Source organism: Tachypleus tridentatus, chromosome 2, assembly GCF_004210375.1.
Source record: "Tachypleus tridentatus isolate NWPU-2018 chromosome 2, ASM421037v1, whole genome shotgun sequence".
Lineage (NCBI taxonomy): Eukaryota > Metazoa > Arthropoda > Merostomata > Xiphosura > Limulidae > Tachypleus > Tachypleus tridentatus.
In genome coordinates this window covers 2,170,453-2,242,541 of record NC_134826.1, presented here as the reverse complement: position 1 = coordinate 2,242,541, position 72,089 = coordinate 2,170,453, and the positions used below count along the sequence as shown (strand labels likewise).

Here is a 72,089-nt window from a genome sequence, read left to right as displayed (position 1 = left end):
ATTAGGAACAAAGTAACCTACCTGGACTATTGTAGTTAATATAAACATACCATTAGGAACAAAGTAACCTACCTGGACTACTGTAGTTAATATAAACATACCATTAGGAACAAAGTAACCTACCTGGACTATTGTAGTTAATATAAACATACCATTAGGAACAAAGTAACCTACCTGGACTACTGTAGTTAATATAAACATACCATTAGGAACAAAGTAACCTACCTGGACTATTGTAGTTAATATAAACATACCATTAGGAACAATATGATTTACCTGGACTACTCTAGTCAACATAAACATACCATTAGGAACAAAGTAACCTACCTGGACTATTGTAGTTAATATAAACATACCATTAGGAACAAAGTAACCTACCTGGACTATTGTAGTTAATATAAACATACCATTAGGAACAAAGTAACCTACCTGGACTATTGTAGTTAATATAAACATACCATTAGGAACAAAGTAACCTACCTGGACTATTGTAGTTAATATAAACATACCATTAGGAACAAAGTAACCTACCTGGACTATTGTAGTTAATATAAACATACCATTAGGAACAATATGATTTACCCGGACTACTGTAGTTAATATAAACATACCATTAGGAACAAAGTAACCTACCTGGACTATTGTAGTTAATATAAACATACCATTAGGAACAAAGTAACCTACCTGGACTATTGTAGTTAATATAAACATACCATTAGGAACAAAGTAACCTACCTGGACTATTGTAGTTAATATAAACATACCATTAGGAACAAAGTAACCTACCTGGACTATTGTAGTTAATATAAACATACCATTAGGAACAAAGTAACCTACCTGGACTATTGTAGTTAATATAAACATACCATTAGGAACAAAGTAACCTACCTGGACTATTGTAGTTAATATAAACATACCATTAGGAACAAAGTAACCTACCTGGACTATTGTAGTTAATATAAACATACCATTAGGAACAAAGTAACCTACCTGGACTACTGTAGTTAATATAAACATACCATTAGGAACAAAGTAACCTACCTGGACTATTGTAGTTAATATAAACATACCATTAGGAACAATATGATTTACCTGGACTACTCTAGTCAACATAAACATACCATTAGGAACAAAGTAACCTACCTGGACTATTGTAGTTAATATAAACATACCATTAGGAACCAATTGTAGTAACCTACCTGGACTATAAACATACCATTAGGAACAAAGTAACCTACCTGGACTATTGTAGTTAATATAAACATACCATTAGGAACAAAGTAACCTACCTGGACTATTGTAGTCAATATAAACATACCATTAGGAACAAAGTAACCTACCTGGACTATTGTAGTTAATATAAACATACCATTAGGAACAATATGATTTACCTGGACTACTCTAGTCAACATAAACATACCATTAGGAACAAAGTAACCTACCTGGACTATTGTAGTTAATATAAACATACCATTAGGAACAATATGATTTACCTGGACTACTCTAGTCAACATAAACATACCATTAGGAACAAAGTAACCTACCTGGACTATTGTAGTTAATATAAACATACCATTAGGAACAAAGTAACCTACCTGGACTATTGTAGTTAATATAAACATACCATTAGGAACAAAGTAACCTACCTGGACTACTGTAGTTAATATAAACATACCATTAGGAACAAAGTAACCTACCTGGACTATTGTAGTTAATATAAACATACCATTAGGAACAAATGATTTAAAGTAACCTACCTGGACTACTGTAGTTAATATAAACATACCATTAGGAACAAAGTAACCTACCTGGACTATTGTAGTTAATATAAACATACCATTAGGAACAATATGATTTACCTGGACTACTCTAGTCAACATAAACATACCATTAGGAACAAAGTAACCTACCTGGACTATTGTAGTTAATATAAACATACCATTAGGAACAAAGTAACCTACCTGGACTATTGTAGTTAATATAAACATACCATTAGGAACAAAGTAACCTACCTGGACTATTGTAGTTAATATAAACATACCATTAGGAACAAAGTAACCTACCTGGACTATTGTAGTTAATATAAACATACCATTAGGAACAAAGTAACCTACCTGGACTATTGTAGTTAATATAAACATACCATTAGGAACAATATGATTTACCTGGACTACTCTAGTCAACATAAACATACCATTAGGAACAAAGTAACCTACCTGGACTATTGTAGTTAATATAAACATACCATTAGGAACAAAGTAACCTACCTAGGACTACCTACCTGTAGTTAATATAAACATACCATTAGGAACAAAGTAACCTACCTGGACTATTGTAGTTAATATAAACATACCATTAGGAACAAAGTAACCTACCTGGACTATTGTAGTTAATATAAACATACCATTAGGAACAAAGTAACCTACCTGGACTATTGTAGTTAATATAAACATACCATTAGGAACAATATGATTTACCTGGACTACTCTAGTCAACATAAACATACCATTAGGAACAAAGTAACCTACCTGGACTATTGTAGTTAATATAAACATACCATTAGGAACAATATGATTTACCTGGACTACTCTAGTCAACATAAACATACCATTAGGAACAAAGTAACCTACCTGGACTATTGTAGTTAATATAAACATACCATTAGGAACAAAGGACCTACCTGGACTATTGTAGTTAATATAAACATACCATTAGGAACAAAGTAACCTACCTGTACTATTATAGTTAATATAAACATACCATTAGGAACAAATAACCTACCTGTACTATTGTAGTTAATATAAACAAACCATTAGGAACAAAGTAACCTACCTGTACTATTGTAGTTAATATAAAATTACCATTAGGAACAAAGTAACCTGATTTACTGGACTATTAGGTAGTGTAATATAAACATACCATTAGGAACAAAGTAACCTACCTGGACTATTGTAGTTAATATAAACATACCATTAGGAACAATATGATTTACCCGGACTACTCTAGTCAATATAAACATACCATTAGGAACAAAGTAACCTACCTGGACTATTGTAGTTAATATAAACATACCATTAGGAACAAAGTAACCTACCTGGACTATTGTAGTTAATATAAACATACCATTAGGAACAAAGTAACCTACCTGGACTATTGTAGTTAATATAAACATACCTAGACTATTGTAGTTAATATAAACATACCTAGACTATTGTAGTTAATATAAACATACCATTAGGAACAATATGATTTACCCGGACTACTCTAGTCAACATAAACATACCATTAGGAACAAAGTAACCTACCTGGACTATTGTAGTTAATATAAACATACCATTAGGAACAAAGTAACCTACCTGGACTATTGTAGTTAATATAAACATACCATTAGGAACAAAGTAACCTACCTGGACTACTGTAGTTAATATAAACATACCATTAGGAACAAAGTAACCTACCTGGACTATTGTAGTTAATATAAACATACCATTAGGAACAAAGTAACCTACCTGGACTACTGTAGTTAATATAAACATACCATTAGGAACAAAGTAACCTACCTGGACTATTGTAGTTAATATAAACATACCATTAGGAACAATATGATTTACCTGGACTACTCTAGTCAACATAAACATACCATTAGGAACAAAGTAACCTACCTGGACTATTGTAGTTAATATAAACATACCATTAGGAACAAAGTAACCTACCTGGACTATTGTAGTTAATATAAACATACCATTAGGAACAAAGTAACCTACCTGGACTATTGTAGTTAATATAAACATACCATTAGGAACAAAGTAACCTACCTGGACTATTGTAGTTAATATAAACATACCATTAGGAACAAAGTAACCTACCTGGACTATTGTAGTTAATATAAACATACCATTAGGAACAATATGATTTACCTGGACTACTCTAGTCAACATAAACATACCATTAGGAACAAAGTAACCTACCTGGACTATTGTAGTTAATATAAACATACCATTAGGAACAATATGATTTACCTGGACTACTCTAGTCAACATAAACATACCATTAGGAACAAAGTAACCTACCTGGACTATTGTAGTTAATATAAACATACCATTAGGAACAAAGTAACCTACCTGGACTATTGTAGTTAATATAAACATACCATTAGGAACAAAGTAACCTACCTGAACTATTGTAGTTAATATAAACATACCATTAGGAACAAAGTAACCTACCTGGACTATTGTAGTTAATATAAAGATACCATAAAAAAAAATATGATTTACCTGGACTACTCTTGTCAATATAAACATACCGTTAAAAACAAAGTAACCTACCTGGACTATTGTAGTTAATATAAACATACCATTAGGAACAAAGTAACCTACCTGGACTATTGTAGTTAATATAAACATACCATTAGGAACAAAGTAACCTACCTGGACTATTGTAGTTAATATAAACATACCATTAGGAACAAAGTAACCTACCTGTACTATTGTAGTTAATATAAACATACCATTAGGAACAAATAACCTACCTGTACTATTGTAGTTAATATAAACAAACCATTAGGAACAAAGTAACCTACCTGTACTATTGTAGTTAATATAAACATACCATTAGGAACAGAGTAACCTACCTGGACTATTGTAGTTAATATAAACATACCATTAGGAACAAAGTAACCTACCTGGACTATTGTAGTTAATATAAACATACCATTAGGAACAATATGATTTACCTGGACTACTCTAGTCAACATAAACATACCATTAGGAACAAATAACCTACCTGGACTATTGTAGTTAATATTACCATTAGGAACAATATGATTTACCCGGACTACTCTAGTCAACATAAACATACCATTAGGAACAAAGTAACCTACCTGGACTATTGTAGTTAATATAAACATACCATTAGGAACAATATAATTTACCTGGACTACTCTAGTCAACATAAACATACCATTAGGAACAAAGTAACCTACCTGGACTATTGTAGTTAATATAAACATACCATTAGGAACAAAGTAACCTACCTGGACTATTGTAGTTAATATAAACATACCATTAGGAACAAAGTAACCTACCTGGACTATTGTAGTTAATATAAACATACCATTAGGAACAAAGTAACCTACCTGGACTATTGTAGTTAATATAAACATACCATTAGGAACAAAGTAACCTACCTGGACTATTGTAGTTAATATAAACATACCATTAGGAACAAAGTAACCTACCTGGACTATTGTAGTTAATATAAACATACCATTAGGAACAAAGTAACCTACCTGGACTATTGTAGTTAATATAAACATACCATTAGGAACAAAGTAACCTACCTGGACTATTGTAGTTAATATAAACATACCATTAGGAACAATATGATTTACCCGGACTACTGTAGTCAATATAAACATACCATTAGGAACAAAGTAACCTACCTGGACTATTGTAGTTAATATAAACATACCATTAGGAACAATATGATTTACCTGGACAACTCTAGTCAACATAAACATACCATTAGGAACAAAGTAACCTACCTGGACTATTTGTAGTTAATATAAACATACCATTAGGAACAAAGTAACCTACCTGGACTATTGTAGTTAATATAAACATACCATTAGGAACAAAGTAACCTACCTGGACTATTGTAGTTAATATAAACATACCATTAGGAACAAAGTAACCTACCTGGACTACTGTAGTTAATATAAACATACCATTAGGAACAAAGTAACCTACCTGGACTATTGTAGTTAATATAAACATACCATTAGGAACAAAGTAACCTACCTGGACTACTGTAGTTAATATAAACATACCATTAGGAACAAAGTAACCTACCTGGACTATTGTAGTTAATATAAACATACCATTAGGAACAATATGATTTACCTGGACTACTCTAGTCAACATAAACATACCATTAGGAACAAAGTAACCTACCTGGACTATTGTAGTTAATATAAACATACCATTAGGAACAAAGTAACCTACCTGGACTATTGTAGTTAATATAAACATACCATTAGGAACAAAGTAACCTACCTGGACTATTGTAGTTAATATAAACATACCATTAGGAACAAAGTAACCTACCTGGACTATTGTAGTTAATATAAACATACCATTAGGAACAAAGTAACCTACCTGGACTATTGTAGTTAATATAAACATACCATTAGGAACAATATGATTTACCTGGACTACTCTAGTCAACATAAACATACCATTAGGAACAAAGTAACCTACCTGGACTATTGTAGTTAATATAAACATACCATTAGGAACAATATGATTTACCCGGACTACTCTAGTCAATATAAACATACCATTAGGAACAAAGTAACCTACCTGGACTATTGTAGTTAATATAAACATACCATTAGGAACAAAGTAACCTACCTGGACTATTGTAGTTAATATAAACATACCATTAGGAACAAAGTAACCTACCTGGACTATTGTAGTTAATATAAACATACCATTAGGAACAAATGATTTACCTGGACCTACAATACCATTAGGAACAAATAACCTACATACCATTAGTAGTTAATATAAACATACCATTAGGAACAAAGTAACCTACCTGGACTATTGTAGTTAATATAAACATACCATTAGGAACAATATGATTTACCTGGACAACTCTAGTCAACATAAACATACCATTAGGAACAAAGTAACCTACCTGGACTATTGTAGTTAATATAAACATACCATTAGAACAAAGAACAATATTACCTGGACTACTCTAGTCAACATAAACATACCATTAGGAACAAAGTAACCTACCTGTACTATTGTAGTTAATATAAACATACCATTAGGAACAAAGTAACCTACCTGGATTATTGTAGTTAATATAAACATACCATTAGGAACAAAGTAACCTACCTGGACTATTGTAGTTAATATAAACATACCATTAGGAACAATAGTAATTTACCTGGACTACTCTAGTCAACATAAACATACCATTAGGAACAAAGTAACCTACCTGGACTATTGTAGTTAATATAAACATACCATTAGGAACAATATGATTTACCTGGACTACTCTAGTCAATATAAACATACCATTAGGAACAAAGTAACCTACCTGGACTATTGTAGTTAATATAAACATACCATTAGGACTACCTGGACTATTGTAGTTAATATAAACATACCATTAGGAACAAAGTAACCTACCTGGACTATTGTAGTTAATATAAACATACCATTAGGAACAAAGTAACCTACCTGGACTATTGTAGTTAATATAAACATACCATTAGGAACAAACTATTGTAGTTAATATAAACATACCATTAGGAACTATTGTAGTAGTAATATAAACATACCATTAGGAACAATATAACCTACCTGGACTATTGTAGTTAATATAAACATACCATTAGGAACAAAGTAACCTACCTGGACTATTGTAGTTAATATAAACATACCATTAGGAACAATATAATTTACCTGGACTACTGTAGTTAATATAAACATACCATTAGGAACAAAGTAACCTACCTGGACTATTGTAGTTAATATAAACATACCATTAGGAACAAAGTAACCTACCTGGACTATTGTAGTTAATATAAACATACCATTAGGAACAAAGTAACCTACCTGGACTATTGTAGTTAATATAAACATACCATTAGGAATTGTAAATATATACCATTACCTGGACTACTGTAGTTAATATAAACATACCATTAGGAACAAAGTAACCTACCTGGACTATTGTAGTTAATATAAACATACCATTAGGAACAAAGTAACCTACCTGGACTATTGTAGTTAATATAAACATACCATTAGGAACAAAGTAACCTACCTGGACTATTGTAGTTAATATAAACATACCATTAGGAACAATATGATTTACCTGGACTACTCTAGTCAACATAAACATACCATTAGGAACAAAGTAACCTACCTGGACTATTGTAGTTAATATAAACATACCATTAGGAACAAAGTAACCTACCTGGACTATTGTAGTTAATATAAACATACCATTAGGAACAAAGTAACCTACCTGGACTATTGTAGTTAATATAAACATACCATTAGGAACAAAGTAACCTACCTGGACTATTGTAGTTAATATAAACATACCATTAGGAACAAAGTAACCTACCTGGACTATTGTAGTTAATATAAACATACCATTAGGAACAATATGATTTACCTGGACAACTCTAGTCAACATAAACATACCATTAGGAACAAAGTAACCTACCTGGACTATTGTAGTTAATATAAACATACCATTAGGAACAAAGTAACCTACCTGGACTATTGTAGTTAATATAAACATACCATTAGGAACAAAGTAACCTACCTGGACTATTGTAGTTAATATAAACATACCATTAGGAACAAAGTAACCTACCTGGACTATTGTAGTTAATATAAACATACCATTAGGAACAAAGTAACCTACCTGGACTATACCTGTAGTTAATATAAACATACCATTAGGAACAATATAATTTACCTGGACTACTGTAGTCAATATAAACATACCATTAGGAACAAAGTAACCTACCTGGACTATTGTAGTTAATATAAACATACCATTAGGAACAAAGTAACCTACCTGGACTATTGTAGTTAATATAAACATACCATTAGGAACAATATGATTTACCTGGACTACTCTAGTCAACATAAACATACCATTAGGAACAAAGTAACCTACCTGGACTATTGTAGTTAATATAAACATACCATTAGGAACAATATGATTTACCCGGACTACTGTAGTTAATATAAACATACCATTAGGAACAAAGTAACCTACCTGGACTATTGTAGTTAATATAAACATACCATTAGGAACAAAGTAACCTACCTGGACTATTGTAGTTAATATAAACATACCATTAGGAACAAAGTAACCTACCTGGACTATTGTAGTTAATATAAACATACCATTAGGAACAAAGTAACCTACCTGGACTATTGTAGTTAATATAAACATACCATTAGGAACAATATGATTTACCTGGACTACTCTAGTCAACATAAACATACCATTAGGAACAAAGTAACCTACCTGGACTATTGTAGTTAATATAAACATACCATTAGGAACAAAGTAACCTACCTGGACTATTGTAGTTAATATAAACATACCATTAGGAACAAAGTAACCTACCTGGACTATTGTAGTTAATATAAACATACCATTAGGAACAAAGTAACCTACCTGGACTATTGTAGTTAATATAAACATACCATTAGGAACAAAGTAACCTACCTGGACTATTGTAGTTAATATAAACATACCATTAGGAACAAAGTAACCTACCTGGACTACTGTAGTTAATATAAACATACCATTAGGAACAAAGTAACCTACCTGGACTATTGTAGTTAATATAAACATACCATTAGGAACAAAGTAACCTACCTGGACTATTGTAGTTAATATAAACATACCATTAGGAACAAAGTAACCTACCTGGACTATTGTAGTTAATATAAACATACCATTAGGAACAATATGATTTACCTGGACTACTCTAGTCAACATAAACATACCATTAGGAACAAAGTAACCTACCTGGACTATTGTAGTTAATATAAACATACCATTAGGAACAATATGATTTACCTGGACAACTCTAGTTAAGATAAACATACCATTAGGAACAAAGTAACCTACCTGGACTATTGTAGTTAATATAAACATACCATTAGGAACAAAGTAACCTACCTGGACTATTGTAGTTAATATAAACATACCATTAGGAACAAAGTAACCTACCTGGACTATTGTAGTTAATATAAACATACCATTAGGAACAAAGTAACCTACCTGGACTATTGTAGTTAATATAAACATACCATTAGGAACAATATGATTTACCTGGACTACTCTAGTCAACATAAACATACCATTAGGAACAAAGTAACCTACCTGGACTATTGTAGTTAATATAAACATACCATTAGGAACAATATGATTTACCTGGACTACTCTAGTCAACATAAACATACCATTAGGAACAAAGTAACCTACCTGGACTATTGTAGTTAATATAAACATACCATTAGGAACAAAGTAACCTACCTGGACTATTGTAGTTAATATAAACATACCATTAGGAACAATATGATTTACCCGGACTACTGTAGTGAAGATAAACATACCATTAGGAACAAAGTAACCTTCCCGGACTATTGTAGTTAATATAAACATACCATTAGGAACAAAGTAACCTACCTGGACTATTGTAGTTAATATAAACATACCATTAGGAACAAAGTAACCTACCTGGACTATTGTAGTTAATATAAACATACCATTAGGAACAAAGTAACCTACCTGGACTATTGTAGTTAATATAAACATACCATTAGGAACAAAGTAACCTACCTGGACTACTGTAGTTAATATAAACATACCATTAGGAACAAAGTAACCTACCTGGACTATTGTAGTTAATATAAACATACCATTAGGAACAAAGTAACCTACCTGGACTACTGTAGTTAATATAAACATACCATTAGGAACAAAGTAACCTACCTGGACTATTGTAGTTAATATAAACATACCATTAGGAACAATATGATTTACCTGGACTACTCTAGTCAACATAAACATACCATTAGGAACAAAGTAACCTACCTGGACTATTGTAGTTAATATAAACATACCATTAGGAACAAAGTAACCTACCTGGACTATTGTAGTTAATATAAACATACCATTAGGAACAAAGTAACCTACCTGGACTATTGTAGTTAATATAAACATACCATTAGGAACAAAGTAACCTACCTGGACTACTGTAGTTAATATAAACATACCATTAGGAACAAAGTAACCTACCTGGACTATTGTAGTTAATATAAACATACCATTAGGAACAAAGTAACCTACCTGGACTACTGTAGTTAATATAAACATACCATTAGGAACAAAGTAACCTACCTGGACTATTGTAGTTAATATAAACATACCATTAGGAACAAAGTAACCTACCTGGACTATTGTAGTTAATATAAACATACCATTAGGAACAAAGTAACCTACCTGGACTATTGTAGTTAATATAAACATACCATTAGGAACAAAGTAACCTACCTGGACTATTGTAGTTAATATAAACATACCATTAGGAACAAAGTAACCTACCTGGACTATTGTAGTTAATATAAACATACCATTAGGAACAAAGTAACCTACCTGGACTATTGTAGTTAATATAAACATACCATTAGGAACAAAGTAACCTACCTGGACTATTGTAGTTAATATAAACATACCATTAGGAACAATATGATTTACCTGGACTACTCTAGTCAACATAAACATACCATTAGGAACAAAGTAACCTACCTGGACTATTGTAGTTAATATAAACATACCATTAGGAACAAAGTAACCTACCTGGACTATTGTAGTTAATATAAACATACCATTAGGAACAAAGTAACCTACCTGGACTATTGTAGTTAATATAAACATACCATTAGGAACAAAGTAACCTACCTGGACTATTGTAGTTAATATAAACATACCATTAGGAACAAAGTAACCTACCTGGACTATTGTAGTTAATATAAACATACCATTAGGAACAAAGTAACCTACCTGGACTATTGTAGTTAATATAAACATACCATTAGGAACAATATGATTTACCTGGACTACTCTAGTCAACATAAACATACCATTAGGAACAAAGTAACCTACCTGGACTATTGTAGTTAATATAAACATACCATTAGGAACAATATAGTCAATTTACCATTAGGACTACCTACCTAGTCAATATAAACATACCATTAGGAACAAAGTAACCTACCTGGACTATTGTAGTTAATATAAACATACCATTAGGAACAAAGTAACCTACCTGTACTATTGTAGTTAATATAAACATACCATTAGGAACAAAGTAACCTACCTGGACTATTGTAGTTAATATAAACATACCATTAGGAACAAAGTAACCTACCTGGACTATTGTAGTTAATATAAACATACCATTAGGAACAAAGTAACCTACCTGGACTATTGTAGTTAATATAAACATACCATTAGGAACAATATGATTTACCTGGACTACTCTAGTCAACATAAACATACCATTAGGAACAAAGTAACCTACCTGGACTATTGTAGTTAATATAAACATACCATTAGGAACAAAGTAACCTACCTGGACTATTGTAGTTAATATAAACATACCATTAGGAACAAAGTAACCTACCTGGACTATTGTAGTTAATATAAACATACCATTAGGAACAATATGATTTACCCGGACTACTCTAGTCAATATAAACATACCATTAGGAACAAAGTAACCTACCTGGACTATTGTAGTTAATATAAACATACCATTAGGAACAATATGATTTACCTGGACTACTCTAGTCAACATAAACATACCATTAGGAACAAAGTAACCTACCTGGACTATTGTAGTTAATATAAACATACCATTAGGAACAAAGTAACCTACCTGGACTATTGTAGTTAATATAAACATACCATTAGGAACAAAGTAACCTACCTGGACTATTGTAGTTAATATAAACATACCATTAGGAACAATATGATTTACCTGGACTACTCTAGTCAACATAAACATACCATTAGGAACAAAGTAACCTACCTGGACTATTGTAGTTAATATAAACATACCATTAGGAACAAAGTAACCTACCTGGACTACTGTAGTTAATATAAACATACCATTAGGAACAAAGTAACCTACCTGGACTATTGTAGTTAATATAAACATACCATTAGGAACAAAGTAACCTACCTGGACTATTGTAGTTAATATAAACATACCATTAGGAACAAAGTAACCTACCTGGACTATTGTAGTTAATATAAACATACCATTAGGAACAAAGTAACCTACCTGGACTATTGTAGTTAATATAAACATACCATTAGGAACAATATGATTTACCTGGACTACTCTAGTCAACATAAACATACCATTAGGAACAAAGTAACCTACCTGGACTATTGTAGTTAATATAAACATACCATTAGGAACAAAGTAACCTACCTGGACTACTGTAGTTAATATAAACATACCATTAGGAACAAAGTAACCTACCTGCACTATTGTAGTTAATATAAACATACCATTAGGAACAAAGTAATTTACCTAAACTACTGTAGTTAATATAAACATACCATTAGGAACAAAGTAACCTACCTGGACTATTGTAGTTAATATAAACATACCATTAGGAATAATATGATTTACCTGGACTACTCTAGTCAACATAAACATACCATTAGGAACAAAGTAACCTACCTGGACTATTGTAGTTAATATAAACATACCATTAGGAACAATATGATTTACCTGGACTACTCTAGTCAACATAAACATACCATTAGGAACAAAGTAACCTACCTGGACTATTGTAGTTAATATAAACATACCATTAGGAACAAAGTAACCTACCTGGACTATTGTAGTTAATATAAACATACCATTAGGAACAAAGTAACCTACCTGGACTATTGTAGTTAATATAAACATACCATTAGGAACAAAGTAACCTACCTGGACTATTGTAGTTAATATAAACATACCATTAGGAACAAAGTAACCTACCTGGACTATTGTAGTTAATATAAACATACCATTAGGAACAATATGATTTACCTGGACTACTCTAGTCAACATAAACATACCATTAGGAACAAAGTAACCTACCTGGACTATTGTAGTTAATATAAACATACCATTAGGAACAAAGTAACCTACCTGGACTATTGTAGTTAATATAAACATACCATTAGGAACAAAGTAACCTACCTGGACTATTGTAGTTAATATAAACATACCATTAGGAACAAAGTAACCTACCTGGACTATTGTAGTTAATATAAACATACCATTAGGAACAATATAATTTACCTGGACTATTGTAGTCAATATAAACATACCATTAGGAACAAAGTAACCTACCTGTACTATTGTAGTTAATATAAACATACCATTAGGAACAAAGTAACCTACCTGGACTATTGTAGTTAATATAAACATACCATTAGGAACAAAGTAACCTACCTGGACTATTGTAGTTAATATAAACATACCATTAGGAACAAAGTAACCTACCTGGACTATTGTAGTTAATATAAACATACCATTAGGAACAAAGTAACCTACCTGGACTATTGTAGTTAATATAAACATACCATTAGGAACAAAGTAACCTACCTGGACTATTGTAGTTAATATAAACATACCATTAGGAACAATATGATTTACCTGGACTACTCTAGTCAACATAAACATACCATTAGGAACAAAGTAACCTACCTGGACTATTGTAGTTAATATAAACATACCATTAGGAACAAAGTAACCTACCTGGACTATTGTAGTTAATATAAACATACCATTAGGAACAAAGTAACCTACCTGGACTATTGTAGTTAATATAAACATACCATTAGGAACAAAGTAACCTACCTGGACTATTGTAGTTAATATAAACATACCATTAGGAACAATATGATTTACCTGGACTACTCTAGTCAACATAAACATACCATTAGGAACAAAGTAACCTACCTGGACTATTGTAGTTAATATAAACATACCATTAGGAACAAAGTAACCTACCTGGACTATTGTAGTTAATATAAACATACCATTAGGAACAAAGTAACCTACCTGGACTATTGTAGTTAATATAAACATACCATTAGGAACAATATAATTTACCTGGACTACTGTAGTTAATATAAACATACCATTAGGAACAAAGTAACCTACCTGGACTATTGTAGTTAATATAAACATACCATTAGGAACAAAGTAACCTACCTGGACTATTGTAGTTAATATAAACATACCATTAGGAACAAAGTAACCTACCTGGACTATTGTAGTTAATATAAACATACCATTAGGAACAATATGATTTACCCGGACTACTCTAGTCAACATAAACATACCATTAGGAACAAAGTAACCTACCTGGACTATTGTAGTTAATATAAACATACCATTAGGAACAATATGATTTACCTGGACTACTCTAGTCAACATAAACATACCATTAGGAACAAAGTAACCTACCTGTACTATTGTAGTTAATATAAACATACCATTAGGAACAAAGTAACCTACCTGGACTATTGTAGTTAATATAAACATACCATTAGGAACAAAGTAACCTACCTGGACTATTGTAGTTAATATAAACATACCATTAGGAACAAAGTAACCTACCTGGACTATTGTAGTTAATATAAACATACCATTAGGAACAATATGATTTACCCGGACTACTCTAGTTAACATAAACATACCATTAGGAACAATATGATTTACCCGGACTACTCTAGTCAAGATAAACATACCATTAGGAACAAAGTAACCTACCTGGACTATTGTAGTTAATATAAACATACCATTAGGAACAAAGTAACCTACCTGGACCTGTAGTTAATATAAACATACCATTAGGAACAAAGTAACCTACCTGGACTATTGTAGTTAATATAAACATACCATTAGGAACAAAGTAACCTACCTGGACTATTGTAGTTAATATAAACATACCATTAGGAACAATATGATTTACCTGGACTACTCTAGTCAACATAAACATACCATTAGGAACAAAGTAACCTACCTGGACTATTGTAGTTAATATAAACATACCATTAGGAACAATATGATTTACCTGGACTACTCTAGTCAACATAAACATACCATTAGGAACAAAGTAACCTACCTGGACTATTGTAGTTAATATAAACATACCATTAGGAACAAAGTAACCTACCTGGACTACTGTAGTTAATATAAACATACCATTAGGAACAAAGTAACCTACCTGGACTATTGTAGTTAATATAAACATACCATTAGGAACAAAGTAACCTACCTGGACTATTGTAGTTAATATAAACATACCATTAGGAACAAAGTAACCTACCTGGACTATTGTAGTTAATATAAACATACCATTAGGAACAAAGTAACCTACCTGGACTATTGTAGTTAATATAAACATACCATTAGGAACAAAGTAACCTACCTGGACTATTGTAGTTAATATAAACATACCATTAGGAACAATATGATTTACCTGGACTACTCTAGTCAACATAAACATACCATTAGGAACAAAGTAACCTACCTGGACTATTGTAGTTAATATAAACATACCATTAGGAACAAAGTAACCTACCTGGACTATTGTAGTTAATATAAACATACCATTAGGAACAAAGTAACCTACCTGGACTATTGTAGTTAATATAAACATACCATTAGGAACAAAGTAACCTACCTGGACTATTGTAGTTAATATAAACATACCATTAGGAACAAAGTAACCTACCTGGACTATTGTAGTTAATATAAACATACCATTAGGAACAATATGATTTACCCGGACTACTGTAGTCAAGATAAACATACCATTAGGAACAAAGTAACCTACCTGGACTATTGTAGTTAATATAAACATACCATTAGGAACAAAGTAACCTACCTGGACTATTGTAGTTAATATAAACATACCATTAGGAACAAAGTAACCTACCTGGACTATTGTAGTTAATATAAACATACCATTAGGAACAATATGATTTACCCGGACTACTCTAGTCAATATAAACATACCATTAGGAACAACTATTGTAGTTAATATAAACATACCATTAGGAACCTGGACTACCTGTAGTTAATATAAACATACCATTAGGAACAAAGTAACCTACCTGGACTATTGTAGTTAATATAAACATACCATTAGGAACAAAGTAACCTACCTGGACTACTGTAGTTAATATAAACATACCATTAGGAACAAAGTAACCTACCTGGACTATTGTAGTTAATATAAACATACCATTAGGAACAATATGATTTACCTGGACTACTCTAGTCAATATAAACATACCATTAGGAACAAAGTAACCTACCTGGACTATTGTAGTTAATATAAACATACCATTAGGAACAAAGTAACCTACCTGGACTATTGTAGTTAATATAAACATACCATTAGGAACAATATGATTTACCTGGACTACTGTAGTTAATATAAACATACCATTAGGAACAAAGTAACCTACCTGTACTATTGTAGTTAATATAAACATACCATTAGGAACAAAGTAACCTACCTGGACTATTGTAGTTAATATAAACATACCATTAGGAACAAAGTAACCTACCTGGACTATTGTAGTTAATATAAACATACCATTAGGAACAATATGATTTACCCGGACTACTCTAGTCAACATAAACATACCATTAGGAACAAAGTAACCTACCTGGACTATTGTAGTTAATATAAACATACCATTAGGAACAATATGATTTACCTGGACTACTCTAGTCAACATAAACATACCATTAGGAACAAAGTAACCTACCTGGACTATTGTAGTTAATATAAACATACCATTAGGAACAAAGTAACCTACCTGGACTATTGTAGTTAATATAAACATACCATTAGGAACAAAGTAACCTACCTGGACTATTGTAGTTAATATAAACATACCATTAGGAACAAAGTAACCTACCTGGACTATTGTAGTTAATATAAACATACCATTAGGAACAATATGACTACCTGGACTACTCTAGTCAACATAAACATACCATTAGGAACAAAGTAACCTACCTGGACTATTGTAGTTAATATAAACATACCATTAGGAACAATATGATTTACCTGGACTACTCTAGTCAACATAAACATACCATTAGGAACAAAGTAACCTACCTGGACTATTGTAGTTAATATAAACATACCATTAGGAACAAAGTAACCTACCTGGACTATTGTAGTTAATATAAACATACCATTAGGAACAAAGTAACCTACCTGGACTATTGTAGTTAATATAAACATACCATTAGGAACAAAGTAACCTACCTGGACTATTGTAGTTAATATAAACATACCATTAGGAACAATATGATTTACCTGGACTACTCTAGTCAACATAAACATACCATTAGGAACAAAGTAACCTACCTGGACTATTGTAGTTAATATAAACATACCATTAGGAACAATATGATTTACCTGGACTACTGTAGTCAACATAAACATACCATTAGGAACAAAGTAACCTACCTGGACTATTGTAGTTAATATAAACATACCATTAGGAACAAAGTAACCTACCTGGACTATTGTAGTTAATATAAACATACCATTAGGAACAATATGATTTACCTGGACTACTCTAGTCAACATAAACATACCATTAGGAACAAAGTAACCTACCTGGACTATTGTAGTTAATATAAACATACCATTAGGAACAATATGATTTACCTGGACTACTCTAGTCAACATAAACATACCATTAGGAACAAAGTAACCTACCTGGACTATTGTAGTTAATATAAACATACCATTAGGAACAATATGATTTACCCGGACTACTCTAGTCAATATAAACATACCATTAGGAACAAAGTAACCTACCTGGACTATTGTAGTTAATATAAACATACCATTAGGAACAAAGTAACCTACCTGGACTACTGTAGTTAATATAAACATACCATTAGGAACAAAGTAACCTACCTGGACTATTGTAGTTAATATAAACATACCATTAGGAACAAAGTAACCTACCTGGACTATTGTAGTTAATATAAACATACCATTAGGAACAAAGTAACCTACCTGGACTACTGTAGTTAATATAAACATACCATTAGGAACAAAGTAACCTACCTGGACTATTGTAGTTAATATAAACATACCATTAGGAACAATATGATTTACCTGGACTACTCTAGTCAACATAAACATACCATTAGGAACAAAGTAACCTACCTGGACTATTGTAGTTAATATAAACATACCATTAGGAACAAAGTAACCTACCTGGACTATTGTAGTTAATATAAACATACCATTAGGAACAAAGTAACCTACCTGGACTATTGTAGTTAATATAAACATACCATTAGGAACAAAGTAACCTACCTGGACTATTGTAGTTAATATAAACATACCATTAGGAACAAAGTAACCTACCTGGACTATTGTAGTTAATATAAACATACCATTAGGAACAAAGTAACCTACCTGGACTATTGTAGTTAATATAAACATACCATTAGGAACAAAGTAACCTACCTGGACTATTGTAGTTAATATAAACATACCATTAGGAACAAAGTAACCTACCTGGACTATTGTAGTTAATATAAACATACCATTAGGAACAATATGATTTACCTGGACTACTCTAGTCAACATAAACATACCATTAGGAACAAAGTAACCTACCTGGACTATTGTAGTTAATATAAACATACCATTAGGAACAATATGATTTACCTGGACTACTCTAGTCAACATAAACATACCATTAGGAACAAAGTAACCTACCTGGACTATTGTAGTTAATATAAACATACCATTAGGAACAATATGATTTACCTGGACTACTCTAGTCAATATAAACATACCATTAGGAACAAAGTAACCTACCTGGACTATTGTAGTTAATATAAACATACCATTAGGAACAAAGTAACCTACCTGGACTATTGTAGTTAATATAAACATACCATTAGGAACAAAGTAACCTACCTGGACTACTGTAGTTAATATAAACATACCATTAGGAACAAAGTAACCTACCTGAACCATACCATTGGACTATTGTAGTTAATATAAACATACCATTAGGAACAAAGTAACCTACCTGGGCTATTGTAGTTAATATAAACATACCATTAGGAACAATATGATTTACCCGGACTACTCTAGTCAACATAAACATACCATTAGGAACAAAGTAACCTACCTGGACTATTGTAGTTAATATAAACATACCATTAGGAACAAAGTAACCTACCTGGACTATTGTAGTTAATATAAACATACCATTAGGAACAAAGTAACCTACCTGGACTATTGTAGTTAATATAAACATACCATTAGGAACAAAGTAACCTACCTGGACTATTGTAGTTAATATAAACATACCATTAGGAACAAAGTAACCTACCTGGACTATTGTAGTTAATATAAACATACCATTAGGAACAAAGTAACCTACCTGGACTATTGTAGTTAATATAAACATACCATTAGGAACAATATGATTTACCTAGACAACTCTAGTCAACATAAACATACCATTAGGAACAAAGTAACCTACCTGGACTATTGTAGTTAATATAAACATACCATTAGGAACAATATGATTTACCTGGACTACTCTAGTCAATATAAACATACCATTAGGAACAAAGTAACCTACCTGGACTATTGTAGTTAATATAAACATACCATTAGGAACAAAGTAACCTACCTGGACTATTGTAGTTAATATAAACATACCATTAGGAACAAAGTAACCTACCTGGACTATTGTAGTTAATATAAACATACCATTAGGAACAAATAATTTACCTGGACTACTGTAGTCAACATAAACATACCATTAGGAACAAAGTAACCTACCTGGACTATTGTAGTTAATATAAACATACCATTAGGAACAATATGATTTACCTGGACTCTAGTCAACATAAACATACCATTAGGAACAAAGTAACCTACCTGTACTATTGTAGTTAATATAAACATACCATTAGGAACAAAGTAACCTACCTGGACTATTGTAGTTAATATAAACATACCATTAGGAACAAAGTAACCTACCTGGACTATTGTAGTTAATATAAACATACCATTAGGAACAAAGTAACCTACCTGGACTATTGTAGTTAATATAAACATACCATTAGGAACAAAGTAACCTACCTGGACTATTGTAGTTAATATAAACATACCATTAGGAACAATATGATTTACCTGGACTACTCTAGTCAACATAAACATACCATTAGGAACAAAGTAACCTACCTGGACTATTGTAGTTAATATAAACATACCATTAGGAACAAAGTAACCTACCTGGACTACTGTAGTTAATATAAACATACCATTAGGAACAAAGTAACCTACCTGGACTATTGTAGTTAATATAAACATACCATTAGGAACAAAGTAACCTACCTGGACTATTGTAGTTAATATAAACATACCATTAGGAACAATATGATTTACCTGGACTACTCTAGTCAACATAAACATACCATTAGGAACAAAGTAACCTACCTGGACTATTGTAGTTAATATAAACATACCATTAGGAACAATATGATTTACCTGGACTACTCTAGTCAACATAAACATACCATTAGGAACAAAGTAACCTACCTGGACTATTGTAGTTAATATAAACATACCATTAGGAACAAAGTAACCTACCTGGACTATTGTAGTTAATATAAACATACCATTAGGAACAAAGTAACCTACCTGGACTATTGTAGTTAATATAAACATACCATTAGGAACAAAGTAACCTACCTGGACTATTGTAGTTAATATAAACATACCATTAGGAACAAAGTAACCTACCTGGACTATTGTAGTTAATATAAACATACCATTAGGAACAATTATGATTTACCTGGACTACTCTAGTCAACATAAACATACCATTAGGAACAAAGTAACCTACCTGGACTATTGTAGTTAATATAAACATACCATTAGGAACAATATGATTTACCTGGACTACTCTAGTCAACATAAACATACCATTAGGAACAAAGTAACCTACCTGGACTATTGTAGTTAATATAAACATACCATTAGGAACAAAGTAACCTACCTGGACTACTGTAGTTAATATAAACATACCATTAGGAACAAAGTAACCTACCTGGACTATTGTAGTTAATATAAACATACCATTAGGAACAATAGTAACCTACCTGGACTACTGTAGTTAATATAAACATACCATTAGGAACAAAGTAACCTACCTGTACTATTGTAGTTAATATAAACATACCATTAGGAACAAAGTAACCTACCTGGACTATTGTAGTTAATATAAACATACCATTAGGAACAAAGTAACCTACCTGGACTATTGTAGTTAATATAAACATACCATTAGGAACAATATGATTTACCTGGACTACTCTAGTCAATATAAACATACCATTAGGAACAAAGTAACCTACCTGGACTATTGTAGTTAATATAAACATACCATTAGGAACAATATGATTTACCTGGACTACTCTAGTCAACATAAACATACCATTAGGAACAAAGTAACCTACCTGGACTATTGTAGTTAATATAAACATACCATTAGGAACAAAGTAACCTACCTGGACTATTGTAGTTAATATAAACATACCATTAGGAACAAAGTAACCTACCTGGACTATTGTAGTTAATATAAACATACCATTAGGAACAAAGTAACCTACCTGGACTATTGTAGTTAATATAAACATACCATTAGGAACAAAGTAACCTACCTGGACTATTGTAGTTAATATAAACATACCATTAGGAACAATATGATTTACCTGGACTACTCTAGTCAACATAAACATACCATTAGGAACAAAGTAACCTACCTGGACTATTGTAGTTAATATAAACATACCATTAGGAACAAAGTAACCTACCTGGACTATTGTAGTTAATATAAACATACCATTAGGAACAAAGTAACCTACCTGGACTATTGTAGTTAATATAAACATACCATTAGGAACAAAGTAACCTACCTGGACTATTGTAGTTAATATAAACATACCATTAGGAACAATATAACCTACCTGGACTACTGTAGTTAATATAAACATACCATTAGGAACAAAGTAACCTACCTGGACTATTGTAGTTAATATAAACATACCATTAGGAACAATATGATTTACCTGGACTACTCTAGTCAATATAAACATACCATTAGGAACAAAGTAACCTACCTGGACTATTGTAGTTAATATAAACATACCATTAGGAACAAAGTAACCTACCTGGACTATTGTAGTTAATATAAACATACCATTAGGAACAAAGTAACCTACCTGGACTACTGTAGTTAATATAAACATACCATTAGGAACAAAGTAACCTACCTGGACTATTGTAGTTAATATAAACATACCATTAGGAACAAAGTAACCTACCTGGACTACTGTAGTTAATATAAACATACCATTAGGAACAAAGTAACCTACCTGGACTATTGTAGTTAATATAAACATACCATTAGGAACAATATGATTTACCTGGACTACTCTAGTCAACATAAACATACCATTAGGAACAAAGTAACCTACCTGGACTATTGTAGTTAATATAAACATACCATTAGGAACAAAGTAACCTACCTGGACTATTGTAGTTAATATAAACATACCATTAGGAACAAAGTAACCTACCTGGACTATTGTAGTTAATATAAACATACCATTAGGAACAATATGATTTACCTGGACTATTCTAGTCAACATAAACATACCATTAGGAACAAAGTAACCTACCTGGACTATTGTAGTTAATATAAACATACCATTAGGAACAATATGATTTACCCGGACTACTCTAGTCAACATAAACATACCATTAGGAACAAAGTAACCTACCTGGACTATTGTAGTTAATATAAACATACCATTAGGAACAATATGATTTACCTGGACTACTCTAGTCAACATAAACATACCATTAGGAACAAAGTAACCTACCTGGACTACTGTAGTTAATATAAACATACCCTATTAGGTACAATACATTAGGAACATTTACCTGGACTACTCTAGTCAACATAAACATACCGTTAAAAAACAAAGTAACCTACCTGGACTATTGTAGTTAATATAAACATACCATTAGGAACAATATGATTTACCTGGACTACTCTAGTCAACATAAACATACCATTAGGAACAAAGTAACCTACCTGGACTATTGTAGTTAATATAAACATACCATTAGGAACAAAGTAACCTACCTGGACTACTGTAGTTAATATAAACATACCATTAGGAATAATAAGTAACATACCTGGACTATTGTAGTTAATATAAACATACCATTAGGAACAAAGTAACCTACCTGGACTATTGTAGTTAATATAAACATACCATTAGGAACAAAGTAACCTACCTGGACTATTGTAGTTAATATAAACATACCATTAGGAACAAAGTAACCTACCTGGACTATTGTAGTTAATATAAACATACCATTAGGAACAATATGATTTACCTGGACAATTCTAGTCAACATAAACATACCATTAGGAACAAAGTAACCTACCTGGACTATTGTAGTTAATATAAACATACCATTAGGAACAATATGATTTACCTGGACTACTCTAGTCAACATAAACATACCATTAGGAACAAAGTAACCTACCTGGACTATTGTAGTTAATATAAACATACCATTAGGAACAAAGTAACCTACCTGGACTATTGTAGTTAATATAAACATACCATTAGGAACAAAGTAACCTACCATTGGACTACCTGGACTGTAGTTAATATAAACATACCATTAGGAACAAAGTAACCTACCTGGACTATTGTAGTTAATATAAACATACCATTAGGAACAATATGATTTACCTGGACTACTCTAGTCAATATAAACATACCATTAGGAACAAAGTAACCTACCTGGACTATTGTAGTTAATATAAACATACCATTAGGAACAAAGTAACCTACCTGGACTACTGTAGTTAATATAAACATACCATTAGGAACAAAGTAACCTACCTGGACTATTGTAGTTAATATAAACATACCATTAGGAACAATATGATTTACCTGGACTACTCTAGTCAACATAAACATACCATTAGGAACAAAGTAACCTACCTGGACTATTGTAGTTAATATAAACATACCATTAGGAACAAAGTAACCTACCTGGACTATTGTAGTTAATATAAACATACCATTAGGAACAATATGATTTACCTGGACAATTCTAGTCAACATAAACATACCATTAGGAACAAAGTAACCTACCTGGACTATTGTAGTTAATATAAACATACCATTAGGAACAATATGATTTACCTGGACTACTCTAGTCAACATAAACATACCATTAGGAACAAAGTAACCTACCTGGACTATTGTAGTTAATATAAACATACCATTAGGAACAATATAATTTACCTGGACTATTGTAGTTAATATAAACATACCATTAGGAACAAAGTAACCTACCTGGACTATTGTAGTAAACAACCATAAACATACCTACCTGTAGACTAGGAACAAAGTAACCTACCTGGACTATTGTAGTTAATATAAACATACCATTAGGAACAATATGATTTACCTGGACTACTCTAGTTAAGATAAACATACCATTAGGAACAAAGTAACCTACCTGGACTATTGTAGTTAATATAAACATACCATTAGGAACAAAGTAACCTACCTGGACTACTGTAGTTAATATAAACATACCATTAGGAACAAAGTAACCTACCTGGACCTGTAGTTAATATAAACATACCATTAGGAACAATATGATTTACCTGGACTACTCTAGTCAACATAAACATACCATTAGGAACAAAGTAACCTACCTGGACTACTGTAGTTAATATAAACATACCATTAGGAACAAAGTAACCTACCTGGACTATTGTAGTTAATATAAACATACCATTAGGAACAATATGATTTACCTGGACTATTCTAGTCAACATAAACATACCATTCGGAACAAAGTAACCTACCTGGACTATTGTAGTTAATATAAACATACCATTAGGAACAATATGATTTACCTGGACTACTCTAGTCAACATAAACATACCATTAGGAACAAAGTAACCTACCTGGACTATTGTAGTTAATATAAACATACCATTAGGAACAAATTAACCTACCTGGACTACTGTAGTTAATATAAACATACCATTAGGAACAAAGTAACCTACCTGGACTATTGTAGTTAATATAAACATACCATTAGGAACAAAGTAACCTACCTGGACTATTGTAGTTAATATAAACATACCATTAGGAACAAAGTAACTCACCTGGACTATTGTAGTTAATACAAACATACCATTAGGAACAAAGTAACCTACCTGGGCTTTTGTAGTTAATATAAACATACCATTAGGAACAAAGTGACCTACCTGGACTATTCCAGTCAACATAGGCTTTGCATTATGCGCCAACATTCGTACAGCCACCACAAATATAATGCTTGAAAAAAGTAAAATCGAAATAAATTATATCATCTCTAACAATATTCGTGTTAACATGAACTGTATGTAATGTTCTATGTGTTTCTCTTAGAACATTTCCGGTCGCGCCAAACATGCTCGCTCTTTCATCCGTGGGGTCGTTATAGTGTTACGGTCAATCCCACTATTCGTTGGTAATAGAGTAGTCCAAGTGTTGGCGGTGGGTGGTGATGACTAGCTGCCTTCCCTCTAGTCTTACACTAATAAATTAGGGACGGCTAGCACATATAACCCTCGAATAGCTTTGTGCGAAATTCAAAAACAAACAAAATAAAAGAACATTTCCTATCATCAACTCTTTCTATAGACAATAATTTTACCTTCGCAGAGCATAAAATAGTGTACACGTTATAAAAGGAAACATATTATAATTTCATCACATTATAAATGTGATAAGGTCAAACTGATCGTTTTGCTGCTCAGCTGAACAAAACAACACTGACCTACCTGCCACAGAATAAAAAAATTCTTAATGATTATCAATGAGTAGTTTATTTTATTTTTTTCTGAAAAGTGACGAAATTAGAAAGGAGTAACTTTAGGAATAAAGTGAAGAGTAGCGAAAACAACTTTTTAAAAGTCTTTGAGATCTCCTAATGCCTTGCTCAGTTGTACACCAGAAGTGTCCCAAGGGATCCTGGATTTACTGACACGTGAAGAATTCACTAATTCCGTTAAGGATGGAAACGTGTCCAACAAGCAAGAGAAAATCGGAATCGTTACCGTGGAGATGAAGTTGACCAAGGACGGCGATGGAAGGCTTAGATTCCCTAGTGGTACAACAGTATATCTGTGGACTTACAATGCTTGAAACCGGGTTTTAAATTTTGTGTTTAACTGCAAATAAATAGACCACCCAGAACAGCTGCTTGAAATATGGAAACCACGAAGACGATTCATATTGACTTTTTTCAAACAAAACTAGTGTTAGTTCACAGAATATAGCAAAGCGTAAAACTCGCCACGGTCTTAGCGGTGGGCTAAAAACCGGGTTTCACTACTCGCGGTGTGCAAAGCGCAGGTAGAAAATTCGATACACTAACAAACCAAACCGAAAGTTAGTTTTAAGTGCTGAAAGCGTTAGACCGAATAAAGGACAACTATTATTATTAACTTTATGACTGTTTGTCCGTCGAGTTGCATTACCTCTAACTGCAATTCTCTATTTTAATTTCTGGGTTTATTTGTTCGATTTACATTTGTAGGCTATCAATTGCCAGAGAATAGTGAAATTGTAAATACTCAATACAATTTTGGTCCGGCATGGCCAGGTGGTTAAGGCGCTTGACTCGTAATCTGAAGGTCTCGAGTTCGAATCTCTGGTCTACCAAACATACTCGCCCTTTCAGCCGTTGGGGGCGTTATAATATGACCGTTAATTCCACTATTCGTTGGTAAAAGAGTAGCCCAAGAGTTGGCGGTGGGCGGTGATAACTAGTTGCCTTCCCTCTAGTCTTACACTGCTAAATTAGGGACGGCTAGCGCAGATAGCCCTCGTGTAACTTTGCACGAAATTGAAAATCAAACAATCAATCAATACAATTCCTGTAGTTAAAATGTGACACATATTTTTCACTTTTTACTTGTCAGCGAAGAACGCGTGAAATTATTTTATTTAATTTTTTATTAATTAGAAATAAACTGAAAATAAAATCTCCACTTTTGTTGTTTTGTTCATTAAGTTCTAATCGTCTTGGTTTCCTTGCCATTGGACTCAACTTATTGACTGTCAAGGACTGTGTGTCTACTAGTGTGACTCAACTTGTTGACTGTCAAGGACCATGTGTCTGCTAGTGTGACTCAACGTGTTGACTGTCAAGGACCGTGTGTCTGCTAGTGTGACTCAACTTGTTGACTGTCAAAGTCCGTGTGTCTGCTTGTGTGACTCAACTTGTTGACTGTCAAGGACCGTGTGTCTGCTAGTGTGACTCAACTTGTTGACTGTCAAGGACCGTGTGTCTGCTAGTGTGACTCAACGTGTTGACTGTCAAGGACCGTGTGTCTGCTAGTGTGACTTGACTTGTTGAATGTCAAGGACCGTGTGTCTGCTAGTGTGACTCAACTTATTGACTGTCAAGGACTGTGTGTCTACTAGTGTGACTCAACTTGTTGACTGTCAAGGACCATGTGTCTGCTAGTGTGACTCAACGTGTTGACTGTCAAGGACCGTGTGTCTGCTAGTGTGACTCAACTTGTTGACTGTCAAGGACCGTGTGTCTGCTAGTGTGACTCAACGTGTTGACTGTCAAGAACAGTGTGTCTGCTAGTGTGACTTGACTTGTTGACTGTCAAGGACCGTGTGTCTGCTAGTGTGACTCGACTTGTTGACTGTCAAGGACCGTGTGTCTGCTAGTGTGACTCAACTTGTTGATTGTCAAGGACCGTGTGTCTACTAATGTGACTCAACTTGTTGACTGTCAAGGACTGTGTGTCTGCTAGTGTGCAACATTATTCATACGTTAAATCAACTCACACACAGGCGTCTTCTAAGTTTAACAATGTTTCCTAACAACACTAAAGAACTGCAACATTTATGTTAAGAATTAGGAAACTCTCGCTCTCAACCGAACCATCTGGAGATCTCTTATCCATCAGGGAGCAGAATTTTTTGAGTCATCAAGAAGACAACATTTTGAATAGAAGATGAAACAACGCCAGCTACAACTGAAACATCTCCCGCCCTCTGAAATGACCTGCTCTTACTTACTTGTGCAGCAAGAATTGCCTTCATTAGCCATCTCCAGACCCTTGTATGAACTTGAAGAACCGTCATCCTCGACCTCTATGGATCGTCACGACGATGACACTACCGGTTTGGATCACCAAGTTTGATAATTCACCAATAATAACTTGAAATACTGTGATTAGATAAAACGTGACATAATTAATTATGCATTACTATTCGGTGTGAACTAACCGGTTATCTATTTAGTTCTGAAGATATTTTACTCACTAAGAGTGACATTCATTTGTGAGAGTATTATATAGAGGCCTGAAAATCTGCTATATCCATTTATTACCTTTGTTGTAGTTTTTGTGTCTTTAACTAACCCTCATTTTGAGGACAAAACAGTACGAAGACTTGTTATTTTATTTATAAAGTTACAGGACACAACTTCACAATCAAGATAAGCTATTAATATCTTTTAAAATATCACCTTTGTTTCTTTATCTAGCGCTTATCAAATCAAATGTTCTTTTGATATATCATTTTGTAACACTTTCTCTTGTTACTGTTGATAGTATGCTTTACTAGATGTTCCATTGGAATTGTTTTAGAAAATCTCATCTCCTGTGACATTGAAGTCAGACGCTGGTCCCTTGGGTTTTTTCCTTAAGTTCACGAGTTTTCGGATCTCATGTATGAAACATTTCTATAAATTTGTTTCACTGTGTATCATTTTCTACCATTGCCATCAATGCTGATCCTGTCACCAATGGTTTGAAATTGCTCTATTTATTCGAAAAGAAAGTGTGAAAAGGTTTCAGCCTGTCTTCTTTATTTGTAAAACTTCTGTCGTAAATCTGAGCTCTTTCTGACTCACCGAGTTGAGTTGTGGTTCAATAATAATTCTGTTTGGCCCACCAGGTAAAGCTGCGATGCAGTAATAATTGTTTAAATTCAATAATTAATTGAACTGTGGTACAGTAATAACTGTCTTTGACTCACTGAGTTGAGCTGTGGTACAATAATAACTCTCTGACTCACCGAATACGAGAAAGTAACATGGGAATTTTACTTTGTTAAAGACATATCTACAATAAAGAAAGAACTAAGTCATCATTACTCAAATTTATCTAAAACATAACTTACATAATTTAGGGCAATATTGAAAATTATCAAACACAACTATTATTCGAAGAATACTTCAACAAATACTTCATGTACAACTGCATCCTTATGTTCAACTTGAATGGTACCTTACGCAGAAAATGAAATTACCGATCAAATCAGGTAACCTTCCCTAAGTTTGAACTTATGACCAGAGAGGGAAAGCAGCTAGTCGGCACAAGCAGTTGCCACAGGTGCATTGAACGTAATAAACGTATTATCTGTCGCTCTTACATCCAGTTAAAACTGCAAAGCTTGTTCAGCAGCATTGAAGCCGAATCGTGGAACTTCTGGTACGCTAACCCTTACGCCATACACTCAAACAGACTCGTTAAAAAACTAGATTAAATTTTTTTCAGAAATTATTGAACATCTTGACACCAATTCTTCCATACCTGTTATAGCTAGTGTTTTCATCAAAAAGAAATAATAGAAATGGTCCTTCAACACTTCTCTTCTTCTAAGATAAAGGATAATATTCGAGGCAAACTATACTTTTATATGTGGTTTTTAAATTTTCTGAAAGTATGAATTTCTCTCTGGTATATCATAAACTATCGAAACCAGTCTCTGCGATACTCCATATTATTTTCAGGGTGCATGCGTCGTATTAAAGGATTGTTATTTCGTAAATCCGTGAGTTATTTATGATTTTTAAAACCTTTCTCTTGTAGATGCCGTCTTATTTTCCTTGAGCTGCATTCTGCGTTCGTACGGGCCTTAATCTGGTTCGACGATCGGCTTGTGTTTTGTCCGACAATCCGTCGAATCCTCCTGCTCAACTCCGGCGAAATTTTCATGGGTCAACTACTTGAAGTTTTCGTTCCGTATCCCCCAGGGTCTTTTAAGAAATTTACAACAGCAGTTTTACTACGCCCAATCTCACCAGCGATGGTAAGTTGAGAGTAACCTTGCTTTTGCAGCTCGACAATTCTGCCACGTTCAAAACTCTGTCAACTTTTTAGTCTTTGCCATGTTTTTACCAAATATAACACAGGAGATGTCAGTGGGAGATGTTGACAACGCTAATGCTTGAAAACAAATAAATTTTGTTCCGTGTTTACCGATTAACGCTTCGTTTCAGTATGGTCTTAAACTTTTGACCATCTAGTATTTAGGCTAATTTCATAGTATTCACCACTTGGAATAACATTCCAGCCAGACTCCTACAAACGCTTAAAACTAACCATGCCAAAGCAAATGTTTGAAGTTATTCTCAATGACGGCCGTGCAACTCACTACTGTGACCTCTTGTTTGGCATTTCCTACCCTGTTTAGGACTTCTTTATGGTATATAATATTTTAAAGAATAAGTTCCCATGTATGTGTTTGAAAGAACGAGTGGCCATGTATATATATTTTAAAGAATAAATGCCCATGTATATATTTTAAACAATGAGAGCTCATCTATATAATATTTTAAAGAATGAGTGTCCATGTATATAATATTTTAAACAATGAGCTCATGTATATAATATTTTAAAGAATGAGTGTCCATGTATATAATATTTTAAACAATGAGTTCATGTATATATTTTAAAGAACGAGTGTCCATGTGTATAATATTTTAAAGAATGAGTGTCCACGTATATATAGGGCGTCTCATGAAAACGTATACACACTGAATGATTATAACTCACTCAAACTTTCTTTTTGACAGGTGCAACTGATTTGAAGTAATGGAAGAAGCAAGACTAAACTTTAAGAAAAGGAAATTTATCTTAAAGTGCTGTTGGAAGTGCATGAACGTAGCTAAAGTGCAAAAATGGTTTAGAAGGGAGTTTCAAACAGATCCACAATGCGACTCACCATTACTCACATCAGAGATACGTTTGAAACAAATGGAACTGTTCAAGATGTCCATAAAGGGCATTCTGAAAGACTGCAGTCATCCACCCATCCCACATGAGAAGCAGAACTGTTGGAAAGTGACCACAGATCTCCAAGAAAATCTATTTGGCAAACAGCCCATGAGACAGGAATCCCAAAATCAAAATCACATGTTGAAGCATGTTCATTGGAAAAGTTTTATTCCAGCATTAGTCCACACCCTCATGTAAGATGATTTTGACCATAGAGTTGAATTTTGTGAATGGTACCTGGCAAAATCTGCAGAGGATGCACAGTTTGCAAACAAGATTGTCTGAAGCAATGAGGCCATATTTAAGTTGAATGGCTCACTTAGTCACTACAATTGCACCTATTTGGCACCTCAGAGTCCGCATGTTACAGTTGAACTCCATGTAATCTTACCAGGGTTAACAGTGTGGTGTAGATTATCAGCATTCGGCATAATTGGACCATTCTTTCTTGAAAACACAGTCACTGGTCTCGTTAATTTGAGCTTGCTGCAAGAATCTGTCGTGCCATGCATTCGAAAGCAATTTGGAGATGAGAGTTTTATTTCCAGCAAGATGGAGCACCTGCCCTCTACTATCGTAATATGAGAACCTATCTTGACGAAAATTTGCCGAACAGTAGGATTGGGCGAAGAGGTAGCACTGAATTTCCCCCACGTTCTCCGGACCTCACACCTCTGGACTTTTTTTTTTATGGGAATACATCAAAGATAAAGTTTATAGCACAAAACCTGCAACAATCAATGAGCTGAGAGCAGCAACTGAAAGAGAATGCACCCAAATACGAAATGAAATGACTCGTGAAGTTACAATTCCATCTGTCTGCGTTATCAGCAGTGCCTGGATCAGAATGGTCATCAGTTCAAACACCTGTGATAACTCAAAAGATTCTGCACTTGTCTTCTTAAACTTGGATTACAAAACCTAGATATATCTTAATAAACATCGTATTTAGGATACCCTGTAAAGAATGAGTGTCCATGTATATGTTTTTTTTTCCTTGGTAAGAAAGACCCAAACCCAGATACCACTATGTAAATGGTATATTCTACCCTAGTGCATTTGATATTTGACTTTCTAATGCATAACAGGAACAAACAGTTTGCAATACACCAAGAAGTGTCGTGTCCGATAAGAGTCAAGCATCTAATCTAAGAACATTTGTGACTCAGATGTTTCCACACAACAAATGCTACTCTTAACACTTGCTGCATCTAAAATCTCAAAATATTATGAAAGCAGAAATTCTTTTTCAAAATATAAGGTAGTTTAACTTATTAACACTAACTTTATATGCAACATGTAGTAATACTGTTATGTATTATAATTTGAAAAGGGTTTGAAAAGGGAATAAATGATAATTTAATATTAGAAGTTAATTAAATGTTTATATCTAATTTATGATACTTGCCAACAAGATTGATACATACTTTTTCTTTAATATAAATATATTATACAAACAATACAGACAAACAATTATTCATCTACAACAGACTGACAAATGTACAAACAATACAGACTCTTGTTTCTAGGCTGGAACTTTCATGACATCTTATCGAGGGTTCATGATGAGCAATTGTTGTTTGTAATTAAGCACAAAGCTACACAACAGGCTCTGTGTTTTCTGCCCACCATTAGTATTGAAATCTGGAATATAGCAGCAGTCTACAAACATGCTGCTGTGCCACTGAGGGTCCAAAATGATCTAATTGATTTTGAGTTTATGTAGGTACAATTCACTTAACAGGGAGCTAGGTAGCTTTGTATTTTTTGTTGGTCACATGTCGAGTTTTTCACTGCTGATGTTATATGGTGTCTTCATAAAAATATTAATGTCTAGTGTGAATCTGCTGAAGTTAAATGTTTGAAACATATAAATGTCATGACCCAATGAAGTTCCCAATAAGCGTTAATAAACAGTTATAGCATCCAAGTTAGTGCACCTACTACAGCAAACCAATAATATATTCTATCTTGGTGTGATGCATTGGTTACATTTATAGATGCAAGGAAAGTTTCTGTAAATTGTAACCTGCACAACAATATAGACAATACATTAATGTTTACACACATATATTATTGATAATTACACTCAAGAATCTTCTACAACTTTAGTGAATAGCTGTGAATTTTGCAAAACAGATTTAACAGTATATTTAAAAATGTGTATATTTATAAATTTAACTAAAAAAAACACTGATATTAAAATAGATATATGATAGTAAATCTGCTACAATAGATATAATATTAGATGGCTTTAGTGCTCTTAAGCAACAGATTTACAAATGTATGTTTTATATATTCTTAGGGATAATGCTATGGATTAAACAGATTCATTAAAAATATTCAGCAAGTCTATATATGCTGACCTTTAAAAACACAATTCATTACAGTAAAATACAGAAATTCCTTTGCCATATCATGTAACCTACTTATAGTATTGGATGATAAGTTATAACAAGTAAAGTGTGAATTAAACTTTATCAGGTTATGAGAGATGATTATATTAAATAAAGATATTTAAATAAATGACAGATACCAATGAGGTAAAGTTTCTCAGATTTATTGCACTTTTTATATATGTATACACAACTATATCAGCAGTAAATGTCTCTGTACTGCAGTAGAGATTAGAAATGTGTACTACAAAGATTTAATATGCTATTTGACATACTACAACATAACATTAAACATTTTAACTGTAAATGATTCAAAAAAATCAGTAAATAGTTGAAGTGTCTTTGAAAAAGACTTAAGTTATTTTACTGATGGCTGCTTAGACATTATTCTCTTTGTCAAAATTACTTTTAATGTTTGAGCCAGTGTATGTTGATAAATAAGGACTTATAAAGTTATCACATAATATAAAAAACCCACCACAGTTAGAATGGTTTAGCAATAAAACTACAGAATTATATTGTGCAGATTCCTGATAAAGTAAACAAACAATTAACAAATTATGATAATAATATAATCAGAAGAATAATTGGTTAAGTAATGGTATAAATGTTTTAGTGAAGCATCTTGAGTTCATTGTGGGACAATAATTAAAACCACAACAATTGTAATATGAACAACATACAATATTTTTATTTAATTGTTACAAACACTTTTGTTAAATTCACTTTCCACAAGTGATAAAGAGTAAAAACTTACAAATTATCTTTCAAAATTCATATTAGTGGTTAGATCCAACATTTGTTTATTTTTTGAATTTTGCACAAGGCTACAGAAGAGCTATCTACAGTAGCTGTCCATAATTTAGCAGTGTAAGGCTAGAAAGAAGGCAGATAGTCATCACTACCCACTGCCAACTCTTTAGCTACTCTTTTACCAACAAATAAGGGAACTGACTGTCATATTATAACACCCCCAGGACTGAAAGGGTGAGCACATTTGGTGTGTCACAGAAGGTAAATTTGTAATTCATGAATACATTTGTTAAGTGAAGTAAAAAACTCAAACTTAAAGAATGCTAGTTCAGAAACTTTACGAATACAAAAAAACAGCACAACTAAAATAAAATATAGGTGACATTCTTATAAAAAAAGAATTCAGCTTTATAGTGTTTACTTGAAAAAAAAATCTGCAATAAAAACACAAATTTGCTATCTTATAAGTACAACTTCAAATGAAATCAATTTTATGTTGCAATGCTGTAAATATAACTCAAACACGACACATTTCTTGCACACACGATTAGCTGAATATGTTAATATATTCATTGTTATTAACCCTAGCTAAAATTGATACAAGCATCTATAGAATTAGTTCTTTTTAGTGTAATTTAAGGTTACAGGTACACATGTTTGTGTGTATATATACACAAATACATTATATAATATATTTGTTATTAACCCTAGTTAAATTCATAAATGCATTCCATAGAATTAGTACCTTTTTGTGGTTTTATGATAATTTATGTTTTGCAGTGTGTGTGTGTGTGTGTGTGTGTGTGTGTGATACTTAGATACTTACATTAAGTTCATATCATGATTAAATGAAAGTACAGTATCTAAAAAAGCTAATAAGTGAAAAGGAACTCTAAGGACCTTTGTTTAACAGGACCAATGGTATACCCAGGACAAGCTTGGAACTCAAGTTTTGTCACACACCAGACAAGTGCTCTACCAACTAAACTAAAGGTGAATCAACCACCTTTTAACAACTGCAACTACTAACATTTTTTATATATGCAAACTGAAATGGAAACTAGCTAGCCCAGCACATGTATAATAACACTGATAAAGATCTAATAAAAGAAAAAACACAAACACTACAGATAATAAAACATATCTAATTTATACAACAGACACAGCACCTTTAGTTAAAAAAAGCTACACAGACTTTGGATGATTAATTAGGGTAAATTTGAAGGGACTAGAGAAATATACATAAATGCAAAACAAAGAGTTTTGTATGAATTAGTCATAAGACTACATTAAAATATACAGACATGTATCAATGTTGATATAATTCATAAGCATGTAAAAATTCAATAACTGATATGTAGTGAATATGTCCATAAAACTTTACTTAAAAAACCAAGTGTGTGTGTGTGTGTGTGTGTGTGTGTGTGTGTGTGTGTGTGTGTGTATATATTTAGAAAGACAGAGAAACAAACAGCATATAAAAGAGAACAGATAAGCAGATACATAAATTGATATACAGGCAGACAGAAATACCGATGACTTGAGATATCTAGATAGACAGTGTTCTTAAAATAAGTTGACCATTTTAATTCTTATTATGTTGTACTGTATTTCAGTTAAACTGACTGACTAAAGATACTTTTGAAGAAATTGTAGAACAATCATTAAAAATATTTACTTTTCAGTAATCTTATAAATTTCACCTAACTTACCAGTATGGAATATTTTTAGTTTATTAGTTACATGTAAAAGGTTAAAAAGGTCACATATCTTTTGGCTACTTTTCTTGACTTGTAGCATAACCATAGTTTTGTAGAATTATGAGAGATTCATCTTTATAAAAAAAAAAAACTATTTTATGAACCAGTTGCTACAATTAAAACCAGATTTATTGGTAAAAAGGTTTAATTAGAAAAACAACAACAGTATTTCAAAGTATAATGGAAGAACTTTTGAGATTATAAAATTCAAAACTGGGTATCTTTGGAAACAACTAACTCAAGTAAACATTTTTAATGTTGTAGAAAAACTGAATAATTCTTTGTACACAACCTTTTCTGTTAAAATACTATACACGTAGTTGTACTTCAACTTACTGACAGCAGTTAGTTCATACAAAATATTGCTTCAATAGTAAGGAAAGTTATAGAAGTCATTTTAAACCTTGAGATTTCTATTGATCAAGCATTCATATTATACTGGAAAATAGTTTACAGTTACTAACTATTCATACAATTTCACATAAGGAAATAAACAAAAATAGTTATCATGTGAAACAAAAGAACTTGTCATCAGATCTACTCTATTTCCTGCTCTGATTGACAGAGATTCACTAACACTGAGCAATGGGCATGATCAGGTTTCTATCTTAAGAATCCTGATAACAATGGATCATAACTTTGATAGCTCCACCTGCTCCTGTTTTTGAAGTTTCGAAAGCTTTCAGAGAATCCTCCAGTTTAAAGTGATGGGTGATCAGTGGTTTTACGTTAACTTTGCCAGAAGCAACCAGATCCAGAGCAATAGGATAACTAAATGGATAAATAAACAGATGTGCAATAATTAATGCTTTTGTGTCTAATGATTAGTTTATTGAACTTCACACAACATAGTTTTTAAAACTTTAATAAAATTCGTTGTTTATGGTGACAAAAACTGATGATACCAAACTTGAAAATATATTCTAGTTCATCAAGAATTATATGAAAAACATTTCAAAATATATTTAACTTGTGTCTGTAACTGGAACATTATAATGTCATTAATGAAACTAAAATAAATAAATACATACACCATGTAAAAAGAAATTTCTCATAGTATTTTATGTATAAAAAACATTCTGGACGATGTTTCTTAATATTTCAAGCTTCATGCTGACTCCACCAGAAAACCTGAAAAACTTTCTCAGAAAATATAAGCAGAAGTCTACAGAAAACAGAGGGTCATGTGTTTTAACATTTGGGAATCATTCATAACCTTATTTTTCAATCTATCGTTCTTTTACAAGTTGCTGGTAATTTGATGTTGTTGAAGCAAAAGACACATTAATCCAAACTGTGATAACATAATGAACATTTTTCACCTAACAACAGTGCATATAACTTTTTATATTAGTCGTACTGACTGTTGGGTGCAATTAAAGAAGCAAAATAAATTGATGGTTAAAGAACTTGAACACACTACTGGTTATCATAACAAAACATGTCATCAGTTATGAAAATAAACTGAGTGAAAAGGACCCATCCATTAGATGATTTTTATGTCACTAAATGATAGCTCAAATAAATAGCATAAAATACAGAAATAGATCCATATGTTCGTTGCTAAGTTAAACAATACATAACTACCTTTGTGTGTGTGTAATACTTCCTGTACAGTATAATAGAAAGTAGAGGCATTGACTTATCTCTTTAGTAATGTTCAGTTTTTTCCCTAAATATTCCAGTAATCCATCTGTACACACACCATGTACAGTGTTACTTTAATAAATTCAGGCAGGTTGCAGCACTTCCTATGCAAGGATGGTGGCTCAGATTGTTCATCGAAATATTTTAAACATCTGAACAGGTTATCAGAAGTTTACATTACTATAGTGTTTCTTTTTATAACAATATCTATTTAATGGCCAAGTCACAAGTTATGAGAATATCTGTAAACATAACAAAAAGTTTTAAATGTTTTCTCTTTTATTACAACTCAAGAACCACAACAACAGTGTCAACCAAATGTGCTGATGTAATATAGTTTCATATGGAGCATCTGTTTTTAGAAGTACTAGTAATTTTAAACAACAAAATTCTAGAGTAAACAATATTATCATTAACCATTTAAAGTTATCTTTCTTACATAATTTTGGTGTCCATTACAAACCTAAAGTTCAGAGTGAAACTGGAATGACCAGGAAATAAAACTCAAACAATAAACAGTATAATTGGAACCTCACTGTATTTAGAACTTGGTTATAAGTATAACCTTCCTATGTCTATTGAAGAATGTAAAACAAGCTGGAAGAGAAAAACAACTTTCCAGAAAAGGAAGTAAAAGTAGGGATGGCTCATATCAATCCTTCAAAAATAATAGAAACAAGTAGTAGTTTCCATAATTTGTTTTCCATAACACTAATACTTGAATAGATACAAGCATTTGGATAAAACTGTAAATAGAAAATTTATAAAAACACTGAGGATTTATTAATCTTAAAAGACACAAACACTGCAAGAAGGAATTGGAGATAAAGTACAAAAAAGATATAAAAAACAGAGAAAGTTAGGGCAAGAAGGTAGTTGTAACTGTCAAACATAAAACACATATCCAAGTAAACGAAAGAAAACATACGTACACACGTTTTGTGTTGTCATTCAAAAGACAGTTGGTTTGTTTCCTACTAAAATTGATGGTGATACTAGATTCAATAAATGTAAAGCAATGTGTGTGTGTGTTGGGATGATACAAATGCCATCTCTACTGTCTTGTATGCACAGTTTTTGAAGAATTGATATCAGTCATCCCTACATTTATTTCCTCTTGTGAAACTGTCTTTTACTTCTGCAAATAGAAAACTTGTAATTATGAAAAATTTTGTTGTATACATCTGAAAGGTTTTAAAGAGAAATTAAATATTTATCAAATTAGGAAACTTTCATATTGACTTTTCTTACAAATTGATAACAGTTTCATTTAAAGCCACTTTTAATGAAGCATACAGAAGTGACACTACACCCATTTCAGAAAATTCTAAAGGCTAAACAATTAATAGGAGCTATTACTTTTGGTAAAGCATGGAACTCAATTGTTTTACTCATTTTATTGTTCAAAGATTCATGCAAACTAAAATTACCTTCCAGAAATATCAAAAGATCTGCTACTCACCAATTTGCATATCGAAGAATTCCCCTTATATCAATTTCATGAAGTGCTGCATGAGCAATAGGAATCGTTACTTCACGAGGACCCAATCCAACCAATACAATAACTCCTCCAGTTTTGGTAGCCTAAACAATAGTTGAACAATTACTTTTAAATAACTGAAAAACTAATCAGTAAAGTAAAAACATTAATTATATTGTTGATGAACTAAGTTTGTTATTTAGAGAAAAATATTTATATATTATTAATGAAATACTTTCTCCTATTTAAACAGACCATTGCTACATGTACCTCTTTTTGAATATTTTTCTCTAAATAACAAACATAGTTCATCAACTGGTCCAAAATGTAACTCACATAAAAAAGAACATTTTTCTTCCTATTAATTTTGATGAGTTTTTCTGCAGTGGTAAAAACAGTAGGTAGGGTAGGACTGGTGGGTGGGACTGAGGGGTCTTTTACCCACTGAAGCTGTCCACAAATGAAAAAGTTTGAAAACCACTGACTTCAAAGTATTAACACCAACTAATTCACCATTACTTCTGTATACTTATTTTATCAATAATAAGTCAGTGGTTCTATTAAGTTTGTTTTGTCTAACCCTAATACTTAAGTATATATAGGTATTTGGATACCTAATACTTAAGTATATACATATATATATATATTTGGATAAAACTAATTGCAAAATTTGTTATAAAAACTACTTAGAACTGATTAATCTTAAAACAAAGAAAGAAAAAAGAAATGGAAGAAGAAACAAATAATAGGAAGACAGAAAAAAGGATGAAAAAGGTGTAGTAAGAGTCAAACATAAGACAGATAAAAGTTAGAGAAAGATATGTTTTCTATCTTCGTGATGGCGAGAAACCCACTTAAAGTTAAGATGTATCTTAAAATGGCTGGTGTTAAATCTTTTATTAAAATAAAAAGTGAGCAACGTTTCAACCTCCTTAGGTCATCTTAAGGTTATCTTCAGAAGATGACCTAATGAATGTTTCAACACCCATACCAGCTATCTCAAGATACAGGTTATCTATCTTGTTTTTATTCAAAAAGATAGTTTCTTTTCCTACCAAAATTGATAGAGTAATACTCGATTCAGCTCCACTACATTCAATGGTAATGTCCGGAGCTCCTCCTAAAGCCTCATGTATTTTAGTTACCAGTGACTGGGTTTCCTTAGTGTCCACCAGAATAGCAAAATCTGCCCCAACTTTACGAGAAAACTCAAGACGACTACTTGAAATATCTAAAACCATTATGTTTTAGAAAAAATTTATACATATCTTCAAAGATATAAAAGAAATGTTCACAAGTTACACATACAATAAAACAAATTAATTACAGTTTACTGTTTTTACTCACAAAATTTACATTTTCCTTACCTAGAGATGTTTTGTAGAGGAGTATTTTTAACCCTCCATAGGACATTATCTTAAGAAATGTTTCTGTGCATGCACCAAACGTTTGAATAAAGCTCTCACCAGCATTATAATAATGTGTACTGAACCAGTGTATAATGCTGGCAGTATTAGGCGAGTTATTACCTTAAGAAATGTTTCTGTGCATGCACCAAACGTTTGAATAAAGCTCTCACCAGCAATATAATAATGTGTACTGAACCAGTGTATAATGCTGGCAGTATTAGGCGAGTTATTACCTTAAGAAATGTTTCTGTGCATGCACCAAACGTTTGAATAAAGCTCTCACCAGCATTATAATAATGTGTACTGAACCAGTGTATAATGCTGGCAGTATTAGGCGAGTTATTACCTTAAGAAATGTTTCTGTGCATGCACCAAACGTTTGAATAAAGCTCTCACCAGCATTATAATAATGTGTACTGAACCAGTGTATAATGCTGGCAGTATTAGACTAGTTATTACCTTAACACTTCTACGAAAAGTGGGGCCTGATAGGCCCCAGAGCAACTTGAAAGGTTATTAATATTAGGCTAATAAATTTGTATTTAAATAAAACTGCCATTTCATTTGATTTCATTAAATGGGGCCTAATAGGCCCCACTTTTCATAGGAGTGTTAAGAAATGTTTCTGTGCATGCACCAAACGTTTGAATAAAGCTCTCACCAGCAATATAATAATGTGTACTGAACCAGTGTATAATGCTGGCAGTATTAGACTAGTTATTACCTTAAGAAATGTTTCTGTGCATGCACCAAACCTTTAAGTTATGCTCCCACCTATCGTACAATATTGCACATTACTCCAGCATATAATAGGAACAGCACTAGACTACCTATTACCCCTACAGTATCCTTCTGTAGAATCTTGTGTGTATCACAGCTTATTGTCTAGATGAAGAAAATGTTAACTCCAAAATATGCTACTAACTTCTCCAGAGAAACGATAAGAGAGTTATCATTGAAGATGTAGTGGAGAAAATGGTGTAAAGAAAAAAACTAAAAATATGGGCTCCTTTCTGAAAACATAGGAAAGAAAGGGAAACTCACGGAGTGTGCCCACTACTAGAGGCCATGAATATATAAATATATAATTAGTGCATCATTTAGTGGGAGACCACATCCACGTGAAGTAGAAAATACTTTATTCCAAATACAGGTGATGGTGTCAAAAGATCGGTTCTAAGAAATATCCTGGGTGGTACTGAGGTGTTGTGAAGGTGGAAGGAACTTGAAGGCTACATCATCATTCCATATATCTCAGGCAGATTATGTGACCAAGATAATATGTGAAGTTGTATAGTATGTGAATACTCAACATGATATTAAAATGTGCAGAAACAGATACGAAAGTTCTCTGAACTGTATTCTGAAAAGTCAAAACCCATTTAGACATTCCTGCCCTACTTCCAATGAAGAGATGTATCCACTTAGATTCATAACAATGAAGATTACACACTGGCCTAAAGGGAACTCTCCATGTTTGCCACATCAGTACCATAGTGCTTGGGAACTCATGTGGAAGAAATAGGAGAGAAAAAGTCCCATAAGGAAAAATGCCAGAGAAGTGCACGGAACCTGCAGCAGGTCCCACACTCAAACTATGAAATGGATTACTACAAACAGTAACAATAAGATATTAGCAGTGTAGGGTTGGAAACCACACTCTTTGCTATTTATTCTTTGTTTTTATTTGTATGTTACGTTCAGCTCGGAAAGTAAATGTGTGTAATGCTAAAGCAAAAACCTAATCTTATAAGCACGAACTAAGCAGGGGCATGTGAGCTAAACACTACATGTCATTAGCAGGAACTAAGCAGGGGCATGTGAGCTAAAGACTACATGTCATTAGCAGGAACTAAGCAGGGGCATGTGAGCTAAACACTACATGTTATTAGCAGGAACTAGGCAGAGGCACGTGGGTTAAACATTATATGTGATTAGCAGGAACTAAGCAGGGGCATGTGAGCTAAACACTATGTTATTAGCAGGAACTAGGCAGAGGCATTTGGGTTAAACATTATATGTGATTAGCAGGAACTAAGCAGGGGCATTTGGGCTAAACACTATGTGATTAGCAGGAACTAAGCAGGGGCATGTGGGCTAAACACTATGTCATTAGAAGGAACTAAGCAGGGGCATGTGGGCTAAACACTATATGTTATTAGCAGGAACTAAGCAGGGGCATGTGAGCTAAACACTATGTCATTAGAAGGAACTAAGCAGGGGCATGTGAGCTAAACATTATATGTTATCTTCTACTTACTTTCAATTTCAACAGAGAGAGAAAAGTAAGATCTCATATTGGTATGCTACAAAGAAAATTAAGTATTGTATCATGGTAACAAAAATGTTACCATTAGGACATACTAGCATTTTATCTTGCATGTGAAAATTTTTCATATTTTTATATACAATTCTACAATTAACAAAATATGCATTAAGATCACAAATGTTTGATTTCCAATTCAAGAAGACTAATCCATGAAAGGCTTTAAAATTATTTTCAAACCAGGATTGTCCAGGTTTTCAAAACATATTACTGAAACTTCCATTTTCTAATTGTAAAAGATGTATTATCACACATTTCAGATTTCATTGAATAAAAATACTTCACCATGGCAGTTGATAACTACACATTTATGTAATGCCAACTGTCATTGATCAAGTTATATAAATATCAATACATACACAGAAACTGAACTTTTCTGTATGTTTAGGTGTGGAAACTGACCAACATTTAGTGTATCAACTTGACATTTCTGTACCTTTATGTACGACAGTTAATCACTTACAGTGTGTCAACTGAATCTCTATTTAGGTGTCAAAAGTAGTTATATGTACATACACAGTGTACCAACTAAACCTTTCCATATGTCTAGATGTGAGGGTTTACTATGTTATACACAAGTACATAAAATAAACTTTGCTGACCTTTAGGTATGAAAGCTAACTGTATACACATAGTGTACCAAATGAACCTTCTACACCTTTAGGTGTGGATGCTGACTACATACATTCGCACTAACTCACTGTACCAAGCTAATCTATGTTTAGGTGTGAAGGTTGTCTACATATGTTAAAGGATTTAATACAAGTGAAACCATTAAGGTACTTTACTTAAATTAATTACTTCAAGCATGAACTTAAACAAGGTGTTAATAAAATGAAAACAGTTCACTGAACAGAAAGGGTTAGTACCAAACTTCAAAATTAGAATGTTACTAACCACTAGGAAAACAAAATACCACTAGAAAAATATGTTATTTATTGCACCTAAAAACTAGCAACTAATATTTCAACAAAAGCAATTTATATATCATCTGAAACACGTGCACTTAAATGCAAAAAAAAAAAAATGAAGTTCTTTACAACAAGAAAACCAGAGAAACTGGAAATATTATTCACAACATAAAATACTTACCAGTAACACAAACTTTTGATGCACCCATTGCCTTAGCAGTCAGTAAATTTAGTAATCCTATTGGCCCTACAGAATATAAATTGTGTTATTAAAGCTGGAGAAACACACAACTATATACTCTAGATACAAGAAATTATTTGCACTACACTCTCTAACCAGTTCTTATTTTTCTTGACAATAAACAAATTAAACATAACAGTTAATGATGTATATAAAATATATTTGTTCTCTTGATTATCACTGCTATGGTTCTAGATATTTAAAATATGATAGGTTTCTGAACATAAATTGTAAATGGCTCAGTAAGTGAAAGCACAGTACTCCTAAAAAAAACAGTGGTTGTCAGGCAGTTCTGACACTTAACTATCAAGTACAACACAACTGTTTTGGGCTCAGGAAAGTGAGATCTTACAAGATAAAAATGAAATACTATAAGAGCACATGGACAAAATTATTAAACTGATATAAATGAAAAATAACAAGGAAATCTCCATTTTACCCAAATAATTGAATTTCAGAACAGGTTTTTTTTTTTAATATTGCACTAAAATGAGAGAGGGCTACCTACAAATAGTGGTACTGATATCAAAGTATAATGTATCCCCAGCTGAAACTTTGATCATGTCTAGCATGGCAGGGACTCGAACCTGTAACCTGCAAATTACAAGTCAAGCACTCCAGCCACCTGACCTATTTAAGAATGTGTTACACCATCACAACTACACATACAGTCACCTGCAATGGGTTATATGTTTCATCATAAAGTATCACACCCAATACAAATCTTTATACCAACTACTTGGCCTAATTATGACAAACTGTATGCTCAGAAAGCGACAAAATCATAATAAAGAGAGTGTTGAGTGTTATAACGATCACTGAAAGAACCAAGTAAACAATATTTAAATAAATAATGTTCTATAACATGATTTAGTTGAACATATCTTGGATGGACAAAATTAATGCATATTCACTGACTCGTATTATGAAATAGAGCTGATCAATCAGTGGAATTTAGTAATCTATTAACACCTGGTCTCTTACAACTAATCAATTAATATCACACAAGATGGCTAAGAAAATAAAATTTACAACATTAGAGACTAGATTTTGGTGCTTATGGTTGGCAAAGGACACACAGCCATCTGTATTGTCATTCTTTCATAATTAATGTTAATATCTCAATCACTTGAATAGTTGGAATAATCAAAAATAGCTGACCAAATTTGAATTGATGAAATGATAACAAAAAATCATAAGGGGAATATTTCTATTACTGTAGAGTTTGAACAATCAAAAACATAATTGGAAACAGTAATTTTAACTGTGTTATTTTCATCACAATAATTAGTTTTCTCATAATTTAGATTACACTATGTAACACAAATTTTGTTCCTGGACAGTATGTGTTATTTCTTAATTGCTTATGTTGTAAAAGTACAGAAAATGGCCATCATTCCCTTCAAACTTTGCTTTTGTGTCCTAGATAATAAAATTTAGAAATTAACCTATTTTCAATGTAAAAATGGGCAAATTTGTACATTTTCATTTACAAAAAGGTTTGAATAAAACAACATATGAATCAAAACTTACATGTATTTATACTAAAGTTATACAAAAATGTTAAGAAGTGAGTAGTTTCTTGAGATTTGTGACTAATGTAAATCACTTTCACGGATCAGCCCCCAAATATATTCTCCCATCATGTTTTAATTATATGCTCCCAGGTCACAAAAGCAAAGTTTGAAGAGAAAAATAGGTCTTTTCCATTTACTTTAGGCAAAAGCAATTGGGAAATAACACTTTCTGTCCAGGAACAAGAAAAAGTAAAAATTGTGTTATATAGTGTTATTGGATAGTTGAAAAATAACACATTCTGCCCAGGAATAAGAAAAAGGAAAAATTGTGTTACATAGTGTTATTGGATAGTTGAAAAACAACACATTCTGCCCAGGAATAAGAAAAAGGAAAAATTGTGTTACATAGTGTTATTGGATAGTTGAAAAACAACACATTCTGCCCAGGAATAAGAAAAAGTAAAATTGTGTTACATAGTGTTATTGGATAGTTGAAAAATAACACATTCTGTCCAGGAATAAGAAAAAGTAAAAATTGTGTTACATAGTGTTACTGGATAGTTGAAAAATAACACATTCTGCCCAGGAATAAGAAAAAGGAAAAATTGTGTTACATAGTGTTATTGGATAGTTGAAAAATAACACATTCTGTCCAGGAATAAGAAAAAGTAAAAATTGTGTTACATAGTGTTACTGGATAGTTGAAAAATAACACATTCTGTCCAGGAATAAGAAAAAGTAAAAATTGTGTTATATAGTGTTATTGGATAGTTGAAAAATAACATTCTCTCCAGGAATAAGAAAAAGTAAAAATTGTATTATATAGTGTTATTGGATAGTTGAAAAATAACACATTCTGTCCAGGAATAAGAAAAAGTAAAAATTATGTTACATAGTGTTATTGGATAGTTGAAAAATAACACATTCTGTCCAGGAATAAGAAAAAGTAAAAATTATGTTACATAGTGTTATTGAATAGTTGAAAAATAACACATTCTGTCCAGGAATAAGAAAAAGTAAAAATTGTGTTACATAGTGTTATTGGATTGTTGAAAAATAACACATTCTGTCTAGGAATAAGAAAAAGTAAAAATTGTGTTACATAGTGTTATTGGATAGTTGAAAAATAACACATTCTGCCCAGGAATAAGAAAAAGTAAAAATTGTGTTACATAGTGTTATTGGATAGTTGAAATAATAAGAATAATTATTAGAAACACCAGTTGATTATTTTCAACTTAATTATAATGTTAAGAATGATTATTTTATGCATCATTAACCAATGTAGTTGATGTATTAAATAATAGATAATATATTAAATCAATTATCGAGCTTTTTTATGGAAACGTATTCTGTAGCATCAACTAAAAATACCCATTTACTCTTTACGTGTAAACTTTGAAAACTGATATACAGAAACTAAAACTTTTTGACCTTTGTTACTGTAAATGTATTACAAATAGCATGCTAGTGGTAAATATACTACTCGCATGCATTTCTTAAATGCTAAAAACATGAATGACCTTTCCCAGACAGGTCACGGTTAAAAGGCCATTTCATTGTGTTTCTTGAGTCATATATAAAAATCTATTGGTCTTCTATTTTATGAATTTATGTTATTAAGTTTGGTATTGAACTAGATTATAATCCAAAATTTTCCTTTTATACATTATTTAATTTCTTAACCTGAAAGCAAATACTTAAAAAAAAAACACCTAAAATTCGACTTTTCCAATTCACGTGGTATGTTGCATATGCAGCACTGATTCAAATGAGATATTTGTGATGTCAAAATACAAAGTCTATAGTTTTGTATGAATTATAAGCTGAAATTACCAATAATGGAGAGCTAGAATACAAAATAAGAACCCTATATTTCTTCTATCTGCTAAGATATCACTTATGTACTGAATCAAACAGTACCTCAACTCATCTGTTTATATATATGGAAACAGTCCCATATATAAATTTACTTCTACATATGACACGTGAATAATTAATCAAAAGCTCAGAATATCCCCCCTTTTGATGTTGTCAGCCATTTTCAGCTATATCGGCATCACCTCTTTCTTTCAAAACAGACTTTCATGCTGGTCAGTTGTGTCTTTAGCCTGTTCGAAATTTCATATCTTTTTAGACGCAAAAAAAGCTTAATTACTAAACTTGATAAATTATAATGGAATATAGAATCAATATGGACATTTATGATTTTTGGGTTATTCAGATAAATATAAAACTTAAAAACTTTTGTTACACATCCTCCACATGTGAAATTTCTTAAGGCTTAACAAGGTAGGACAAGAATCAATTGTAAACAAAGGTGATAACTACATGAAACGTGTTTGCTTTACTTCTGTATTTACTATTCTACATTATGAAAAATTTAAGAACTTGTTTACAAATAGTAATAATCTAAATATATATAATAATTGAATTGTGACTGTATTTTACAAAATAGTCCACTAGAACATAGCCAAGACAGGTCAGTTTTATATTCTTGATTCTGTAACTTAAGTGCACATCCATCACATCATAGAACATAGCCAAGACTTGGGCTGAAAACAGTTTACATAGATGTTTTTCAGATTCTGTTGCATTAAATTTCTCAACAATCGTCATCACTGATTATTGTAACATCTGTGATATCAACCAACAATTATTGAAAGGTCAATATAAAAATAATAAAATCTCATAACATTAAACATTAAGATTTTTAGTTTAAACATTTGTTTTCTTCTTATAATTTGTGGTCATTCTGGAACAAAAAGGCATAATTTATATTTATTTTTATGATGATTTTTAGATTGATCAAACTGACTGAACCCATATATAGATTCATTAGTGAAAAAAAATACAAATTTTTTCTATAAGAAACATTTTAAGGATTTTGAATGTGAAATTTGAATATTTTCTGGTGCATAAAAATATTTTTAATCTTTAAATGAAAATTACTGAAAAAACCTTTCTGAGCAAACCTGAAGACCTAATAAAAAAATCTGATATCTTGCTTAAGAAATCATTGTAACAGTTACTGCTAATTTACCAAATTTTGTGACCATAAGCTTACTAATTTAAAAGTCGTAACATAAAAACTATAAAAGAAGCACAAAATGGCTACAAGGTTTGTCCCATGGACCAAGCCCATGCTGAAAGAGTTAATGTGTAAACAAACATGTTAAAGAGCAAAATATAGGAAATACACATGCATCATGAAGTGAAATTTTACATCATATTCATATGATCTATAGGTGTTAATAAAGTCATAAATACTGGTATTTTTAAGCAATAAAACAAGAGTTTTGATAATAAGAAATTACTACAAATCCCTCTGAAGTCCTGCCGCACACTGATTCAAATAATCTATTCATCATATCTCCTGCTCCTCTTTCATTGCTTTACTAACAATCCGATTGCAGAATATGAAAAATACTGTATTATTTGGGTAAAAAGTACATGCAGTAAAATACAAACCTGCCCCACAAACCAGAACTTTCTTTCCTGCAGTAACTCTGGCTCTTCTGCAGGCATGAACAGCACAACTAAGAGGTTCCAACATAGCCCCTTCATCTAAACTCATGTTATCAGGCAACCTACACAGGAGATACAAGTGAACAAAGTAACAACACACTAATACGAATAATTAGGTTACTTAACAGACTTTAAAATAACCTGATGCATACACACTGTATTGCACCAAGTTCAAATGCTTTTATCACATTTAAGTGCTACAAGAACAGTGCACAGATAAATTACATTAAATTACTGTCAATTATAAAAACTCTACCAAATTCCACTCTTAACATTGTTCAAATGTTCGTCACTGTTCACCAGATTAGAGGCATATTTTATTCATTTTGCATATTTATGCTTGAACAGTATATGTTTCAGGTGCAGCACAACTGTTTCACTTTTATAGTAATTTTAAAGTTTTATCAAAAATATAATAAAGTAAAACAAAACTTCTTATTGGTTGAGCAAAGTGTTTTAAAATTTGTTGTTCCACGTATCAGAGCAAAGCCATTCCTATTAATATTTACTAGTAACTGTTCAATTTAAAAATAGGAGAGTTAAGTGATTACCTATAAGTATTAATTAAATCAAAATATTACGTAAACTAATCAATAAATCAAAATTACAATTAAACTGTTTAACCATTTAAGTATTTCTAATTATTATTATTTTAAATTATTTTAACAATCAATAATGAAAAAAAAAAAAAAAATTGTCCCAGTAATTACAGACACATTAACTTTACCTCAGTTGTGGGAAAAAATACTTTTGCAAAGCCATTTAACAAAGTTCAGAATTTTATCAAATAATCAGCATGGTGTAACTTCGAGGAAAACCCTGCCTTGCAAAAGTTTTCACGTTCTTTGAAACGGTTGGTTGAATGATTTACTGTTTTATGGCACAAAGCATCTAGGCTATCTTAGCCAAAAATCCAGTAAAAAAGGTAAAAGTAAATTTAGTAAAATTCATAAAAGTAAATTAATGTAAAATAAAACAAAGTTTTAAACAACACATAAATAGCATAAAACAAATGTTTACATCTAGTCTACAATATTAAGAGAAAAACTACAGTAATTCAAGTTGTAAGGAACATTCTGTAGCATAATTGTAATTATAATAACATGTGAGGAAGAGTAACAGGTAAGTACAAAAACCACCGTCAGCCACCTGAAGTTGGCCTTTCCAGTCCTGGTTTTGAGTTATTTGATGTTATGGCTATTTTCAAAAAGTAAAGTAATAAAAGTTTTAAAGGACGTGCAGCAAATTTTAATAATAACTCGCAGGGATGACTAACGGATAGTTCAAACAGTAGTGTTTGTCACCTGAAGTTGGCCTTTTCGGTTCTGGTTTCGAGTTATTTAACGTTACGGCCATTTTGTAATTTAAAATTGAACTAGATGGACTTTGATTCATAAAAGGGAATCACATCAAAAAGGTTTTAATGAATAAATATAAAACACCTAAATGACATTACAAATATTAATGGCCTTTAAAAAACTAAAAACATTACCAAGGTGGACAGTGTCACCATCCCCAATAACACTAACATTATTAACAAATTTTGGGGCAGAACATGTTTAAAATGGTGTCGTCGTTGAAAGTTATAATGATGGCAAGAAAGTAAAATGTGGCTTATTGTGATCTGAGTGTTACACAAACTACACACTGGTGCATCAGTTCCAGATAAAAGAAAACGATGAGTTAAAAAACTGTGACCAATGCGTATAATTAGAACAACTTCCTCTTTCCGATCCTTACGGAAGCAAAACGACCAAAGTCCAATATAGGGTTTCATTTGGAAAACCTTGTTTTTGCATTGCTCACTCCATGTCTACTGCCAGTTGGCACAGAGTCGAGCCTTGAAAACAGGACCGTAGTCCATGTATGGAACAGACACAGAGGTGATAATGACAGAGCAGATAGATTTAGCTTCGATGTCAGCAAGCTCCTTTCTGTGAATACCAATGTGGCCTGGTATCAAGAAACACTGGATAGAAGTTGATGTTTAAGAGAAATGGGCCAGTCAGTTTTGAATATTGGCAAGAACAGGGTGTGAACTAACATGAAGCGATTCCAGGGCCAGTAGAAAACTAAGCAAGTCAGTATAAATAGTACAACTTGACTATTGCTTAGCTTCTATGTGATCCAGGGCAAGAGAAATGGCAAAGAGTTCAACAGTGAACACAGAAGCTGTAGAGGGGATTCTGTGCGCAACTACTGAACCACAACAAACCATGGCAGAGCCTACGCAATCACCTGATTTTGAACCATCTGTATAAACAGGAATGGAAAGATGGTTCAAAAGATGTTCAGCAAATAAAAAGACGGTACTTCCAATTGAGAGTATCTGCTTTTCTCAGATGACTTAAAGAAAGGTCACAATTGGGAACTGTAAGAAGCCATGGTTGGATGGGGTAACCAATGGATACAGCAATGTTATCCAAGGACAGACCCAATTCATCAAATTGCGCCTGGATACGAAGGCCAAAAGGAGCAATTGCAGATCATCTGTTCTGAAAAAGTATGGCCCACTGAGGAAGGAAAACACAAGCCCAGGTGGGATGCTTTGGTAAGGAACAAAGTTTCGAAGCATAAGTAAAGACAGTTGCAAACGGCAAAGGTGCAAGAGAGGTTCATGAGACTATGTATAAGATCTGAACTGGGGAAGTGCAGAAAGCCCTAGTGCACAGCCGAAGTCCTCGGTGATGAATGGGACCAGCATTATTAAGACCGAAGGTCTGGCAAAGCCATAGACAAGTGATCCATATTTGAGTTTCGATTGAATAAGAGCATGATATATCTTTAGCATAGAATGTTGATCTGCTCCCCAAATGGTAGTAGGAAGAACACAGAAGATGTTCAGTGTTCTTGTGCATTTGACCCGTAGCTGCTTGAAGTGTGGTATAAAGGTCAGCTTATGGTCAAAGATAAGCCCCAAGAACTTTGTCTCAGGGACAACAGGCAGCACAACTTCACCGATACGGAGTTTAGGATCAGGGTGAATACCCTGTTGGTGGCAAAAGTGCATGCAAAAGGTTTTAGAAAGACAGAAGTTAAAGCCATTTACTATGGTCTACTTCAGTAAACAATTGAGGGCAGTATGTAGCTACTGCTCAATATACCTCATGTTTGACAACTGACATGAGATGTGAAAGTCGTCGATATAAAGCCCATTTGCAACAGTGACAGGGAGTTGTTCAGTGATGGCATTAATTTTTATACTGAAAAGTGTGACACTCAAAACACAGCCGTAAGGGACTCCAAGTTCCTGTAGAAAAGAACGGGAAAGTGTCGAACCCACAAGAACATGGAATCTCCTGTCCATTAAAAATTTTTAATAAAATTGAGCAAATGGCCACATAACCCACATATATGGAGATCTTGTAAAATGTCATACCTCCATGTTGTACCATAAGCCTTCTCAATGTCAAAGAATAATGATACAAGATGTTGTTGTTTGAGAAAGAATTCTCTGATCAACGTTTCAAGTCGAATCAAGTAGTCTATGATGGAATGCTGTCATCGGAACCCACATTGGATGGGGAGGTTGTTTGATTTGAGGAACCAAACAAGATGAGCATTAACCATCCTCTCTAAGGTCTAACAGAGACAGCTCGTCAAAGCAATTGGACGGTAGTTTGAAGAAATCTTGGGATCCTTCCCAAGCTTAGAGAAAGGTAAGACAATAGCCTGGCACCAGGCATCAGGAAAAACATTATCCTGCCAGATTTGGTTAAAAACAATCAGAAGAATAGCAAGAGAAGCAGGAGATGGTACAGCATTTCATAGTGTACATCATCAGGTTCAACATGTGTACTGCCAGACAGATGAAAGGCCAGTTTGAGTTCTACCAGTGTAAAGGGACGATTACAGTAATAGAAACAATAAGCTCAAAAGAAAAGAGGTGATTGCTCTGCCCGAGTCTTGATAGCTAAGAAAGTGGAGGAAGAAGCAAAAGTGCTAGACACTCGGCAAAAGCTTTCACCTAGAGTATCGGTGATGCTCCGAGTATCAGCGACTTACTGACCATCAGAAAGTAAGATTGAGAGAGAACAGAATTGTAGTGCCCACTTACCTTTCAAATCTTGTCCCATATGGCTTTGGAACTGGTGGTAGAAGATATGCCAGTTGTGAACTTAATCCACGATTTCTTCTGGCTTTGACATCTTACCCACTGAGCATGTGCACGGATCTGCTGGAAAGCGAGGTAGTTTGAGAGCGTGGGATATCTATGGAAAGTATCCCAGACCCGATTTTGAGCCTTCCGTGCCATGTAGCAGGCAGGATTCCACCACAGGCGAGGATATACTGGAAAATGTGTCGAAGTTTTAGGAATACATTGAGGAGCTGATTGTATAATACAGTCAGTTACTGCTGCTACACTGCTATACAGTCATCTATTGATGGCTTACAGATGAGGGCAGGATCAAGTTCTGAAAAACCAGTGAAAGAGGGCCAATTTGTCTGGTTCAGCTTCCAATGGGGCATGCCAGTCGAGTGGCATCTGCTATGGCCAGTCTCTCTCAAAATTATAGGAAAATTATCACTGCCTCGTGGATTATTGTCAACCCTTAATGGAAAATGGGAGAATAATGAAGGGCAACAAATTGAGAGATCAATAGCAGTAAAGGACTGACTAGGTGCATGGAAATAAGTATAAGAGCTGCTATTGAAATGAGAAATGTTGTTATCAGAAAGCATACACTCTACAGAGTGACTACTACTATCAATATCAGCACTTCCCCAGAGGGGATGATGTCCATTAAAGATGATATTAAAATCTTGGGTGTTGGTTGTTGCAAAGAGAATGCTGCTGATTTACAAAAGGATTTAGATCATTTAGTGAGTTAGGAAGATAAATAGCAGATGAGTTTTAATTATAATAAATGTAAGATAATGCGTGTGAACTATCATAATTTGAATGATAAGTAAAATCTGGATGGAAATAACCTTAACAGTTATGAAAGATAGGGATTTTAATGTAATAGTTGACCAATCTCTTAAAACATCCATCAATGTTGTGTTGTTTGTGATAGGGCAAATAGGATTTTAGGTTGTATCTATAGACATACTGAATACAAGTACAGAGAGATTATAATTTCATTCCACAGGTCACTGGTTAGACCACCTTTGGAATGCTGTGTTCAGTCTTGGACTCCTAAACCTTAGGAAAGACATTGAATTGTTGGAAAGGGTTCAGAGAAGGTCTAACAAAAATATAAATTTTTAGAGAACAGGAGTCATCTTCAGCTAAGATAGTTTTATTTTTTATAACAGGATGGTTGGCCTTAAGAATGAGTTACCTTCAGATGTTGTGAAGGAAGTAAATTTGAACAAGCTGAAGAAAAATAGCATTTCTCAAGATCACAAGGACCTATAGACAATTCAAAACAGAAAAAAAACAAACATACTGGAGTATACATTCCCTAGTTCTCGGCACATGAAACAAAACAAAAACTCAACATATTAAAAACCAAATAAACACAACAACAAAACTATGTTCACCAGATAAAATTAATGAGGAAATCAAACACTGTCAACATCAACAAATTTCCTCCAAAAACTATCGAAAAAATGATACGCACACACACTTAGATCAACAACAAAGAATAATAAATTCCAAGAAACTACTACTAAATCTTACATTTCTGTACACTATATATTCCTGATATCAGCGAAAAAATAAAAAAACACTTATAACAAAACACATTCCAGTAGATATCAAATTTATTCAAAAATCAGGTACAAAACTAAAATCCACACTATGTAGAAATTACACTGACAAACACAACACCAACATTATTTATAAGATACAATATTGGAAAAACAAACAGAAAAATGGAAACTAGATTCAAAGAACAAAAAAAACACCTTCAAAGATTTTTGAACAGTGCAAATCAAATAAACACAACATAACCATAGAAAACATCTAGATATTAAGTAGGGAAACAAATAAAAAATGTAAAATCAAAGAAGCCCTACTTAAACAACTCAAACCAAAATTAAACCAATACAAAGAAACACCTTTATACCTATACTAACTAATAACCTAACATCTAACTACAATGCCCCCTACAACCCAGTACCTGTTTACATTCTCATCCCAAAACATGTGCCTAACAACCATCAGTTGTAAATTCTCTGTTAACCTGAAGATGACCTAAAAAGGTGAGCATGTTTTTCTGCACTTTATTTCAGTTAAAGTTTTAATAGCCATATCAGCTGTCTTGAGAATACATTTTACTTCAAGTGGGTTTGTCGTCATCACAGATTCTAATCATTGTTTTTTTATCACTGTTAACACTCAATGATCATAAATCCTATTCATTATTTTCTTGTCATTACTATACCTTTAAAACTTTTTAGATACTCTAGGTTAACATTTTCACAATCATTCTTAGTTTTACCTCATAAGTTTACTTCTGGAAACACTCTGGACTGTTACGTGTTACAACAGGAGTTCAGTATTGTGGGAGAAGAGCCTTTAATTTAAACAAGGCTAAAAAATTTCTAAGCATATAGTAAGTTTTAACCCATTGCATCCTAACTGATGCTAGTAATGTTTAAAATTGGACGAGTACAGGTATTATGAGACACTTTTATAAGCACGTTCCAACAAGAAACCGTAAATTTTATTAAACAATATCTCACTTGAAACAAAAGTCAGCAGCATGTGTATAGAAACGTGTTAAAGTTCCATGGAATGGAGGTGTAGCACAAAACTTCACATCTGGACACAAGTTGTAACGACCACACTTGCAAAATTCACATTTTCCACATGGAATCCCTGGCTCAATAGCAACTCTATCTCCTTCGAATAAATAATATTTACATACATTCACTACATTGTCTTATAATACTTCAGTTATTAGCACTAGAGTAAAAATTTACTTTATCAATAAAACCCAATACATACAATACACTAACATTTGTTCACGAAGGTTCGCGAGAGTTTAATTTTGTTTTCAAATGTTTAAGATGATAAAAAAAACCTGTCATTAATTCCTGTAGTTATTATAGAAAACGAGAAAGATAAATAAGAAATCTCCAAATCCTACACCTAATAAGATATTCAACAGTAAGTAAACTTATCATTCACATCAGTAGCATTTCAAACAAGACAAAATTTTCAGTCTAACTGAGGATCACCAATGAATGGCAGTACTCACAAAGATAGTGAAGCCCTAAAACAAAATGGGTTAAAATAAATACATTCATCTTATCAACAAGTGCTGATAAATTTTGAACTTCTATAAACAACACAGAAATAATTAAAATGAAAAGAATGATTGCAAGAAGACGTCTGATGATGAAAAATACAAGATTTAACATTTACTACAACACCAGTTTTTCCTAACCAACCAAGTGACATTTTAATTTATAAATACAATTAAAACACATTACGTGGCTTCAAATATAAATACAATTAAAACACATTACGTGGCTTCAAATATATGAATACAATTAAAACACATTACGTGGCTTCAAATATATGAATACAATTAAAACACATTACGTGGCTTCAAATATAAATACAATTAAAACACATTACTTGGCTTCAAATATAAATACAATTAAAACACATTACGTGGCTTCAAATATAAATACAATTAAAACACATTACGTGGCTTCAAATATAAATACAATTAAAACACATTACGTGGCTTCAAATATAAATACAATTAAAACACATTACGTGGCTTCAAATATAAATACAATTAAAACACATTGCGTGGCTTCAAATATAAATACAATTAAAACACATTACGTGGCTTCAAATATAAATACAATTAAAACACATTACGTGGCTTCAAATATAAATACAATTAAAACACATTACGTGGCTTCAAATATAAATACAATTAAAACATTACGTGGCTTCAAATATAAATACAATTAAAACAACTTACGTGGCTTCAAATCAGTGACTCCTTCTCCAACTTCTTGGACAATCCCACTTGATTCGTGCCCCAACACCATCGGGTTTTTAATGATAAAGTCTCCAATACGTCCATCTACCCAGTAATGGATATCAGAACCACATATTCCAACAGAATGAACAGCAATCAGCACTTCTAAGAATTTGATAAAGAAAAATTTTAGCAAACAGGTATATAGATTAATGTCAATTATTTTAATTAACTTTTGTTAAACTACATTACACAAAAAGTTATCAATCAGAAATGTTTGATTATCTTATTTTTAATTGTGTAAGTATTATGTATTTATCTGAATTTTTACTTAAAAAACTGGAAATAACAAAAACACAATAAAAAAAATAGCATGAACAAAAGAAACAAGCCTTCTACCTTCTATCTTTTTTTGATCAGAGAAAAACCCTCTCAAATATTATTTTACACCCTGTCTTTAGACCTGAAGGAGAGTTATGTACGACTCAAAAATGAATGTGGAGGAAAGTGATAAATACAATATAATCAACTGCATGTTTTTATACAGAAACAAAAAGGAATTAACTGTAATAAAAGGCCTGACTTAATAAACCATGAAGATTTATAATGAGAAACACAAAGCATTCCATTAAATCCATAAAAAATGTTTTTATTAACACTATTATTTGAAGGAAAAATGTTCCAACTACAGCACACACCAACCACAAACTAACTGAAAAAAAAACAAAAATAACACAAGATTCGGTATGATTCTGAGATGAAGTTATGAACATTTCTATTTTATGACCCAACATCATACTCAAGGTTTTCAAAAAATATTTTTGAGCGCTTTCATGTTACACTGTGTTCAATTTCAGTATCTTTCTAAAAAGCAATGTTTCTCTTCTAGGGGTTGTGCCAAGAGCTAGAACGTTTCCTAGTCCAACTGAAATGGGTTTTCAAACTAAATACAAGCATCAGATTTTCTTGTAACATACAAACTGGAACAAATTTCATTTAGTTGTACCAAACAGTTACAAAAATGGACAAACTTACAGCTAATAAGCTTCTGCAGCAATCAAAGTTTAAGATATAAAGACTCAAACACAATTCCTATAACAGCAGTATTACATTTTTGTCAGGATGGTTGGCTTATCCAACAGATTCTTTTCAAAAGTGGTAAAATCTGCAACACTGAAGTTGCAGAGGAGATTGAATGATCATTTCAAAAGCCAGCTATGAATTTAAGAAAAATAACTTAAATTTCATTTGAATAAAAGACATTAGCAGAAAAAAAACCAAGATGGGCCCACTTATCTCATTACACTTCAGAAATGAAATGAAGTAATTACTTGATTTCAAGAAAGATTTGAATTTTTTAACTTATCAATTTAGTAGAATGAAAAATATTTCTTGTTCATCTATATTAATGATTTGTAGTATGGTTTTTTAGAGAAGGTTTTGTTGTTTCAAGAGTTGAATCCACAAAATGTGATACTTCATTGTAAACAGTAATTGTTTTTGAGGTTCATGTTTTTGGGTTTGCTTTTTTCACATACACTTCACAAACTGACTGAGTAGCCACCAAACATGCAAAAGAATGTTATTTGAATGCTTTGAGTATATATTAATTAAAATTACATACTCAGCGTTTATAACTGACTGACAATTTCAAGAGAAGATTCTCTCTAATGAATGTATGAAAACATTTAGAAGGGAAGCACTCCAAATCAGTGCAAATATTAATTTAATTCAAATAAAAGGATTGATACATTAAAATATACTAAAGGTACAGACAAAATATACAAAAATAATAATTTGTGGTCATAGTTTCTACATACCATTTTTTCCTGGTTTTGGTATTGGGCGCTGTTCCTAAAATGTTAAAGAACTTCACATTTCAAATAAATCAATTTACCAATATATAAAATCATAAATAGTACCATTATAAAAATTATATTACAAAATTACATTTATTATACGAGCATTTTTACCAAATAATTGCACCTTTTAATTCTCCACCGTATAGTTGGTTCACTTCAATGTCAGACTTTAGAACAATGTTGAATGTGTGAAATTAACAACAGATACTTTATACACACTTACATGATAAAGCATTTTTGGTCATTAGCGTAAAAGTCGTAAGACTGAAGAAACCATCAAAACATTTTGTTCAATGAGAATATCTCAAATTATGACAAAATATTAAACATTAAATAAAAGTGTCCTTGTTTGTTCTAACATTCAAAATACTAGTATCACTGCTAGCTGAATATTCTTATCACTCCACTACAAGAGTCAACAAGTTTCTGTGATGCAGTTACGAAAATTTGTATTTTACGTTTGCACATAGTATTCAAGCGTGCCCAAAAAAATAAAAATTAAAAAACGTCATTTATTTTAAAACTAGAAACTTTTAACAGCAACAGTTTCAAATATGATCTTATTTACTACAAATCCATACAACTCGCAATTTCAAAAATTTTAAAAAACGTTTTGCAATATTCTGTGTCCTTTTAAGTTTTCTACTTCATAAATCACAAATCTTAGTTAACGGCATTTTTGTAAGTAAAGTTGCCTTAAAATTTTAATCAAAGCATGTATTACTGCTTTAAAACTATTCCAGTGTGTGTGTGTGTCTGTATTACAATTACTTTCATATGTATTGTCATCACTTTTTATCACATAACACAAATACCAAACTACAAATTTCTTAAATTAAAACAAAAAGTCTTACCAGTTGTATATCTCCCTTTTGTACTAAAACTGCAGAAAGATTGTCTTTAGTCATTATTGTTTAATGTAATTCGTGAAATGGTGACACAGTTTCACTGAGTTACAATGTACAACTTTACTAGATATCTCTACCAATGCAACTAGAGCCGACCTCCTAACACCCTTCAGAATTCTAGTACGAAAAACAGATTGCAATACGAAGAATCCACCCACCCACCCATTTCCAAAATCAGACTTGTACAGGTTGACCCGTAAGTCCCTAGCCATCCGTATGTTATAATATTATATATAATTACGCATGTATTATAAATTTGTTTCTTTTTTTTTCAGAAAAATGTGGCCGATGATTTATACTTGAAGAGCGTATTGTGACATAATATTATGCAACGAGAATGAGGGACAGCACACAGATACACTGGATACATAAGATATATGGATGGGTACAGACTTACGGGTTACCCTGTACTCTTGAATACTCAAAACCAGAAGACGTCTACAAAACCTCGTGCTCACTAACCTTGACCTTTGAGCAGTAACGAGAATTTTAATATTTGAAAAACAAACGTAAAAACTCGATAATACTAAATTCGTTCAAGATGAGAATTTTAACAACAGGAAAGATAAATTTCGAGAGGGGTTACACAATTTTGTCCATAATCACCTTTTTTTCCATAATTACAATACTGTTACAATAAAAAAAATTGTATTTATTTTAAAACTACAAAACTTTAACAGCACTAACTGCAAATATGATATCATTTACTATAAATTCGTACAATTAACAGCCCCCCAGTGGCACAGTGGTATGTCTGCGGACTTACATACTAAAAACCGGGTTTTGATACCCGTGGTGGGCAGAGCACAAATAGCCCATTGTGTAGCTTTGTGCTTAATTCAAAACAAACAAACTTACAACAAACAACTTTATGAGATTTATAGGTATTATACGATTACTTTTATGCAATGACATTTTTGTTTTTGTTTTTATTGACAGCTTAAAGAGCTTGTAATTCAGCATCGTTTAATGGAGAGGTAGGAAGAAAAGTTTGGTTTGTGTTGAATTTCGCGCAAAGCTACACGAGGGCTATCTCCGCTAGCTGTCCCTAATTTGGCAGCGTAAGACTAGAAGGAAAGCGGCTCGTCATCACCACCCACCGCTTATTTGTTTTTTTGTTTTGAATTTCGCACAAAGCTACTCGAGGGCTATCTGTGCTAGCCGTCCCTAATTTAGCAATGTGAGACTAGAGAGAAGGCAGCTAATCATCACCACCCACCGCCAACTCTTGGGCTACTCTTTTACCAACGAATAGTGGGATTGACCGTAACTTTATAACGCCCCACGGCTGAAAGGGCAAGCATGTTTGGCGCGACGGGGATGCGAACCCGCAACCCTCAGTCGACCGCCTTAACACTCTTGGCAATGCCGGGCCTTCCGCCAACCAACAACTCTTGGGCTACTCTTTTACCAACGAATAGTGGGATTGACCGTCACATTATGACGTCCCCACAGCTGAAAAGGCGAGGATGTTTGGTGCGAGTGGGATTCAAACCCGCGACCTTCAGATTACCCATGCCGAACCAGGAGGAAAGGAGTTATATCTGTAGAAGGAAGAAAGAGCAACAGTATTTTAGTTGTTTTTTTACAGAATCTTGCAAGATCTTGTTGTTCGGTTTAGAAAACAATGGAAAAGAAGTAAGGTTTCTGTGAGCCTTTTCAAAACTATGATCAGTACAGTTGAATTTGAAAGTTGGAATACTAAACGTAATAACTTGCTTATAAATATCATCAAGTGGGAAATCTCTCAGATTAAATATTACATTATCAGGATTGAAACCTGGAATGGAAAATGGATAAAATCTCAGTTTCTCTATTCTGGACTTGTGCTTGTCTAATTATTCTTACCACGAAAACAAGTGGTTAGAAAACTGCACATGTGAATGCAAATCTTACAGTTACAAACGCTCTATTGATGACATTTTCTTTCTGTTCCAACAATCGAGTCACATTTATAAATTCTTTTCTTATCTTAATTCCCAAGATCCTGATATAAAATTCACATCTGAACACGAAAAAAAAATTTTTTTACTGTTTCTAGATTTCACGATTATAAAATAAGTTAAGTACGTTTTTCTTTCGTGTTTTTACTTCTGTTGGCTAAAGAAGTACTTTTACAGAGCTTTAAAATAATAACTTTCAAGTAGCACAATGGCAGGACTGCTAAAAATCGGGTTTCGATACCCGTGAGAGGCAGAGTACAAATAGTCATTTTTGCAGTTTTGTGATTAATAACAAACGACAATTACACCAATTTTAATAGCGTTATTCCAATTTCATCAAACATAATCTAATCATGTCATTGTTAACATAATTTTTTATCTCTGCTCGAATTACTTTATTTTATATAGAAAAATCATATGTCTGCACAAACACCTGTTAAAAAATGGCTATCCGACTGATTTTCTAACAAATACTACAGGCAATTTTCTAAACAACAAATTTCAACCACTAGTCTATTAAGTTAAAACTGATGAATTACATGCATATAGTTTCCAAGTGCAGACGCATAATTGGTAAGTCATCTTTTCAGTACAGTTATTTGAGTTAATAATTTCATTATTTCAATATGAATTAATAGGGAATTTAAGGATTTATTAAAAGCAACACAGAATGGCCAATAATATGTGTCAATACACAACTCTTTCCCACGGTACTGGTATTTTGTAACTTGTGTTGGTTATGAAAATAGAAAGGAATTTAACAGCCACTAGGTGGATTTCAAAGTAATGTGTAGCAACTGTAGTAGTTACCGACTGTTGAGTTGATTGAATAGTTCTAGAGCTGGTAGTTTTTAATAAAGGTGTATTCTATATAATTAATTAAATTTTCATAGTCTGTATCGTTAAAATGCATGCACTCAGTGTTTTCAAACGGATGTATTATTTGACATTTACGTTCACAAACTGCAGTACTTTCAGTAGAATGGATGCTAACCCATTGGTCATGACTTGTAAGTTCTAATGTCACGGTGTCAGTCTCATGAGTATAATTTATAAATCATGTTATATTAATAAATAAAATAGTACTGCAACTTAAACTTTGAAATTAGATTAGATAATGTTTTTATAGACTATTACTCGAGTGTTTTACTCTAATAATATGTAAGTTTACTGTTACTACTTATTAGTAATGTTACTGTACTATTAGCCTATTATTATTAATTACCACTAACAAATGCACTGTGAGAGGTTTAATGACATAATCGAAATATGCCAGTGGTAATTTAAATATTGAGGGTATATACGAATAAAATAATTCATGTTGGATAAGGTTGTTTAAAAATTAAATAATATTTTATCTTCTATTTTAGTTTTTATCCAAAAACAATAAACGTACAATTTAGAACATCTCGGTATAATTATAAATGTGTATATTTTGAAAATACGTTTAAAAATTACATGTATGTGAAAGTGAAATTCCGTAAATGATTGATGGGATATGAAAATAAAAGGCAATCGTAGAATTAATGTTTTACCAGTTATGAAAGTAAGTAGTCCTTCTAAAAGATTCATTTTGAATCAGTTACTGCTCATAAGTATTACTTTATTACAAGTTACAGTTTTTACAGCAAGGAATAATTTTAAAACAGGTTCAATGTTTAGATCACTGCTGCAATCTTTCTCAATAACACAAATTTTAACAGTAATAAAGTGTTTTTTTTGTTTTTTTAATCAATTTTCAACAACCTAATAATGTGTTTAAATTGGTAATAGTTACTTACCAATGTACATATCAATCTGCATGAATTTATTTTTGGCTTAACAGAAAAAAAAAGTAAATGATGTGTAAGTATTGTGTAAAATAACAATAAAAGACACACGTATAGATGTTTTTCAGTATATTTAATTGTGAGGCTGTTTGATTTTATTGGTAATGCTTCTTTGATTTTTCTTCTGTTAATGCCAAGTTCATATTTAATATGGTGATATTCTAAGGGTTTTGTTTTGTTCTGGCTCATGTATTTGCAGACATAGGAAGATTTTTGGTGTTCTTTTAACCTAATGTTCAAGTTACCTCCTTTACATATTTCCTTCCTACTGTAAAAGCTGTAGCTTAGAATTGTAAACAGTATTTTTATTGGTAATGCTTCTTTGATTTTTCTTCTGTTAATGCCAAGTTCATATTTAATATGGTGATATTCTAAGGGTTTTGTTTTGTTCTGGCTCATGTATTTGCAGACATAGGAAGATTTTTGGTGTTCTTTTAACCTGATGTTCAAGTTACCTCCTTTACATATTTCCTTCCTACTGTAAAAGCTGTAGCTTAGAATTGTAAACAGTATTTTTGTTTTTATTCTAAGTATGCCAGTAATGATTGAAAGTATATAAAGTGTATGTATACTCCATGTAATTAAATAGGAAGCTGGAAACATTCCATCCATATTCCTAATGGCCACTCCCACTGACCGATTTGTTTTTAGTCAACATTGCAGCTATAAAATGTATATATTTCAAAAGAAAAATAATATCTTGACATATTCTGAATCATTCCTAATTCAATAAACCATAATATTTGATGCATTAAAATGCAAAAGTCTAGTGGGAGTCAGAGAACAAATGTTTCTCAGATTATAGTAGGATTTCTACTAGTAAGGCCTTCCATAGAGAGACAGTAGTAAGTTTACAGGCTTAGAATGATAAAAAATATCAAATTTTGATACTTGTGGTGAACACAGCATGGATAGTACATTTTATAGATTTGTATTTAACAACAAAATCAAAATTACTCCAACTTTTTACATGTGAAGTGGCGATAGTGAATTTTAGTAAGTAGGAATAATATTTTATTCTTTAGGCCTAAGTTCTGTTATATAATTGATATTAAAAATTCAGTCAAATATTTATCAAGTCTTTTTTAAAATAAACTTAAATTTACTGGTTCCACCACATCTGGAGTTAATCCATTTCAACTATCATGTACCATTGATAGATGTAGAAATTGACTCTTAAGCTCATAATTTAAATATTAAAGTAACTATAACACACCCAAGGATATGTTAATTATGGTGTATGTGGAACATGGATCCTTTTTCCATGCCTAGTTATTGATCAAAAAGTTATTTTTGTATAAAAATATTTCATATTAATAGGACCATGAACTTTCTTTAATGTATTATACTGTCATTATACTGTAAGTACTGTCATTGGGCAGGTGCCTTGGATTGGACTGTTCTAATGCTGCTTCCATTTTTTAAAGGAAGTGATAAGTGTGCCCTGAAAGTTATAGGCCAATTAATTTTATTTCTATAGTGGAAAATTCTAAACTGATTAAAGAGGTTCTACACAATCAGTTAGTGAAACACGATGTGAAGGAAAGCCAATGTGGGTTCACCAAAGGAAAATCTTGCCTTACTAACCTTTTTATGTTACTTATCTATGTAGGTAATGTACATGGTGTGAACTTGATGTATTTGTATCTTCAAAAAACGTCATTGAAAAGATACAAAACACCTGTTTATGACTTGTCACCCTCATCAGAGACAGTCATGGGTAGCCATGTGTACATAGTTATGACTAAGGTCACATGTTGTCACTAGATTTCAAAGTTCTTTGTGTGAAATGAAAAGTTGATGCTACTGAGATGTGTGAAAATCAGCCTAGACAGTGAGCAATGTGTAGAATGTGCAGGCGGTAAAGTCTTTCAGCACTTACTATTTGAAAACCACCATGGACAGTCACCTGTCATTATAGCCACAAATGATGTTACACATTGTGAAAGAACTAGTTTGGCATCCATAGTCTCTTGGAACAACAATAATCTGCCTAAGGCTAGTGGAGCATTCCTGTACTTACAACATATGTTTCAAGGATGGAGATGGAAGACCTAAAGCAGACTCTCCTCTGGATTCCTGGAAACAATGGAATACCACCAAAGTATTTTGCAAGTAACTCACAGGGCATACAACATAAAATTCAGATTGGTTGGTCCTGAAATGGGTAACAGAAACCAAAGCAAGTGTATAGTAAAAGTATCAATGGGATGTATGTATCTTTTTGTTCCAAGCCACATGCAGGAGATGTGATAATTGGAAGGCAAAATATTGTATGTTGTAGTTACTGGAGAAGAGGTGAATTGAAAAGGACAGTGGTAACATTAGTAAAGGAACTCTTCTACCTGCTGCGAGGCAACTAATCTCCATCTGAGATGTCGGTGTAACCTGAACTAAGATGACCACTAAGTCATAATCTTAGGGAATATCTTGTGATAAGATTGCACACTAAAGATTAGTTAAGAAAATCTGATATGTAAGGTTTCAGGAAAAACTAGTTTATTGGGCTTTAATGAATGAAGGAAAACAAAGGTAGTTGATGGAGTTCTGTCAAACTTAGGAGATCAGTGTTTAGGTCTTTGTTTTATTTACATTAATGATACTGATAGAGGTATAATTAGGGCATTAATAAAAGTTGCCCACAGTATTAATCTCCTGGGTGTTTTTAACTACATTGTAGATGCTTGATTGTTAAAGTATCACAGAATGGATAGAATCAGTTGGTAAATTGGACAGATATTTGTCAAGTTATATGACCACTTAGGTCTCGTTATTAATGAAAGGATATTGACTTATTGGATAGGGTTTATAGGAGTGTTACCAAGTTGATTCGAAGTATAGATGCCTGATCAGGGGAGGGTCATGTGTCATCACACTTCTTTCTTTATCCTTTCTTACTTCTGTGATTTCCAAGAATGGAAATGTTATAAGGGTAAGATTTAATATTATTGCAGTTTACAAGGTTTCAGGTTTTGTTTTGCTTTAATTTGAAAATAATAGTACAAGGTTGAATATTTTATATTGTTGCCATCTGTGGTAACTGAGAACAGTATTTTAAAAGAGTTTAAGAGGGAAATGATAAAAGTGAAACCCACCCTTTACAGAGAAATTAACTTTTTTTCTCAAGGCTGGGTGTACAAAGAGAGCTTTGTAGGACAAAGTAATCCCTCGATATTGGTATGTTCTATAGTAATGTTCATGTTGGAATATTATTTTAAAACTAACATAATTGTAAGAGATATTTGAAAGATTCTATATACAAGTTTAATGTTGATGTGCTATAAACTTTAATTTATTGAAATACTCACTTTTCAGGTAAATACCAATGGTTTTTCCAGAGAAGTCATTCTGAAAGTAACGTAAAGGTTCGCAACATGTCGGATGCTTGCAAAGAAGAGGGCACAATTTCCAACATATCTTCTGATAAGCCTGTTACAGAAAGTCAAAGTTCCAAAGTTTCAGTAGTGGGTAAAGAACATGACCCTTATGCTCCTTTCCCTGATAATATTAACCCAAAAACTGGAGAAGTAGGAGGACCCAGAGGACCTGAGCCAACAAGATATGGAGATTGGGAAAGAAAAGGAAGGGTTTCTGACTTTTAAACTTAGAAGTATAGATTTTTTTCATCAATGCCAGGTGTTATTTAACTTACTGCAATATAGTCTAATAGATATTCTAAAAGAACTAATTATAATTAATTTGCATGCAGCAAATGAAGTGTTTTTTTTTAAATACCTGTAGCATCTTTTATTTGAACATTGTCATAAGAGTTTAAATAGATATTTGCTGTATAATAAATGTACATATTTTATGTGGACACATAAAGTAGAATTTTCTATAGCTGTTGCTGTTCAACAATTAACCAGAATGGGATGATATTGCTTGTCATATTAATGTAACCTGAGTAAAACATTGATAACTGTGACTGAGTTTATTTTGTGGTATTGTGTATGAAATTAGTTTGAAATCATTGTAGAAAGAATTTTTTTAAATAAATGGAATATTTATTACATTTAACTGCAATAATATTGGAAGGCAAGTTTAATCAACAGTTATTTTGTATTTCTGTAGTAAAGGTACAAGGTTGCATATGAGAACATCATTTTGTGTCAGATATGTAACATACGAAGCATTAAACAAATGTTAAAGGATAGTTTTATATGTAACATACGAAGCATTAAACAAATGTTAAAGGATAGTTTTATATGTAACATACGAAGCATTAAACAAATGTTAAAGGATAGTTTTTTTACCATACACACTGAAAAACAATAACCATTTCAGGTAAAGAGTAAGTAATGTAATATAAATGTTATGTTCTGTCTTATTATTGATGGCAGCCATTTGGTTTTCTTATTTCTTACTTTCAAAGTAGTATTTTGAAATACAACAATTTGGAACACTGTGAAATTAATATCTTTCATAAATAAATTTGTACATACCTTTACAGTTTGTTCTTGGTATTTGAAATATTAAAACATATTCCCTTACAGTATGTTATCTGAACACAAATTTTTAAACTGCCTATTATATGTACTTCTGTAGTCTCATGAAAACAATGTAAAGTTTACAATGAAATATGTTGAAAGATTAAACATTTTGTGGAGTTTTGTTTCTTCCTGTTTCTGTTGCATGTTTATTCATAGCCATACTGTCATAGGTAATGAATTAATTTATGCTTATAGCTCCAATTTATTCAACTATGGTAAATATTTACACTGTTAATTAAAATTACACTTTGTAACACAAATTTTGATCCTGGATAGTATATGTTATTTCTTAATAGCTTATGTTATAAAAGTACAGAAAATGGCCATTATTCCCTTCAAACTTTCGTGGCCTGGTTAATGAAATTTAGAAATTAACATGTTTTCTGTGTAAAAACGGGCAAATTTGTACATTTTCATTTACATAAGGTCTGAATAAAACAACATATGAATCAAGATTTACATGTATTTATACTTGTATATGTAAAAATGGCTGGTATGGGTAGAGAAAGCACTATGTATAGGAGTGAACAACGTTTTGATCTTCTTTGGTCACCAGCCGTTTTTAAATATATAATTTTCTCTACAAGTTGGTTTTCTCATTATCACAGATGTATTTATACTAAAGTTATACAAAAATGTCTAGAAGTGAGTATTTTTTTGAGATTTGCAACTGTAATGTAAGTCACTTTCAAGTATCAGCCCCCAAATATATTCTCCCATCATATTTTAATTATATGCTCCCAGGCCACAAAAGCAAAGTTTGAAGAAAAAAATAGGTCTTTTCCATTTACTTTAGGCATAAGCAATTGGGAAGTAATACTTTCTGCCCAGGAACAAGAATAAGTAAAAATTATGTTACATAGTGTAATTAATAACAAATACACGGTGTATAATTTGACATTAAAGTCAAACATATGATTATTTCTATTTATCATGAAAGGTTTTATTGGAATTGTAATAACACTGAAGCATTTTGTCATCTCTTCCTCGTTATGACATATGGTGTAAATTCCATCTTCAAGCTACTTGTAGATCTGTAATCAACATTTAACTTCTCAGTCATTTCTGGAATCCTGTGTACAGGATAGGTAATATGAGACATTTCTTTATTATAAACATCATTTTCTTTGAATCAAATTTTTATTGTATTGATGAAACTTTAACAGCAGTTTAAAGGTTTAGCATTTGGTTATTCATCTGAAAAAATTCAACTATATTGAAAGTAAATGGAAGAGTAAAGGAAAGGAAAAAGAAAACAATGTAGCAAATTTTGCTACTGACTCGTCAAATTATCTTTTACTGAGAAATTTCTACATAAAGATTCTATAAGACATTCGTGTCTCTTACAAGTTATTCCTCATGATTTGTGATAGTAAAGTACTGATGCTCCTTTCATCATATCAGAACAAAGTTAGCCAGGTGGTTAAGATACTCAACTCATAATCCGAGGGTTCGAATCTCTGTCATGCCAAACATTCTTACCCTTTCAGCTGTGGGGGCATTATAATGTGATAGTCAAGCCCACTATTCATTGGTAAAAAGAGTAGCCCAAGAGTTGGCAGTAGATGGTGATGACTAGCTGCTTTCCCTTTAGTTTTGCACTCCAAAATTAGGGACAGTTAGTGCAAATAGCTCTTGTGTTGCTCTACGTGAAATTCAAAACAGACAGAACAAAGTTAAATCTGAAGATTAGGCATATTTTTATTAACATTTTTTTAAAAAAAGTGCAACTATAAAACTATTTGATGATTGAAAAGGTCCAAATTTTCTGTGTATTTCTTTCCTGTTTGGGATTTGATTATACAAATTGTAAGTTAATAAAATTTTTTCATCTTGTAATATATTTGTAAAATTTCATAGTTCTAATGTTAACTATCAAACAAGAAATCAGGAGTGAGATGAACTACAAAACCAGGATATTAAAAAGTAAACTTTTCCTGTTTTGTGCATGATAGAACAAATTGGACATATAATGTACATAAAGTTTTTTTTTGTTTCAGTATATAAAATTGTTCTATTCATTATTATACAAGAAATATAAAAAAAACAGTGAAGATGGGTAGTAATTGTTGGAAAGTGAGTAGATTGGACTTTAATGTTTTGATTTTTATTGTAGTCATCATTTGAAGAGAACACTGAACTAAGATAACTTCAATACAACATAATCAAGAAAACCAATATGTCCAAACTGCTGATAGTTTTCCTCATTTTTCATAATTTATCCATTTGGGATTTAAAATCAGAGATGTGTGAAAATAGCATTTCAGATCTATTTTTCATCTTCCTGAAGTCACTGCACATGAGTCATTTTGCTCTGTATTAGAACCTCTCAATCATGTTGGTCAATGAGAGACCAAATTTGTTATATTGTTTCATTCCAACCTGTGAGCTGATGGTCCATCAGAGATTTACATCTTTTATGATCGACTGCAGCTTATATGGTGGATGGATAGGAGAAATATTATAAAATAGTTGTTTGCGATGTTGAAAAAGAAGGTATAGGAAATATTGAATAGTCGTCACAGTCTTAAAGAAATGAATCTTGGAAAAAATGGTAAGATGGGGACAGCATTCTGATAAGGACTCTCTCAGGAAGAGATGTGAATATAGAATGAATAGATTTTCAGTGGAGGAAAGACCATTCTCAGGGGATAAATATTACCAAGTTCTCGTAGTAACTTCACAAAGGTGTTATGAGGATGAAACATACAATGGTGATGAAGTTAGTGTGCAGAGCACATAAGTGTAAGAAAATAAATTAGAAACCAATCAAGCATAAAGATCCGTGGTGGAACAGAATAACTTAGTTCAAAAGTCCAATCAAAATGTATGACACTCCCAAACCTGTAGCTCATCATACCAGTATGAAGAAGCAGAAATCTGAGTTGTATGCCAATATATTGTACAGAGTAGAATGAAAACTATAAATATCTGGAGAAAAAAAAAAATGAAATACTTAAACCCAGGGGGCTGTTGTCAAGTTCTGGGGAAGTTAGATGACTTCCTGTCATTGCTTGTAAAGTGTGTATAAAAACTCACACCTAAATATTGGGCCAAATCATGTATATAGAGGGCAAATTTATCTGAGGTATCATAAAGACAAATGAGTCGATGTGTGGACTAATTATGGCATATGAGGCCAAAGAGAAATAGTTCATACACTGTATTAAGAATAAGATATTGGTGATATTTGTTTGACAGACTTTGTCGAGAGTAACCTGGATTGAATTACAGAAATAAACAGGTAAAAGATCAGGTGGACAAGATTTCTAAAAACAGAAACTCAAGCACTATTGAATAATAGACGATTCAAAAGAGTTTAAAATATATGGGTCTTTTAAAATCTACTTTTATATGTTGGAATTTT

At 32.3% G+C, this 72,089-nt stretch overlaps 2 protein-coding genes across 4 annotated transcripts; one reads left to right on the top strand and one right to left on the bottom strand.

The window, feature by feature from the left end:
• Window positions 1-34,374: 34,374 nt before the first annotated feature.
• On the bottom strand, window positions 34,375-60,938 carry LOC143237276 (sorbitol dehydrogenase-like). Of its 2 annotated transcripts, XM_076476350.1 has the most exons (9): window positions 60,407-60,938; window positions 59,511-59,544; window positions 57,691-57,855; window positions 56,432-56,591; window positions 49,742-49,860; window positions 44,694-44,759; window positions 40,922-41,097; window positions 39,849-39,970; window positions 34,375-37,510 (listed from the first exon to the last, which is right to left on the bottom strand). In XM_076476350.1, the coding sequence occupies exons 1-9, from the start codon at window positions 60,458-60,460 to the stop codon at window positions 37,348-37,350; spliced, it is 1,059 nt and encodes a 352-aa protein (XP_076332465.1). In that variant the 5' UTR covers window positions 60,461-60,938; the 3' UTR covers window positions 34,375-37,347. The 2 variants fall into 2 exon arrangements, with proteins under 2 accessions (XP_076332465.1, XP_076332469.1); XM_076476354.1 differs by lacking the exons at window positions 59,511-59,544; window positions 60,407-60,938 and adding an exon at window positions 59,776-59,982.
• Window positions 60,939-62,833: 1,895 nt separating this feature from the next.
• LOC143237263 (uncharacterized) lies at window positions 62,834-68,848 on the top strand. Of its 2 annotated transcripts, none has more exons than XM_076476338.1 (2): window positions 62,834-62,976; window positions 67,548-68,848. In XM_076476338.1, the coding sequence occupies exons 1-2, from the start codon at window positions 62,934-62,936 to the stop codon at window positions 67,832-67,834; spliced, it is 330 nt and encodes a 109-aa protein (XP_076332453.1). In that variant the 5' UTR covers window positions 62,834-62,933; the 3' UTR covers window positions 67,835-68,848. The 2 variants fall into 2 exon arrangements, with proteins under 2 accessions (XP_076332453.1, XP_076332445.1); XM_076476330.1 differs by lacking the exon at window positions 62,834-62,976 and adding an exon at window positions 63,163-63,413.
• Window positions 68,849-72,089: the final 3,241 nt, after the last annotated feature.

What these genes read in the sequence shown, in the direction of transcription:
- LOC143237276 (XM_076476350.1), bottom strand. Translation starts at nt 60,460, where the DNA reads ATGACTAAAGACAATCTTTCTGCAGTTTTAGTACAAAAGGGAGATATA. An exon ending in GCTGCTGACTTTTGTTTCAA is followed by an intron (nt 49,861 to 56,431) that starts GTGAGATATTGT and finishes TCTCCTGTGTAG; the next exon opens with GTTGCCTGATAACATGAGTT. An exon ending in AGTTCTGGTTTGTGGGGCAG is followed by an intron (nt 44,760 to 49,741) that starts GTTTGTATTTTA and finishes TATATTCTGTAG; the next exon opens with GGCCAATAGGATTACTAAAT.
- LOC143237263 (XM_076476330.1), top strand. Translation starts at nt 63,311, where the DNA reads ATGCATGCACTCAGTGTTTTCAAACGGATGTATTATTTGACATTTACG. An exon ending in TAACCCATTGGTCATGACTT is followed by an intron (nt 63,414 to 67,547) that starts GTAAGTTCTAAT and finishes CTCACTTTTCAG; the next exon opens with GTAAATACCAATGGTTTTTC.